General features: G+C 50.1%; 1 protein-coding gene across 1 annotated transcript; it reads right to left on the bottom strand.

The window, feature by feature from the left end:
• Positions 1–19158: 19158 nt before the first annotated feature.
• On the bottom strand, positions 19159–63126 carry LOC146823042 (endogenous retrovirus group PABLB member 1 Env polyprotein-like). The gene is made up of 2 exons (XM_085606359.1): positions 61716–63126; positions 19159–19307 (listed from the first exon to the last, which is right to left on the bottom strand). The coding sequence occupies exons 1-2, from the start codon at positions 63124–63126 to the stop codon at positions 19159–19161; spliced, it is 1560 nt and encodes a 519-aa protein (XP_085462485.1).
• Between the last annotated feature and the right edge of the window lie 8963 nt (positions 63127–72089).

Genomic DNA, 72089 nt, shown 5'->3' with positions numbered 1-72089 from the left:
CATACACACTTCTCTCACACAGAAAATGTCTCTAATGGCAACACACGACGATGTCACCGAATCGAACCCAGACAATGCATCGTGCAACTTCAATCGTTACACGTTTCTCCCTGTGTACCTACAGGGCAACAACAATTCCGTCTTTCCCGAGAGCAGCGCTTACCTCGGCTCTACTACGGAACCGTTACAAACTTTCGACTTCCTACATCCCAGAAGCCGTGCAAACAATATAAAACTCGACGCGACTCAACATAGAGTGTTAATACATAAACCAATATCAATAATCAATAATCAATAAGCAATTTACAAGCAATAATCACCAAACTAAAACAATAACAACCATCATTCTGCTACCAGAAAAACTGATGCAGCGTGGAAAGTCAAATTCCCCCTTCGTCACAGACCAAACATCGCAATTACACATTCACTCAAATACATTGATTGGTGGGGCCCATAACACCAACTACTTTCACTTCATTGATCTGTTTCCCTAGAGGAATAATTTTCCAAACGCTGCCATGAAAGGAATATCTTTCTACCTAAAACCCTAGTGCGCATTGAATACTTTATTAACTTTTAACCTCGTGATATTCCCCTCATTTGGTGATGAATCAGTTAGTTGTATATATGATTTAGTGATGCAATTCATTTATCTATACTCTTTTCTTATTCTAATTTCTTCAAATAATCGACACAACACGGTTTTCAATTAATCAAACATCGTTTATCTAATTAAATTGCAAATTGTTAGAAAATCATCGTCCAAACCGCAGAACATTATATTTACCTAATCTGGCTAATAGTCGTCCTCTAAGTCAGTCAAGTCGTGGAAAATCTTTAAATTCATCAAAGTCAGGCCACAATTCAGTCTCTCAAAGATTCAGGATAACAGCTGTCCAGCAGTGTCACCGTCCTCTCCGTCAGCATAACTTGAGGAAATGAAAGTTCGTTCAAAAGAAGGACTTTTTTAATTTGCTTTGTCAACCTACTTTTATAATGAAACTAACGTCAAAATGTAACAAAAATCAGTTTTAGACAGTCCTCATTGGTGGATTTGGGGTCATTCGGTAAAGTTCTCACATAGTCCGAAAGATTAAGTCATCGCACTTGCTGGTTCCGGTTTTAAAGACAGTCTATTGTTGAGGTCCTGGTGAAGCTCCCAGGGTGTCCTTGGTGGGAACATCTTCTCCTGGGGTCAGGACGAGGCCATTGTTGCTGGCGGTGGCACGTGCGCACTTCACCCAAAACCTCGTGAGACAGCAGCAGTCACGTCGTACGTTTCAGTCAGCCATCTTTAAGAAGGCCCAAATGGTCAACTTAAGCAAAACAAACACAAAAACGTAATTAAAACATTGAAATGGCTAATAAAATGTTAAACCCTCACTAATTCCCCTATGTGTAAGTAATTATCTAGCATAATAGCAACATTCAAAGCGTTTATATTCACCCAGTGATGCGCAACTTACAATTACATCACAAAAGCAACATAGATCATGCAATATTCTAATTTTCTACCATTGGTATGCGTAGATATATTAGTATACAATTAGTTTGGCCATGCAAATTGCAAATCCCACGTGTAATTCTTTTGTTAATATAATTGGTGAGTTTTCACATCAAATGAATTAATAATATTGCTATTAGTTGATTATTCAGATTAATATAAACATGCTGAATGGGGGGGTATACAAATTGTTTTACTACCCGCTCCAGCAGTGTTACAACCAGAACTGCAGAATTTGGAATTTGAGAACCATGATTGAATCTCGGCATGCTAAAAATCCTGTGATTCTGGTCACATAACTTCTCCCCGTGCCACAAAACATGAATGTGATTTTGTGTAATTTAACCGGTGCTCATGCACAGAGATCCAATATCTTTGTGTGGAGTTCGTGCTATATAAAACTGCAATAAACGCTACTCCATCATGGTTTACCATTTGTTTTCATCTTGTTGGTTGGCCTGCTGGGGTTGCCTTCAGTCCTGGCTAATCTTGCTAGCGTGCGCAGAGCTCTGGGCCTCTGTGTGAACTGACCTGCACCAAAACTGACTCAGTGTCGCCGTTACTTGTCCCAGTCCCCCAGAGATGCAGGGGCACAGCCGGCTAGGGCATGCTTTTACTGTCAGTGTTGTGTGTGCTGCGTGATCACGAGTGCGTCAGGAGCTGTGGTCTCTGCTGGGTTCCATCCTCCTACAGGTGAGAGCCAGGGCTTTAAATGGGCCGGGTCCTTCCGGTGCTCTGCACTGGCAGTTCTATAAAGCAGTTGCCAAACCGGGTCTCTATCGGGCTCTCCATTTTTGCTCTCGGGGTGAAAATAAAAATCTTTCCTCTGCAGCAGTGCCACTCACCATTGCTTTTGAGGTAACTTCAAGGAGATTCGTTATAGTTCTCTCAGTCTCTTCATTTCAGAACGGAAGCATTTTCAATGTTATATACAAAGAAGCCGTAGTTGTTGCTGATTTATCTTCCACAAACAACAACCATTGGCAAAGCCAATAGCCCTGGCTTGTTGTAGGTGTAATGTTACTTGCTTTATCAGTATTATATATCTGTATGCAATGACAGAAGCAGCAAAATAAAAGTTGTCGTACACGACCACCAGCAAGGCCTGTTTAATGGCGCTGTGTTTCTTAATCTCCATGTCTGTCCAGCTGCAGGTTTGACTGCGGCGTTACAACCAGAACTGCAGAATTAGGAATTTTAGAACCAAGATTGAATCTCGGCGTGCTCAAAATCCTGTGATTCTGGGCACATCACTTCTCCCCATGCCTCAAAACATGAATGTGATCTTGCGTAATTTAACCGGTGCTCATGCACAGTGATCCAATATCTTTGTGTGGAGTTTGCGCCATGTAAAACTGCAATAAACGCTACTCCATCATGGTTTTACATTTGTTTTCATCTTGTTATTTAGAGGAGTCGAGCGAAATACTGCGCATGGGTGGCCTGCTGTGCCACTTCTTTTCAATCTCCTAGTACTTGGGCCAGCTCCTCAGGCGTCTCTCCTGGCCCCAGCTGCATGAAAAACCTCTTGTGTGCCTACGCAAGTAGCCGCTCTTCCTCACACTTTTCAGGTTACTGCTGCTGCACTTTGACTGCAGGGAGCACTTCGGCTGCATGCTGCAGATCCTCGCTGCCCTCCCTGCTACACCACTGCCGGGGTCTTTAATGGTTCATTCGTGTGTGCCCCCGACCGAGGCTAACAGAGGGCACCTTGGCCCCAGCACTTCAGCGGTTCGTATTCCTGGAAAGTGTTTGCCTCGAGGTTAACTGCAAACGTGAAGCACTCTTAAAAATTTCACCACGCAGCACCCTGTTTATTTGCAGTCTGCACCCATTATTGTGTGCCACTGTGCTTGTGCAAATTAAAAAAGCAGTCCTTTCTTTTAGCTACATAAATAAAAACATTCCGATTTTGAAACGCAACGGTCACTTTATTTTCAGGCGCCATTTACGGGTGCTTTTTGTTGTACATGTTTTGTGTTTAATGCACTATTCATTTATTTACAGCCTGCAAGATTTATTGCTCAATGTTTCTCATTTTTATGCTGGAATGAGGGGAAAATTACTTAATTGGCATTAGTTCAACCCCGATGCGCAGCGGCAGGGCTGTTTCAGAGGTCTCCCTTCTGTTGCTCTTCCCCCAACATCTGTGCTTTTATGACTCTCTCGCCAGTGTGCCTCTCTGCTCCGTGCACTTCCCCCACATGACGGACCTGGCATGCTGTCCTGCTCCTCTATATTCTTTCTGCTCTGCCACACTTTTCACACACAACAGCTATTTATTTTCTCCCATGAGCGCCTGCCGAGCTGGGCCTCTTTACTTGGCTAGGTGGCTCATTTCCATAAATAAGCTCCCTGCCGAGATTTATGACTGCGTCTGCTACTCCACCCTCCTACAGTGAGCCATTCAACTTCACATGTAATGTCACCAGGGCAGTGTCATAAATCCAGCACACTAGCAGATCAAGACTTTGTATTTAGATTACTGTGCACTTTGTATGTCTGAATTCTAATCCTATTTCAAGAAACATGTTTAGAGTTTGCATTTTTAAACATTTGAAATGCTGCTGAAGCTTTATTCATTAAATCTGCATTCGCCACCTAAATTATGTTTCAAAAGTTATTTATTTTCCAAGTTATGGGCAAGGGATGGTTTAAAATGCTGCATCCAAATTATAATATCACCTGAAACCCTTCATTTAAGTACTCTTTCTGGCAGCATCTCCAGGATCTGTGTTTCTTTTTTGGAAATATTGTGGCAGTTTCTGTCTTGTAACTTTGCATCCAACAACTTACTAAGGCTGAAACAAGCCCTGCAAACACATATCACGTTGACAGTCCTCCTGCAGCTGTTTTTACCGTTATTCATAAAGGATAATAAAGTACATTCAATATAGCCTTTGCACATACGTGCACATTAATCATTGCCACCTAATTACACTCTACTAAATACCAGATAAATACATCCCACATAAAACCTCTATGCCAAATAGCAACCATCCATACAAATACACTCCACACCATGCCACATAATTCCCATCAGCATAATTTCACTCAAAATACCACACAGTTCCACGCCACACAATTCAGCTCCACACATTTCCATTCTGCACCACATAATTCAACAACAAACCACAATTCAAATCAACACACACAACAAATGCAACCAATCCACAACTCAAAATTCAACATCATGTCACACAATTCAACAGCTCATCACATAATTAAATTCCACAACATACCACGTCGCAAGACAACATACCAATAAACATAATTACACTCCATAACACTCAATCCCATTCTACATAATTCCAACTAATTTAATACCACATAATTACTATCCACATAATTCCACTACACAAATACACACACACACTATTCCACCCCACACAATTCCACAACTAACAAGTTCAATCCATTGCAAATAATTAAACTCCACACTACATACATCCACTCCATCAACAAAAGACATTGTCATTTACAACACCATTAACTCCAACTCTCACTAATGGGAGACCAATAACTAGTGTTATTGTACTTTGTGGCAGATCTGCTCCACTGTATCTCTTGGGGCTCTACAAACACATTTGGTGATGAAGAGTAAATTGTATTTTTCTTGACAACTTTTTAATTAAAAAGTTCTTCTCTTTAATTTCCTGTAATTCCCATGGTTGAAAAAACAAGCATTTGCAATGCAATAGGTCTCGCATTTTGCGGGTTTGAGCTATTGGCAAGTGGGCTGCAGGATGCTGTTGGGTAGGAGTGGTTGATCATAAGAACTTACAGGAGACACATGTGAACTCTCATTCAACATTGTGTGGTGCAGTGTGGCAGCAGTGCGGTGAGCGGCACCCAGGCCTGAAAGCACAGAGGAGTGCAGCACGGTAGCGGGACTTGGGACAGAACCAGGGTCCCTGGTGTTGGACACGGTGCAGGTGCAGATAGGCGCAGCTGTGCCTGCTGCACGCATCCTTTAATCATCTGTTTTGCAGCTGCCATTAAGTAGTTCGGGGGAAGAGGAGGAGTGCAGGGTGCCGTGGGCGGGAAACAGAAACCAGTTACGTCACTTCCTGTACGATGGATGATCGGAAATCTGTGCAGATGGTTGATAGGAAATTAACTTCTCTTTGTAGGTTTCTTCTACTGCCTAGATATAAGCCCTATTTATTCCCCATGGTTGCAGTGCAATACAGCAGGTTAAACATTCACACTACACGTATAGCCAGTGCACCTTTGTGCATGAAGGCGTTTACATGCATGAGCACATTGAAGCTTGGTACAATCAGACTACAACATTAGTTCTGTATTAAAGAGATAAAAGTTGGAGAGATTGCGGCTCTTCTCAAGAGTACATATGGTAAGATAAACTGTTTTCAAAGCCTGCGTTCTATACGTTTTATCTTGAGTAACAAAGATGCAGGCCATGGAACTGCTAAGCTCGGCATTTCATTATTGCAAAATATCCAAGATAAGGAATGACTGAAAACGGGTAAATATAAAACTTTGCTTCACTTTGCAATTAACACGAAGGTGTGTTATTACCATGAGTGCTTGGCTCTGTACCTGTGTGCGTTCCATCAGTGCTTGGCGCTGCAATGTAATGGCATTCTTGTAAAAAAAAATCTCGGGGGTAAAAATCTTTCACAACAGGGCACATAATTTGACAAATTATTTTCCCCTTCCTACTACCATACTCCTGTTGGTGCACTATAGTCACCAGCAAGCCACTTTCGTCCTCATGAGAAGGAATGATGGCAGCCTTTTCACCAACTCTCTGAGGAATACGGCTGGGTTTGGCAGGTACCATGCATGCAGTCGGAACAACTCACAAAAAAAAAAAAATTAAAAATGCAATAGGTCTTGCCTTTCAGTAAGTTAAAGACATTTGCTTTGCTATACAATACCATTAGCAAAGCAAATGGCTTTAACTTAATCAAAGGCGAGAATTTTCACCAAATTCCCTAGCACACGTATATTTGAAGTTAATAACAATGTGAAAACAGTAACAAAGTAAATAAAGAAGAACATGAATGCCCAGTCCAAATCAGGTTGCTTTAGAATCTTCAGTCTTTAATTCTTTAGATAATTCTTCTTATTGTGTCAATCATGTGACTGGTCGAAAGCCCAAAGCCCATGTGACTGGTCGAAAGCCCAAAGCCAACATGTGTTTCATCGCCTCTTGTTAGATTTACATGCAACTTTTTCAAGGCTCAATTAGCTTTTCTTTACACCGTTTATGAGTGGTGATAATTCCAACCCACACGATCCTCCGACGTGGGTTAATTTCTCTCTAAGGGGTGGTGAGATTCAACGTGCTTAATCCAGTGTCTTTTGTCCCAAATGTAATGTGATTTGTAGTATCGCTTTCTTCACAGCCCCCTCACGCCGGCGTCCTTGAGTACGCCGGCGTGAGGGGGCTGTGGAGAAAGCGATACTACAAATCACAACCTGATTTGGACTGGGGATTCATGTTCTTCTTTATTTACTTTGTTACTGTTTTCACATTGTTATTAACTTAAAATTTACGTGTGCTAGGGAATTTGGCGAATATTTGTGTTGCAGCTTAGGTTGCAGTTTAGGAGAGATGAGTGGTTCTCTCCTCCTTGTAGCACCGTATAATACTTGTGATATCCAAATAATATAGTGAATATTTCTAGCAGCGCCCTCCCTATGACCCATACCACTATCCTCTTGTGCATTAATCAAAGGCGAGACCTATTGCATTTTCAATGCTTGTTTTAAAACTGTCTTAAATAAATTAGAAATAAGGACACGTGATAAGTAGACATAGGCAAAATTTAAATTTCAAGGGTGTAAATCGCAAAATTTGTGGGAATTTCGTGTTACACTCGCTATGCAAAATATCTGAAATTATACCATTTAGGTAAAATTTACAGTGAATGGTAACGCATGGAAATAACAGAAAGCGGTGCTTTTATTTTAAATGCATTCTCCCTCTAAAATTGATGTAAGGACGCATTGTGCACCAAAATATGGTGATTGTGCCCTTTCTCATTGATGTCAAATTAAAGATCTCATGAAGAACCTGGAGTGGTGTTAATCTCCCATGGATTTTGTTGCTCCTCATGTGGATCTAGTCAACAAAATTATTATGCAAGCTGTAAAGCATATGGGGCTTTCTAATGAAAATGGGACAAATATAGTAAAACCACGAAGGTTTATTAAGGGTTAAATCATTGCAGAAGCAAATTAATAGTAAAAAATCTGCCGTTTAGTCATTCATTTCAAGGAACATCATGAAGCTCAGAATACATAAAAGAAATGATTTAACAGGACCAGCTCAGGTCTAATAAATAAATCAGACCAGCGTAGTGATCCTCCTAAAAGTCAATGGAATGAAGTGTGGTCCCACACCCAAGAATGGGCTTCTTTTATAAAGGATTATACAATGAAAATTCATACAGTTCACATAATTGTGCAGGAGTCATACGATTTGAACCAATCACATAAAAGAGAGAACAATACAGTTTTTGAGCTCCCATTCTCAACATTGTACCACAAATTCAAGTGCTGCTGTTCACACCCCCGGTGCCCTCCAGGCACCTCAATTGTTAATACAAATGTTATTACTTAATATGACAAGTTCTCTTGAAGAATCACACTGTGGTCCCAATAGGTGAGGCATTGAGAAAATTCACTCCCAGTTGAACATCGTGCTACAGAATTTAAAGGAAATAAACATCATTCTGTACATGGGAAAGTGACATTACGTCTCAAAACATTGTTTATTGTAGTGTCCTAGCATGGACACGCTCTAGTGTTCTAACATGTGGGTATCACACTATACACCCACCCACCACAGACGTCACTGGGTCAGGTGACGCTGTTAATAAAAGGGCCGAGCGCATGTGCTCGTGGCCAATTCCCACTACACTAGCCATGTGTCCTGTGTCAGTCCTTTACCCAGCATGAGGGCCTAGGGCCCAACATTACATTGGCGACGAGCGGGCTAATCCCGCGTGTGCAGCCGCCTGTTGGAAGGTGGTGAAGGGAGAGCTGGCCGTGCGTGTAGCAGCCCAGCTGAGGAGGAAAAGGGGAGAGAGCTGCCGCGTGAGAAAGGCACCCCCCCCTGCGAGGAGGCGCGCCACCCGCCTACCGGCATGCGGGGCATGTGAAGAGCCCCGGGCCTACATGATGAAAGCGAGGTGACCGGGAGCCCACCGCGCACCTCATGTACCTGCCGCGATCCGCCCCCTGCGTGGAAGAGCCCTGGGGGAGTGAGAGGCCCAAGCGGAGCCCACCCCACGCCGCAGGATCGGTGGTGTGCCCTCCAGCGCAAAGTAAGCCTCTGAGGGTCGAGGCGCAAGGCAAGCGAGGCCGGACTGAGCCGATGCCAGCCGCCGCCACAGGACTGCCGCCAGGGGTGTAATGCCGGATCAGACATCGGGTGAAGGTGAGCTAGGGCTGTGGGACATCAGGGCGAGAAGACAGCCTGGTGCGGGAGGACGGAGAGTGGAGTAGTTGACCACTCCCCCGTCCCCGCAGGGAGAAATAGACTGAGCCTAATGCCCCCAAAGAAGTAAGAAAGCCCGCAGTCTAGAGCAGCAGCTCCTAACCGCCGCACTGTGTGGAAACGGGGGGAGGCTGCCGCGGTGGGGAAGGAAGAGACAGATCACGGGCTCGTGGATGATCGGAGCAGTGCCAGCACCCCCACCACCCCTCCGCAGTCCGGGGTGAGAAGAGGACTGCTGGGGCGAGAGAAGTGTCCCATCTATTGAGCAGCAAGAGTGGGCACGAGGTACATGGCGCACAAGCAGGGAGGATTGGCGCAAAAGGAGTGAAAAGAAAGGCAACTTACCGGGGTGAAAAGCGGAATGAGGCCGAGCGAGTGACTCCGGCACACACACACCCCCCCCCCCCAGCAGCCCGGAACGCAGGCGGCAAAAGAAAGGCGCATGAAAGCGCGAATGTAAATGAGCGCGAAGAGTGCGAGATGCCCCCAGGCGGTATCTGCCAAGAAAAGGAGAAGAGACTCACCAGGTGAAGCGGAGTCCTCCGGTGGTGCGCAACCACCGACGCGTGCCCCGAGAAGCGTCCGATGACGATGAGGCTGCCAGGAGCAATTCGTGTCCGTGTGCTCCAGGAAGCGTTCGAGGAGGAATGGAAGTCTCTGCAGCTGGGGGGGGAGCGTCAAGTGGCAATGAAGGCAGCCCCGCCACGAACTACACTCCACTTCCTGGGCCCCAGAGACGCCTGCACAATCAGGACAACTCGGAGCAACACAGAGCATCTAAAGGTTCCAAAACAATAAAGTTAAACGGACAGAGCTGCAATGGAAAGCCCCTCTGCCATCTAGTGGCCACTGGTGGTACTGCAGCAAGAGAGAAATCAACAAGCCTGCAGCAAGCCACGGAAACCCAGCAGCCACAGGAGACCGACCGATTGCAGCGCAAGGAAAGGAGACAGTTTCCACAGGGATGCAGCGCCATCCTACAGCGACAAGGAGGAAGAAAGAAAAAACGGTGTCAAGCCACATCCACCCCTGCCAAGGACTGCGCTGTCACCGCATCAAGTGGAGCGAACCCTCGAAAGAGCGAACGGACTCAGCGCAGATGTACCCCGCACGCGGAAGGTACACAGCAGCGCCTACAGGAGAGGAACCCACTGAAGAGGATGGGCGCAGCAAGTATCCGACACTGACGGGCAAGGATGCAGAGGCACACCCAGTGGCGCCCAGAAGCCACCACAACAAGAAACAACACGGCGCAAGGAGCAACGCGACACTGAAGATGTACCGCGACGGTACGAAGAGAAGCATGCACCAGCGCTCGACAATTCAGCAAACACAGGTAGTCACACGACGTGGCGCACCTCGTGAACCCAGGTAGTCACACGACGTGACGCACCTCGTGAATCCGACCAGCCAAATGGTCGCACCACAAAGGCCAAGCCGACCAGCCACATGGTCGCACCACAAAGCCAACCCGCCAGGGGTTGCACAAGGAGGTGACCGACGCACGGGTCAGTGAATCTACGAAACAAAGGTCTGACGGAAGACCGAAGGTATCCTGCCAGTGATCGGCAGCGCGGACCGTCAAGTGGTCCAAGAAGCTCAACAAGAACGAAGAGGACCAAGAGTATGGCCCCACGAACTTCAACAACCAAAGTAACTGGTGAAAAGGAGAAGACGAAGAGATGGTCACGACCCTAACTCGGAATGCTGAGGAAGATGGAGAGAGTGCCCTCGGACGAGGACAAGACCAGGGGGAACACGTGCAGAGTGCGCGCGCTGCATGGGGAAGCCTGGCCAGACCAAGAGGAGAACAGAAACAGTCCAGAGTAGGTCGTGAAGCGAAGAGATGAAGATATCAGAGTAGCACGTCCGCCACTACAAGAAAGAAGAGATCGGAGTGGCACGTTTGCCACCACAAGCCAAAGAAGAAAGAAGATAGCGGAGTGGCACGTTTGCCACTACAAGCCAAAGAAGATATCGGAGTGGCACGTTTGCCACTACAAGAAAAGAAGGAAGATGTCATCGGAGTGGCACGTCTGCCACTAAAAGGAAAAGGGGAAAGAAAGAGATCTGAGTGGCACGGTTGCCACTGCAAGAAGAAGGAGAAGAAGTCATAGTGACTCGACACCCTCACGGAGAAAAGAATCGAGGAAAGAGAGAGGAGTGTGGCAAGACTACTCACACCCCGAAGATAAGGAAGGCGACAAGTGCCAGAACATGGAGAGCAAGTCCTCAGAACACCCGTGGCACGGAGAGAACACCATCTGCTTGACGATGCCTTCAGCATACCTGGGATATGCAGAGGTGAGCAGGCCGGACCGTTCGGAACATCCACCTTTGGGGTCACGCGGACACTGGACAACGCCAGCCGTGGTGACTCAGGGGCAAAGGCCTCAGGGATGCCAGTGAGAGAGAGCATCCCCGCGACAAGAGATGGTCATCAGCTGCCCTTCAGCAAAGGTCCCAGGAGGATGAAGACATCGCGCGCAAAGACAGGAGCCAGCAGCTACCCTCCAGGTCTGATTGCGGAATCTGAGGTGAGTCTTGTCGTCTCCTCCGCACCCGCACTTATCGGCATGGGAGTAACACGATACAGGACACTCAACCCAGGACAGATCTGATGAAGAGGGCCTCAGGGATATCCCGTGGCAGGAGAACACCTGCGAGAGGGGCTTCATGGTGAGAGGGGTGTCTTGCAAACAACCCGTCTTTTGCCAAACAGAATACACGCCACAGATGAAGAAGAGGACAGGACGGAAAGATGAACGGCAACAGCGAGCGGTGAACTACAAGAACTTCAACTGCGTTTGTCGCCATGGAAGTAAAGTGAAGCAAAGACTGGGAGTACAACTTCAAGGCAGAGTCGTCAACAGACTGGACCCATCGAGCATCCATGGCTGGTGCCACAGTAAACTGGTGGTCTCCGCGACAAGAAGAACATCGTCTGGGACCCCAAGCAGCGGAGGCGTAAGGGACTCTACAGAAGTTTTGGTCACTGTCTTACATATGTATGGGTTTTCTTTTCCCACAGGTTGAACTTTGACTTTGGGTTTTGTCATTAAAAATTGGGAGGGATGTAGTGTCCTAGCATGGACACGTTCTAGTGTTCTAACATGTGTGTATCACACTATACACCCACCCACCACAGACGTCACTGGGTCAGGTGACGCTGTTAATAAAAGGGCCGAGCGCACGTGCTCGTGGCCAATTCCCACTACACTAGCCATGTGTCCTGTGTCAGTCCTTTACCCAGCATGAGGGCCTAGGGCCCAACATTACAGTTTACAAAATTGCATGTGCAATCAATTGTCTGTGTGTGTGTGCGGAGTGAGACAGGTGAAAGGTAGGATGACTGTGTGCTGATAGATGGCTGCAAAAAGCCGACGCTGTTTTGAAATCTAGGCCTACACTGACCAGTATTATAATAAATGTTACTTTCTCAACATACATAGTATTTACTGTGTAAAAATACTTTTGGGCATTTAATTATAAAACCTCCTTCAAGAGTGCAAAATGGCATTTTGTATAATTTCATGTAATTTTGCCATCATTTTTGTGTGATTATTCAAAAGCAAATTACACACATTTCGCACACCCCTAATAGTAAATCTGTTCTGGCTTGCTTAATTGGTCACAAACAGACTTCAGTAGAAACTATTTTACAGATGAAGTCATGTGTTGCAGGAATCTGTATCTACACTGCATTTTCCAGGGTTAATAACTGCAGCAATAACTGGAGATGAATGCACTTACAAATCTTGTGAACTGCAAAGACAAGTTTGACTCATACTAAAAATAACATAGATGTTAACATGTCTGCTGCAAAGCACAATGTGTGACATGCAGGTCACTGCTTTGTATTTTATGCATACACATCAGTGAGTTACTGCTTTCCCTGCGGAGATCCTTATGTTGCCCGTGGTTCACAAGTTATAGTCCTGGTAATATAGCTCAGTGAGATATGAACTGACTTTAAGGAGCGTGCAAACTGTAGGGCATAAATGTAAAACCTTAATATTTTGTTTCTTAATCTTTCCTTATTGTAAGGTTGATGAAAATAGTTCCTTTATATAGTAATAAATAATTATTAGTAAGTGCTAGAGAAAAAATAATGAGTGTTATTATTCACCTATTCAGATATATCTGACCTTAATGTTCAGGCACACCTTTTACATACAGACCTTGGAAAACTTAAAAACCTGCCTCGAAATCATAGTTTGTGAAGCACTTGTGAAGTGACAAGCTGAATGTCTTTGTTTCCTTCATGATACTGGCTTCAACGTTTTAAAGCTCCTGTTAGCCCCCACCCAGGATACATCTCGAACAAAAGGAGTGCTGATGGCCCAGTAAGTGAGGCACTTGTTATATGCCCAGCTGGAACCGAAAGCGAAATTGATTCTTAACCTCTTACTGGTTGCTGTTCTGTACACTGCAGTGTGGGTGCCAATGGCTTTGCCTCGGTGTTGGCAAATTGCATGGAACAAACGCAGCACATTTCAAGGAGGACCGACCCAATAATAGCTATCAGATCCCTTTCATTTCCAGTGCTGAGACTGTCCAAACCCAGTGGTCAAAGAGTAAAAAGAATTGTATAGGAATTTTGAACGTGACTGCGAAAAGGTGCTGTTGGAAAACGAGGCAGCATCTGTGAGGCCTGCACAAATAACATGAAAACATTTGTCCTTCACTGGGAACCAAACACCCAATTGTAGTGCCTGACTCTCAGAGTATAGCGTTGCAGAGCAGTCTGAGGCTTACTCAAGGGAGGTGGTGTGGACTAGTAATCGCCATTTGCAGGTGCGCAAAAATAACACTCAATAATTGATTGTCCAGTCTGTACTTTGCTTTATAAAAGTAAGAGTACTTTATTAAACCCACACACTACTCAATACTATGCACCAATTTACAAATATACATAAGCTGTTGGAATTACTTTGTGACATTGCAAAACATCTCCACCCCTCCCGCAGGGGGGTGGGGTCTAGTACCACGACTCCCATGTATGCACATCATCTTGCCCCCAATGAAGTTAGTTGGTTATAACCTGGAGCGAGGGCCCTGCGCACTGGCACCATCCCAGTGGCGACCCCCCCGTTATCTCAACCAGCATTTAAAATAGGTAACCGTGCCTTGGTGACACATAACCCTGACTGAGCATTTCCAACTGACCATAAAGTATGCACCTCTATATCTTAAGGGCTAGCAGTCTGGGTTCTTCACCTTAGCGCAGCAGCAAGAATACATGTTCAAGCAACACTTTGGAATGACCGTACTCATCACATTTGTGGATCATTAGAATTTAGCCTGACAGTACTCATCACATTTGCGGATCATTAGAATGCATTGCAATTACAGCCCCTAAAGGCATCACAGATGAAATCACAGGATTACGCATATACAGCCAGTCACCCTAACAGGAATGTCTGGCAACATAACCCCACTTTGCTTATGACATCACCTTACACAGGTACTTCACATTACACATGTGACCTTCAGTCCCTCTAACAGAAATAACCACAGTAAATGCACTACGGGTGCAATTACACCTCTTCCCTTCCAGGGGATGCCCTTCTCCAAACATCCCCAACTCAGCCCTTCACTCCTTGATGCACTTCTCGATATACCCTTAGCTGTAGACAAAAGTTCCAGCCTACAAGGCGGTAAATGTTGACTGATCCCTTGAGGGGTTATTCCTTTCAAGTCCCCATGTGACTTAGGGAGGGACTTCACTTTGTGCTGGGGCGGAGACTGCGCTTCTCCAGCAGCTCCCCCAGCACCTTTGCACACCTATGAGGGTGACCCCCTCCTCTGGGGGCCACTAAGCACAAAAAACTATCAATTTCCATTTGCCTGGCAAGGCATTCTGGGGCGCTTCGTGCTCCTTTTCATGAATATTTGATGAGCGGCTCTCCCGCTGTGCCGGGGAGAGCCACGATGAACTGATGGTGGCTTTGCCGCATCTTCAGGCCTCGTTGGGGGGCCCGGTCTCACCTGGATTCCCAGATAAGCGTAACGGCTCGGGGAGCCCACCCCTGGCCGATCAGCAGATTCTCGGGGGTAAAGTCCCTCCCGGGCCCCGCCATGCCACAGCACTTCTTCCGGGGTCCTGGTCCCACCTGGGACCCTCGCCTGCCTTCTTTGGTGGAGGGCAGCCTGGGGAGCCCACCCCCGGCTGCCCCCACTGGCTCATTGTGTGGCCAGCACCCTTGTGTGCTGCCGCGGGAGCCGGCACAGCAGTTCTGGTCTGCCCGCTCTGGCGGACAGACATGGAGCTTCCCGCAGGCTGGTCTGTTCTTCGGGGGAGTGCGACGGCATTCTCCCCCTGCCCATCTTCACTTCGGGGCCCAGGGATGGGGTCTCGGGCCCTTCCTCATCTTCACACGGGGGCACAACGGCACCCCCGACTTCTCTCGTTCTTTGGGGCCCGGGGATGGGGTCCCGGCCCCTGGGCATATCGACACGGGGGGGGCGTGATGGCGCTCCCCGATTTTACCTCTTCAGGGCCTGGGGATGGGCTCCCGAGCCCCTGGGCACATTTTCGCCAGGGGGGCGCGACGGCGCTCCCCCGACTTTCGTCTTCGCGGGGGCCATGACGGCACTCCCCCGTCTCCAATCACACACGGGGCCCGGAGTTGGGATCCAGGGCTCCTTCCCTTGCACCTCTTCACGGGAGCGTGACGGCGCTCCCCGACTTCTCTTCGTCGGGGGCCAGGGTGGGCTCCTGGCACCCTACTGGGCACTTACATGGGGGAGCGAGACGGCGCTCCCCCCCGGCCTGACTTCTTTTGGGGGAAGGCCCTGGGGCCTGACCCACCCCTGGGGCATGTCATGAACCGGCAGCAGAGCCCCACGCGCTTTGTCAGTCCCATCAGAGGTCCAAGGTCGCCTACCTTCTGGGGGGGCGTATCTCAGCCCCCAGGAGTCCGATTTGACTGATCTTGGCCTCGTCTTGCTCCTGGTGGTGCTCCCCAGCCACTGGGAGCACTCTCCTTCGCCCTCTGGGTCTCTGAGAGGGGGGATTCAGCAGGGAGCTGTCTTCACTGGCTCCCTGTGCCAGCCTTTCGCTTGGCTCTCCTCCTAGGCCTCTCTTCCCCCTGCGCAGAGGCCCCTGCTCCTGCGCACTGGTCCTGGACTCTTCTTCTGGCACTGTTCAGGATCCTGGGGGCAATCAGGGGGTTCCTCCTTCCAACTGCCCATGGCCCCAGTCTCCAGCACCTTCTGCCTCAGCAGACCACACCCTAGAGAGCTTCTCTTCCTGTGCACGCACTTTTTAAAATTTGAGCATGGGGCTGGCAGGAAGTCTCTGTTTGTCCTATCAAACAGCGACACATCACTTCCCTGCCCCTGCTCCCTCCTTCTTGTCCAGCCTCTGGGTTTGTTCAAAATGGCGTCGTCCAGGGTCTCTGGCCACATGGTCTTTGAAAAAGACCCTTCCCCCCTGGCTGCCTTCCCTCCTTGGTGCAGCCTGGTGCCTGGCACCCAGTGATAGCTGCTGATTGATGAGCCTGTAGCTCCACCCATCTTCTCTTCGTGGAGAGGAGGCCTTAGCTTGTGGAAGAAAGGTTATCAATCCACCCTGCTGAGGTCACCCCTCAGCCAGGGTCTGGTTATGGCTGGTTCAGAGAAATATGGCAGTCCTGGATGACCCAAAAGCAGTACAAATATGACTTTTGACTCTGCAGAATACTCTTTCTCACATCCGTTACAGTGGACTTAAGTGCGTATCTGGAATTTGTAGGCCTTATGAAAGCTACTCTAACCCATGGGCTCCACATCTCCATAGGGGAATAATGAAGTGAAAAACAGTAAAACACACTGACCTTCCCTGGCATGGTTTTTCCCAGTGTATAAAGCATATTCCATGTCACCACCCCATTCTGCATAAGTCCTGCCACACCAGTCTATCTGCACCTGGTCTTTGGTTGCGCACGCTAGGAATCTCCCCTGCGCAGCCCCTACACGTGTGCGCACGAATGTACACATGTGTCTGCATGTAACCAGCCCGGTGTCCCTTACTCCAGCTGCTGTGCAGTGGCCTGGTCAAGCCAGGGGGACACCAGTAAAATCCCCATGCAGTTCCTTACATCCTGAGTTCACTGAGGGTGAGTCCCAATTTATGAGGCTCCCCCACCGTAAAAGCTCAACAATTAGGTGCTCCAAAAGCGAAAAATCTGGGCGGCCCATAGTTTCAGAACCACCTTCTAACAGGTGCATATGTGGTTGGGTGATTAGTGAGTGTGAGAACAGGGTCAGTGGTGTGGCTGAAAAGAGCAACTGATTATTTTATTGGCCTTTCACTTATTGGCAAGTGTTTATAAAATATTTGAATCACCTACTCTTGTGACTGATATTTACTGTGTTTTAATATTTCTAAAGAATAGTTTGTTGCCATTTATACATTTTCACTAAAAGCGAGATGCTCACAGAAAGGTTCACACTGTTAGTGCTTTGCTGGGAGAAAGCACTATTAGTAGGCTTGGAATGTATGCCATATTAGGTTAAACAGAGATATCTGCAGTAGGTGCACTAACCCACTGATCTATTTTACTGAGGTTGAAAACGTATAACCAGAGCCAATGGAATTGTGCGATTCTGCAGGTGTGGCATTTACCACATAATTATGGATTTGCCGCATTTACCACATAACCCATAATCTGCTGCATAATCAGATTTTCTCCCCAAAAACTTTCTAGCTCAAATGGATCAAAAGTTACTAAAAATGCTGCAAAACATATTGAAACACAGTGGAAGGCCCTTCACAAAAGTCAAATGGTCACCTTTCAATTGCTTATTACTGTATTTGAGTTTTAAACTGTTACTCATGAGGTGGAACCTTTGCCCAGACAGTGTTAACATGTGCAAAAAAGTCAAAATAATGCAGCAATACTGTCACAAAATGTGCTGTATTACGTTGCATAATTTAGCCAACCCAGTCATATAATTTTAACATCTCCTCTTGCATAATTCAAGTGACCCTGCTTATAACCACTATGTTACATAGAGAAAAGCACAATAGGTGCACTTACCCCCGAAGTTTTCGTACTGGGCTTAGAAACTGTGGTTTGTAGGCTATAATGAATTTCTGCAGTCAGTATATTAATCCACTTACCTACATCACATGGACTGCAACTAGTGACCTGAAGATTATACATAGGTCTAAAGCAGGTTTCTCCAGCCAGTCGATCGTGAGCTACCAGTAGCTCCAAGACACTTTCAGAGCAGCTTGCAGCCTTGAGTTCATTTTAAATAAGCACAGTGTCACACTTTCCTTTTAAAGTTAAGGGAAGGCTGTGTTTATTTGACCTTATTATCACCAGGCTGCAGATAGCAGGGCCTGCAAATGAGCAGTGCTCAGTTAGAGTTATGACCCAGGCTGGGGCACAAAGGTGAAGAACTGAAGCACTGAGTCAATTAACGTTTAAATAAAAGTGCTTGTGAACTCAATATTGGAGCATGAGAACAAAATGATGTTTCTGAATGCTTTAAAATGGGAGAAAAATAAAAGTTACCTTAATGATTAAGTTGACTCTTCATTTAGTTTTCTCCCATTTCGAAGTGTTGCATTTACAGTCAGCAGACCTCTTTCTTCTAATGGCCAGTAGACACTGTGCCATATGTAGAAGTGAAAAGTACAGTCAGTTTTTAAAATGGGGGACATTTGAAGTGCAGAAAAATGTTCTATATTTTGAAAATTTTGCAGAAAATGTTTTTGTACTTAAAATTTTTCCCATTGAAAAAAAAGGTTGTATTATGGTGTTGTGTATGTAACGTTGCCACATATGGCGAAAGGTATGTCCTGTGCCACAAGCACATACGACACAGGCTCTCAGTCTCTCATACACATATATCCCATTTATACATACACATGTTCATACATCCCCATAGACCACTCTCTCACTGATGCACATGGCAGCCCTGTCATAGTGCCCCTAGTCAATCTATTTCTTTTCTAACCATAGTATCTGGCTCTATAGACATTAGCCTTAAAGTAAATGAAGCTTGGCATGGAGTTATTTAGCCTTCAGTAGCCCAAGATGAATTTTAATGATCAGAAGTAGCTCTCACTACAACAAAAAGTTGGAGACCCCTGGCCTAAAGTATGTAGTGTCTGTTTAATTTTCTTTTTTTTACATTTTCTCTTCCAATTTTGTACACTTTTCACTACTTTTCACACATTTCTTCATACCATATCAATTATCTTCTTTTCTATTTGTCCATTGCTGTCCTCTTCATTTTGGATTCTGTATGTGTGTTTTCTGCATTTTGTTTCTCTATGATGTGCCATTTGGAATGGACAGTTGGGCACTGTCATAGTGTACCAAGAAAGAGCTGCTCAAAGAGTAATTAAATGAGAGAGAGAAGCACAAGTGTCAATGTCAGAAGGCTAAAGAATAAGAACCATACATATTTCATTCTAAAGAAAAATCAGACACAGAAGAAGGAGATTGCATCCCAGTTGACAAGTAACAATAGCACAGAGGAGATCTCTCTCATCAAAGCCGAGTGTCAGTCAATGTATAGGTGGTAGAACATTATTGTCAGCTACGATCCAACCCTGTCTGTCAGCAACTAAAACCAAGATATTTACCAGTGGTGGCACATTGTATAATTAATGAAACCTATGTCATCATTAATTGAAGAAATACGTCAGGAATTTTTCAGAATGGCCAGTAGCAACACACAATAAAGATGCTGCATACTTGAAGAACATTAGCTAATACAGGCATCATACAGTGTCAACATGTATGAGAACAAGGAGATTGTGGGTAACTATAAATCACACAATTTTAGACATGGGGTGCTTGCAGAACATGAAAATACAATTGCAGATAGCACAACATAACTGTCAATTGCTCAACTGCACTGACGTAGCCCATTCCACATATAAAGTTACCTATTTGGATATGTGTTGAAGAATCTTGAAAATGAGGATGTCATTGAACGAGTGTGAGGCTCACTCCCAAATAGTCGTAACCAGGTAAGCAAAGCCTCCACACCATGTCCGCACCTCGTTGGAATTTAAGCTTCCTTACTACATCATCACAATGAAGAGCACATCACCCCTGCTGTTAGATTTGTCAGCCTGTGTGTGGTCTTCCCCCAAAACCTTTGCCTTACTCCGCCATTTTTGCTGATCTCATTTGTGTTGGCCTTAGGTCTCTGTGCACTTCACCAATGCTAATCAGTGCTAAAGTGTGTTTGCTCTCTCCTTTAAACATGGTGGAATTGTTTTGCAACTGATTGGCACATTTAATTTATTTGTAAGTCCCTAGTAAAGTGGTACTACATGTACCCAGGGTCTGTAAATTAAATGCTACTAGTGGAACTGCATAAAAACAAATACTGGACTGAATGCTGAAAAAATCAAACATTCATCCCCAATCACAGACCTGGGTTTAATCCATAGTTTTTTTGCTCACCACACCACCCCAGTTTAGAGCCAGTCATATGCAAATCAGTCTAGACCCTGCTCCCCATGGGAACAGTCCAGCCCAAACTGCAAGGCCAGGTCCTCCCTGGACCGGAAACAAGCATCCTGGGACTGGTTTCGGGGTATCACCCCTCATCAGCCAGGCTAGCTTGAATCCAGTGGCACATTGAGCACAGGACCCACCGCTAGGCATACCTTTCCCACTTAGGGTGACAAAAGCAAAAAGAACAAATGATGGACAGAATGCTGAAGAATGAAACATTTATCCCCAGTCACAGATCTGGGTTTAATGCAAAGGTTTTTTTGCTCAACCCCCCACCCCCCACCCCAGTTTGAAGCCATCCACATGCAAATCAGTCTTGACCCTGCTCCCCATGGGAAGTGCGAAGTCTGAAATGCCAGGCCACGTCCTCCCAGGACCACAAACAAGCATCCTGGGACCGGTTTCAGACTATCACCTCTCATTAGCCAGGCTAGCTTGAATCCAGTGGCACGGTGAGCACAGGACCAAGGTCTGGGCATACCTTTCCCACTTAGAGCAACAAAAGCACAAAGAACAAATGATGGACAGAATGCTGAACAAATTAAACATTCACCCCTAGTCACAGATCTGGGTTCAATCTATCCTTTTTTTGCTCACCACACTACCCCAGTTTGAAGCCAGCCATATGCAAATCAGTCTTGACCCTGCTCCCCATGGGAACAGTCCAGCCCAAACTGCAAGGCCAGGTCCTCCCTGGACCGGAAACAAGCATCCTGGGACTGGTTTCGGGGTATCACCCCTCATCAGCCAGGCTAGCTTGAATCCAGTGGCACATTGAGCACAGGACCCACCGCTAGGCATACCTTTCCCACTTAGGGTGACAAAAGCAAAAAGAACAAATGATGGACAGAATGCTGAAGAATGAAACATTTATCCCCAGTCACAGATCTGGGTTTAATGCAAAGGTTTTTTTGCTCAACCCCCCACCCCAGTTTGAAGCCATCCACATGCAAATCAGTCTTGACCCTGCTCCCCATGGGAAGTGCGAAGTCTGAAATGCCAGGCCACGTCCTCCCAGGACCGCAAACAAGCATCCTGGGACCGGTTTCAGACTATCACCTCTCATTAGCCAGGCTAGCTTGAATCCAGTGGCACGGTGAGCACAGGACCAAGGTCTGGGCATACCTTTCCCACTTAGAGCAACAAAAGCACAAAGAACAAATGATGGACAGAATGCTGAACAAATTAAACATTCACCCCTAGTCACAGATCTGGGTTCAATCTATCCTTTTTTTGCTCACCACACTACCCCAGTTTGGAGCCAGCCATATGCAAATCAGTCTTGACCCTGCTCCCTATGTGAACAGTCCAGCCCAACCTGCCAGGCCAGGTTCCTCCCTGGACTGGAAACAAGCATCCTGGGACCAGTTTCGGGCTATAACCCCTCATCAGTCATGCTAGCTTAAATCAAGTGGCACAGTGAGTACGGGATCCATGTCTGGGCATACCCTTCCAACTCAGGGCAAAAAAAGCAAAAAGAACAAATGATGGACGGAATGCAGAACAAATCAAACATTCACACTGTAGTGAGGGCTGCGATTTAGATACATACATTGCTATGTTGGCATAAGCGCGTTATATGTTAGAAAGCCATTTTGCCCCTTTTGCTGCCTTTGCACACGACACTGCAGATACATGTTATTATTTGAAAACTGCTTGCTCGCCTTTTTCTTCACATGAGAACTGTCTGTTGTTCACATCCCTAGACGTGCGCTGCGACCTTGGTCTGAACATTGTGTAAAGAAACAGTCTGGGTCGCCAGACAATGCATGTTTTTGAGTTCAGGTTGATCGGCCCACTATTTAGCCATAACACGCATGCAGCTGCAAATACCTGAAAGTTGAGTGCTTTTAATATTGCAGACTGCATGCCTTACACACATTCGGAAGAAGAGCTTTCCCAGGACCAGAGTACACCTGATCCTGTGATGTGATTCCACTAAGCTGATCTTTACGGTATGGGGTTCCCCATTCAAGCCTAGAGACCTTCTACTAGTCTAATAATATTAGTTTACTAGCGAAAGGAAGGTGGCTGTATTCCACTGTCATTATATTATGATTTCTCCTTTCATTTTCTATGGTATTGTAACAATGCTGATGGTTTTGATTTTAATCATTTGTCTGCTAATGTTAGACAAAGTACTGCATCTTAGGACACGGAGTTTATAAAATGAACCTTTTAAACTTTACCGTGTCTCTGATTACTCTTGTTGTGGACTGATATGAGAATAATTACGAACAGGTATTTCTGATTCCCACCATTCCTGAGAGTACTCTAAGTCACTTGTTCTGGGTTGTCTATACATTGGGACCTCCGAGATAATACGGATAACGAATGGGACACTGATGCTGGTCGGATAGGGGTTCTGGGTTCTGAGGTGAGTTTTTGGTACACCACAATTCACTGAGGTCCTGGTTTCCTGCGCATAGTTCTGTGCATAAGCAGAATCCCTGCAACATGGCGCACCTAATGTTTGGTCTTTTGATTTGAAACGCCTTAGTAGTGCTTATATTAGTCCACGACACCCTCACTCTTGTTTCCGGATAACGGGAGTGACAGATTTTACCTACCTATTGGTAGCCTAATAGGTTCTTTCAAGCTTGTTAATTAAAAAGGTTTTTATATTTCTGAACCCTTGTGCTACTGTAAAATCCGTTGTTGTTTTTCTCTGTGTCCTTATGGCGGTCGAAATTGCAGAACATAGCCGTGCACCTCTGCGACGTCATTTGACGCAGTATGGGGTGCCGGACGATGGGATGGGCGTTATTTTTGTGGTGAGTGCAGATGGCTCCCACCCTTATGAGTTGTTTTACTCTTGGGTGACGCTACCAGCAGTGAATGCGGATGATAAAACGTTTCACTCGTTTACTCACACGTGGGTCCCAGCAAATTATACGCCATACAGGACGCTAGAGATTCCCCTTTCAGCCTGGCAGCATAGCATTTGGTTTAATGGCGCTCTTCCCCATACGGTTGCACTGGCTAGACTCAGCCCTTTGTCAATTCCAGGGGCCACGTGGCCAGTGCTGGGCGGATTTACGCCTCACCCCCGATATTTGACTCTTGCGGTGGATAAGTTGCGTACGCTCCATACAACCCTCATTTAAGTATATAGGGCTTTGGTGCAATACGTCTCATGCAACGTGCAGGTGGGGGCACCTGCTGTTGCGGGACTACCAGCTGGTCATCCTGCGGTTGTTATTAGCCCCGTCATAGTTAATTTGGTGATGGGCAAGCACCCCCAGAATAAGGATGATTTACCTTATTGGCTTGCCGAGAAATTTTACCAACTGGAGGCAGTTTTTCCACACTCTACTGCTGTGGAGAAACACAGAATCCTCACCATTAGTTTTCCGAAAGACTTAGTCTCAGAAGTGTCCGATTGTGACAACTGGGGTAAGGTTTTTGCCGCGGTCTATTCGAAGTGCTTTGGCACTCCGTCTATGGCTGTGCTTCCCTCCGTCATTAAACGTGTTCAAGATAACCACGGTCCGGAGGCGGCTGTAGAGTTGGGAATGCGGCTTGTCGGAGTGTTCGACGTAGTTGCCTCTCTCGTCCTTGGTAATCTCAAGGGAGATGCGGTACAATTTCAAGTGGCTAATGGCTTAGCCCGCGTCGATGAACTCGATAAGCCCAAAGAGTTGCCTAAAAGTATTGCGGAGGCTTATAGAACTATAGGCCGCAGTAGTTTAGGGGTTAAACCAACTATTATCATTCCTGACTTGATACAACAAACTAAGGTGAGTTCGTCTGTCAAAGACGATCGTCCAAATTTTCCAAAGCAAAATTGGCGACAAAAGAAACAGGGAAAGCAGCAACAGAATCAAGTGTCTCGTCCTGCGTCTCCCACACAGCCGACTAGTGAGCGCACATACGATTTGCGCGATCGCATTAGTATTAAGTCATCTGATAGATTTCAGGTTACTGAACGCTCTCCTCGTTCTTCACAGGAGACATCGTCCTCACGGTCCGGTGGAGGAGAACGTGGCAAAGGTCGGGGTGCCCAACAAGGACGTGAGCAACCCCGTCAGGCTGACGGTAAAGGCAAGCAAGACGAGTTTGCACGTCAACGTCCCCTGTTTCAGATGAAGAAAGTTGCTGCTCTAACAGCGAGGTATGCCACAGATAGTACGGACGCAGCTTCGGAACCTGACATGGGCGCTAACGCTGCTCGACAGCGCTGCGGAGGTTACAGTAGTGCGGCAGGCACTATGTCCATATCTGGAGGCGACAGCAACTGACACGTTCATTACTGTAGAAACTGCTGACACTAGAGTGGCTCCCCCTGACAGACTATATAATATAGTCCTCTTAATTGAAGGTGACATACAACGTACTATTCAAGGGATTTTTTGGGATAATCTGACCACTTCCTATGACATTCTTTTGGCGGAGGCTGACTGGCCCCCGGCTTTCATTTTAGATGCTCCGATAGGGGAGGAGGTAATCCTCCCTTCCTTTGCACACAGTGCCAAAGGAACATGCTAAAAAGTTTGCCGAGAAGTGGGCACAGGTGCTTGCTCCGGCTTTGTATCGCACTCAGGTAGGCTGGGATACATTTTCCCCCAGCCATGAGATTCCATTACGGTCTATGCCCCAGCCACAGCCCCAATATCCCATGCATCGTGAAGCTAGACCCCACGTCGCGGAAATCCTTGATCAATTGGAATATCAGGGTGTTATTGAAACATGTGTGTCACCGATGAATAATCCTTTATTCACTGTAACGAAGCCTGATGGGTCGTACCGCCTAGTTTTGGATTACCGGCACCTAAACTCTCATTGCCAGACGTGCGTGGTACAGAATACTAACAGTTCTTCCCTCGTTGATAGTCTTGTGCGTAAACGATTTAAAACCACACTTGACATATCCGATGGCATTTACAGCCACAACCTGTCCTCTATTAGTAGTCAGTGGACAGCGTTTACTTCAGGCGGCAAACAGAAACAGTTTAAAAGATTAGCCATGGGCTATAAAAACAGCCCTGGCGTCTTTGCCGCTCGTGTTGTCTCTCTGCTAGAGAGCATAGACCCTGATGCATACTCGTATGTTGATGATATCTATCTCACAGATGACGACTTGTGGCCCCATCTGTGTCGCGTTGATCGCAATATTGTAATGTTTGCAGACTTCGGTTACAAATTCAACTTTGCGAAGTCTCACATTGCAGAGTATACAGTGGGTTTTTTGGGCTACAAGCTCAACAATGAAGGTCGAGGATTGGCTCCTCACTTTCTGGAAAAGTGCGCATGTTTGCGTGCTCCAACAACATTGAAAAAATTACAGTCTTTGCTGGGCTTTCTGAGTTTCGGTCGTACGTACATTCCTGATTATGCCCAGCGTATCAAGCCGCTTTATGCCTTGGTACAACCTACTTTTTCCAAAACGAGCTGGCTGCCAGAGCATTCAGCAATTTTGCAATCTTTGCCAACTGATCTTCTTTCTTCAAAATACTTACTGACACGTGATAACCACACTAACCTGGTAATAAGAATTGTACCAGGCGCAGTGGGTTTCACGTACTTGACGTTCAATGAGGGCGACACCGTCCCCATTGCATACAAATCACACCTGTACATTTCGGCTGAACTGCGCTTTTCCTCTGTCGAGAAAGTTTTGACGGCGGTACAGATGGCAATTCTGAAAGAACGAGCGCTGTCACAAGGAAAACGCATGTTGGTGGTCACACCATATCCTGCCCTAGAGGCAGTGACGAAAGCAAGTGTACCTAATTCTAAAGCTTTGCATCCACGTTGGATACAATGGGCCACTTCCTTGACATCGCCCGATGTCACCTATATCTTTGATGCCTCACTACAGACTCAGGAGTATTTACAGTATGAATTCGTTCATCCTGCTCCTCTGTCTTTGCGCCCGCTCGAGGATTACCACTGTGTCATTTACACTGACGGTTCGGCGCAACCGGCGACTGGATCGAAGCATACCTATTCAGCGGCCTGCACAATTGTGGCAGGTACTTTCGTAAATGGTGAATTCCAATCTGATGTCGTGCATACGCAGTCATTGGACGATTGTACCGCACAGTTAGCAGAGCTACGTGCTCTGGTGCTTGCACTGGAGTTTGCTGATCCTCGAGTCACTACTCTTATAGTCAGTGACTCGTTTTACTGTGTTCAATCCTTCAACGACAATCTATTCTTTTGGTCTCAGAATGAATATCGTGATTCCAAAGGTAGCACAATTAAGCATAAAATACTTTGGGTTTGAGTGGCAGAACTTAAAGAACATCTGCCTCTCGTGAATGTAATTCACACTCTTGGGCACCAACGCGTTGGTGTCCACGCTGTAGGCAACAGCTTAGCTGACGAAGCAGCGAATACAGTAGTGGCGACATATTTAGTAGCAGCAGTTACAAGATCCAAAAGTAAGATCGATGATGACATCTTGGCAGCTATTGCTGCTACAGAGAAGGGAAGTAATTACCCGAGAGGTTTCCCTTCTCGCTACCATTATCACTTAAGTCCTGATAACGTCCCATTAGTGAGAATTAACGACGTTGCTGACAGATTGATTCCCAACCCCGGACTGCAGACCATCCTTGATAACAGCAGCTCACAAGGGTATGGCCTCTGCCCACGCCAGCGTGGCAGCTACTGTTAATCTGTTACAACAACGTTACTGGTGGCGCGGGTTATATAAACAGGCTCGCACTTATGTTCTTGATTGTAACATTTGCCAGCAGATTAAACCTTCAACTGCTGCGCGACCACCACAAACTCAGTTGTACATATCCAATAAACCACTTGGGTGTGTTTATTTGGATCACTGCGGTCCTTTCTCCTCTGATACTGCGTACAAGTATATCATAGTTGCAGTGGATTCGTGCACACGTTTTCTGTGGGTATGGCCACAAAGGAGTGCTGATGCCCGTACTGTCATCAGGGATTTGCGTGTCTTTGTGGGAAGTTTTGCGTGTGGTACCTTTCATTCTGATCAGGACCCTGCGTTCGCCTCTAAGGCGTACAAAGAAGCCATGAAAAATTTGGGGGTCCAAGTCAAATTTTCGTCTCCCTACCGACCTGAGGGTAATAGTGTGGTGGAGCGAATGAACCGTGACAGCTAGGGTTTTAGGCACTGGCCGGAACTGGTTAGCCCATTTGTATGACGTCCAACGTGCACTTAATAATCTCCCTAGAAGGTCTCTGGGTGGGCGGACCCCATACATGATGCTCTTTGGCATAAAAATGTTTGTCCCGGACCTTGACGGTCTAGACATGGCGGCGCCTGCCGCACCCTTTGACGTAGATGATCACTGTGCTGTATTGCAGACTCTACAAGAAGCCAGAGACAGTCTCGCGAAGGAACATATGCCATCCACATCTGATGCTGCGCTTCAGATTCCGGTAGTCGGCTGGCTACCTCGAGTTGGTGACCTGGTCCGTGAGAAGGTGGAGAACAAGAAGGAGTTTGGCCCCTCTTATCGTGCCCCGGTTCCAGTGCTCGGCGTGCAGGGTACAAGAACAGTCATTTTACCTCCACTTCCTGGTCTCAAGGATATCAGGTACATCTCCATTGACAATGTCAAACTACAGCGAGTGGCCGATTCTTCTTAGTATGACTCCAGCGGTTTCTTGCCCTGCGATGCTGAGAAATTCTGTTTTGGCTCCGGCATCTACCACCTTGTCTGATGTTGCCATCGAGATGCATACGGTTGCTGATCCTATGTTACTACCACCGGTTGGTGGTTCACCTGAAGACGCTGAGTATGCTTATCCTGCAGATGTAACATTGCCCGTTTTACAATCAACCACAGTTACCCAGTCCCGTTTCTCCTTTGACACTAACTCAATGACTTCCAATGCCCCGTCCAAGGTTTCCATTGTTGCTGTTTGGTTCGAACGACATTTTTTAATTCCCCCTTAGACTTACATTTGGCTGATGCTCATATGTATTTTTCTGTTCATGTCCATTGGATTTGTTGTGGTATTTTTTTGTCTTGTGAATGGACACTACCTTAAAGAAAGATCTACAATTAGACTTATTGATGGAACTTTGGCCCCCCACTCCTCATCACACATCATGAAAAGGGACCAGACTTTTGTGAATATTACTGCCTGGCCAGTGATAGATGGGATTGCATGGGATGCTGTTAAATTTCAGATTCATGGTCCAACTGAGGTTATCAATGTACCAAATGTATTTCGTGTTTCTATGGGTGATGTAGTTAAACAAAACATCCGTTCTGATGATTGGGACGTTCAGGCCATAGAAGCACTGTTTTCTGATTTGAAATATTATGCCGCATTTGATGCTGAGGATTTGTATTTAGACACTGCTAATTATGGTGAACAGTTTTGCTATCAACATTATGGCAATCATTTTCTACACAAAGCAAATACGTTTCGAAATTTTGTAAATTATACCCAGTGGGAACATTGTTGTTAGACGGACCGGGAGGGTCGGCCGAGGACAATGGGAGAGGTCTCCGGGGAGAGCCGTCTCCAGCGATCGTACAGATAAATAACTTCCCCCCCACAGACAGACACCACACAAGGAGAAGATTCAGCGTTCTTTATAGGCAATTTCTTACGGTACGATGAAATGGTACAAGGAGGTCTGGACTCAGGGGTCCCCTCGATTCAAGTCTCTCAAGGTGGGGAAAGGGGGTAGCGGGACAGTCTGGTTACCAGTCTGGTAGTTGAGGTGGTATGGTGGTTAGCTCACAATCCTCGAGCTCGGTGTTCTAGCTGGGACGGGCCGCGGCAGCGCCAGCAGGTCCCGGTGAAGATGCTCGATACACGGTCCGCGGCAGCGCCAGCAGGTCCCAGTGAAGATGGTCGGTACACGGTCCGCGGCAGCGCCAGCAGGTCCCGGTGAAGATGGTCGTTACAACGGGCCGCGGCAGCGCCAGCAGGTCCCGGCGAGGATGGATGTTGCAGAAGGCCGCGGCAGCGCCAGCAGGCAGGACGATAGTTCACAAGGTAGGGCTACGGCAGCGCCAGTAGTCCGTCAAGGCTGAGTTCTCTCGGTGTCTCTCGACTCCAGGATACAACTGTCGTCCTGCTCCGGAGCTGCCCTAGTTATAGGTCTGGCGCCCTTTGATGTCCGGACCCTCGCACTTGGAGGTCGGAGGGCCCGGGATGAAGGTGTCCAGACACCCAGCAGGGGGTGGAGCCAGTGCCTGGGGGAGCTGGAGGCGATCGGCACCTGGCGGGGGAGAGCCCTTGACGCTTCGTTCTCCCATTGACCTGCCAAGTGGTCCGCTCACCTCCTGGGTGGATGGTGGTGCCGGGATGTCGGGGCCGGCCAGGCCCAGGGTTAGGGTCGGGTGGAGGCCACGCGGCCTCGTGGTGCAGGGCCCAAGATGGCGGCTTGAGCCGGCCGGGGGAGCCGGTGGTGGCTCGGTCCCGTGATACATGGAGGTCCGGGGGCAGGAGTTCCGTCGGGGGACGGGGTGCGGGTGATTCTTGTGGGTCACGCCTGGCGGGCCGGGGCTTGGGCCCTGTCGTGCGGGGAGGGAGCAAGCCCTTCGTGTGGCCTGTCCAACATGCGTCCCCCCCAGCTGAAGGCGGGGAGAGTCACCCATCTTCCTGGGGACTCTCCTCGTCGAGGCGGAAAAAGCGTGACAGGCCATCTGCGTTGGCGTGGTCTTGGCCCGGTCGATGTTCCACGGTGAAGTCCATTCCCTGCAGGGAGATGGACCAGCGCAATAGTTTTGGGTTCTCCCCCCGCATCTGCATCAGCCACTGCAGGGGTCGATGGTCAGTTTGTACCCGGAAGTGGGTACCGAAGAGATAGGGCCGGAGCTTTTTGAGGGCCCACACCACTGCGAAGGCCTCCCTCTCGATTGTGCTCCAGCGCTGTTCTCGGGCCAGGAGACGTCTGCTGATGAAGGCCACCGGCTGGTCATGACCCTCGGGGTTCAGCTGGGAAAGAACCGCTCCGATGCCGTGGTCGGAGGCGTCTGTCTGTACAATGAATTCCCGACTGTAATCGGGGGCCTGGAGCACCGGGGCAGTGCACAGGGCGGCCTTCAGCTTTTCGAAGGCCGCTTGACAGTCGGGGGTCCAGTTAATCCGCTTCGGCTGGTTTTTGGACGTGAGACCCGTGAGGGGCTCCACAATGCTGCCGTAGTCCCTCACGAACCGCCGGTAGTAGCCGGTGAGCCCCAAGAAGGCTCGGACCTCGGTCTGGGTGACGGGGGGCTGCCAGGACTGGATGGCAGTAATTTTAAGTTGCAGCGGGGCCACCAGCCCGCTTCCCACCTGGTGCCCGAGGTAGGTCACGGACCCTTGACCAATTTGGCATTTGCCGGCCTTAATCGTGAGGCCGGCCCGCTGGAGGGCCTGCAGGACCTCTTGGAGGTGGAGGAGGTGGTCGGACCAGTGGCGGCTGTACACAGCGATATCGTCCAGGTAGGCGGCGCTGAACTCTTCGAGCCCCGCCAAGACCTGGTTCACTAGACGTTGAAAAGTAGCGGGGGCATTCTTCATGCCGAAGGGCATGACCTTGAAGTGGTAGTGGCCATCGGGGGTAGAGAAGGCGGACCGTTCCTGAGCCCGGGGTGTGAGACCGATCTGCCAGTAGCCCGCTGTTAGGTCGAAGATGCTGAGGTAGCGGGCGGCCCCCAGCCGGTCGATCAATTCATCCGCTCGGGGGATAGGATGAGCGTCGGTCCGGGTGACAGCGTTCAAGCCCCGGTAGTCGACGCAGAATCTCAGTTCAGGTGTGGTGCCGGGGGCAGCGGCTTTGGGGACCAGTACAACCGGGCTGGCCCAGGGGCTGTCCGAGGGCTCGATGACCCCGATCGTGAGCATTTTGGCCACTTCCTCTTGGATGCAGGCCCGTACCCGATCTGGCACGCGGTAGGCCCGGTGTCGGATAGGGGGACTGTCCCCGGTGTCCACGTCGTGCAAGCACCAAGGGATGATCCCGGGGGTGAGGGAGAACAGTGTAGTGAACCGCAGCAGGAGGTCCCGGCAGCCCTGGCGTTGCTCTGGGGTGAGGGCATCGGAGAGCCGGACCCCGTTCACGGAGCCGTCGTTCTCCTGAGTCTTCAGGAGATCCGGGAGGGGTTCGGAGTCTTCTTCCGCCCCACTGTCCGTAGCCATCAGGAGGCTGAGTTCTGAGCGCACAAAGTGTGGTTTGAGTCTGTTGGTGTGGAGGACCCGGAGGGGGTTCCGGGGGGTCCCCATGTCGATGAGGTAAGTGACGGGGCTTTTGCGCTCGACCACTTTGAAGGGCCCCGTCCACTTATCTTGTAAGGCACATGGTTCGGTGGGGGACATCACCCACACTTGTTGACCAGGTTCGAACTCGACGGAGGAGGCATTGTGATCGTACCATTTTTTCATGTCCTCCTGACTGGCCTCGAGGTTCGCCTTGACCATCTCCCTGAAGCGCCGGGTCTGATTGCGTAGGGCCAGGAGGTACTTGAAGACGTCTGGAGGGGTCTTTAGGGGGGCCATCTCCCAACCTTCTTTGACCAGGCTGAGGGGCCCTCGCACAGGGTGCCCGTACAGGAGTTCGAAAGGGCTAAAGCCGAGGGACTTCTGGGGAACTTCTCGATAGGCGAAGAGGAGGCACGGGAGTAGTACATCCCACTGGCGACGGAGGGGCTCTTCCAATCCCCCAATCATCCCCTTGAGGGTGCGGTTGAATCGCTCCACTAGTCCGTTCCCTTGGGGGTGATAGGGGGTCGTGAATCGGTAGGTGACCCCGCACTGTTGCCAGAGGGACTTCATATATTTTGAGATAAAGTTCGTGCCTCGGTCGCTGACGACTTCTCGGGGGAAGCCCACCCGGGAGAAGATCCCCATTAGGGCCCAGCCAACCACCGGAGCTGTTACAGTTCGTAGGGGCTCCGCCTCGGGGTAGCGGGTGGCGTGGTCCACCAGTACCAGGATGAACCTATGTCCTTGTGCCGTGCGGGGGTCCAGGGGCCCCACAATGTCTATTCCTACCCTCTCGAACGGGGTGGTGACCACTGGGAAGGGTTGCAGAGGGGCTTTCAGCTTACGGCCGCTCTTCCCACTGGCCTGGCACGTGGGGCAGGACCGGCAGTGGTTAAGGACGTCGTTCCGCATCTTCGGCCAGAAAAAGTGAGTCACTAGGCGACTGTAGGTTTTGTCCTGGCCCAGGTGTCCAGCCAGGGGGACATCGTGGGCCAGAGTTAGTAGGAAGTCTCTGAAGCGGAGAGGTACCACCAGCACTCGACTGGCCCCTAGCTCTGCGATTCTTTGTTCGCTGTATAGCAGGTCGTTATCCCAATAGACCCAATGAGTTCCGGTGGAGTCCCCTGCGCTCTGGGCGCTGGCTTGCCGGCGGAGTCCCTCGAGGGAGGGGCAGGTCTTTTGCTCCTGGCGGAACTGTTCTTGGGTGGGCCCCCCTTCTTGACGCCACTGAGCCAGGCCGGGAAGGTCCGGGGGTTGTGCGACCCCTTCGGCCGTTGGTTCTGGGGGGTTGGCCTCGTCGTTGTCCTCTACTGGGGCGACCGGGGGCGGAGGTGCTGGCCATTCTGGTTCTTCTGATCGGGGGACGGCACGGGCGGCCATGGACCGGGTGGTTACGCAGGCCCAGTCCGGGAGGCCCAGCATCCCCAGGTGCTCTCTTCTTTCGACGGTGGCCCACGGGGAACTCTCAAGGTCATTCCCCAGGAGGCAGTCCACGGGGGCATCATCCCGGACCGTCACCTTCAACAGGCCGGAGACCCCTCCCCATTCGAAGGGGACGCAGGCCATCTGACACAGACTTTCGGAATTGTCGGCGGAGCGGACGGGGCAGAGAATGTTCGGAATGATCTGCTCGGGCTTCACCAGGTGACAGCGGACGGCCGTCACACTGGCGCCTGTGTCACGTAAGGCCTCGGCCCGACGTCCATTAATGGTCACCCACTGGCCATATTTCCGGGTGTTGGCGGGTAGGGGAGCCCGCGGGACCATGTCTTTTCCCCCTAGGCACGCTAGGACCATGGCGGCCGGTTCCCACTCCTGCTGGGCCGGCTCATATTCTTCCTGTTCCTCTGATAGTCGTTCTCCCCCCAGGGCGGCGGCAGCTACCTGGCGGGGCTTTGGTGTTTGGTTCTGCGGGCAGCTCGGGTCATTGGCGTAGTGGCCGACTCGCTGGCATCGGTGGCACGTGACGTTGGCTCGGAACCCCGGGCGCATCGGGGGGTTGCCCCGGCCGGCCGGGGGCGTGGTGCTGGCCACGGGTGTTGCCGGGATGGTGTCTCTCCCTCGCCCCTGGCCTCCTCCTCCTCCCCGGGGACGGTGCTGGCCTGGGTTGTTTCGGTTTTGCTCGTGTGGTCCTCTCCGGCCCACTCGGGTGCTTTCCCATCGGTCAGCTTCGGCGGCGAGTTGCCGGGGGTCAGTCAACTTACTGTCGAGGAGGTGCTGCCTGAGCTCGACGAAACAGTTGTTCGACAGGTGCTCCCATACCATAAGGTTAAAGAGTTGCTCGTAGGTCGTTACATGGCTCCCCTTGATCCAACCCTCGAAGGCTCGGCTGAAATAGTTGACGTACTCCACCCAAGTTGTACCCGGGATCCGGGTGCAGTCTCTGAACCTCTGGCGGTACATCTCGGGCGTGAGGCCGTAGCGGGTGAGGAGGGCAGCCTTCAGACGACATCTGGTGATCTGGGAGCTGCAATAGGGCATCGCGGCCTTCGTTGACGAACCTCCCCCATAGTCCGGCTCCCCAATCACTCCGGTCGATCCGGTGGGAGGTCATGGCGATCTCGTAGGCTTTGAACCACTGTTGTATGTCGTCTTCTCGGACATATTCTCGGACAACATCCTTGGGGATGTGGACTTTTTTCTCGGTTGCTCCCGGGGTGTGCGGTCGCTCAGGCACCCCCGGTTCTTTATTCTGTTTCCGAAGTTCTATTTCCGCCAGTTTGCGCTCGTGTTCGAGTGTTATTCTTTTTTCCTCGAGCTCTCTCTTTCTCTGTTTTTCTTCTCGTTCTTCTCGGAGCCGCAGATGTTCTAGATTTAGTTTCTGCTCGGCTAACTTTAGTTCACCGTCCATCTTGAGTCGTGCCATTTCCAACTCATGTAATCTGGTTCTTTCTCTTTCTTGGATCTCCTCCTGCGAGAGGCCAGTTCCCCGCTCCTCGGGAGCCGTGGCGTTCCCCTCTGGTGCGACACTGTTTTGGTCGGGTGATCCGGTGACCCCAGTTTCTGCCCAAGACTCAAGGGCGCGCTTCAAATCGTCTTTGGTACTCAGGCCGGTGGTAGCAATGCCTAGTTCCATGCAGAATTGTTTAAGTTCGCGGTGGCTATATTCTTCCAACTTATCCATTTGGAACTTGTCAGAGGAACCGCTATCTTTGGCTGACATCGTGGTTTTGTCGTGGGGTGAGCTACTCTCTGTACGATTACGCGTTGATTCGGATCGCGCCGCTGGCCACCAATGTTAGACGGACCGGGAGGGTCGGCCGAGGACAATGGGAGAGGTCTCCGGGGAGAACCGTCTCCAGCGATCGTACAGATAAATAACTTCCCCCCCACAGACAGACACCACACAAGGAGAAGATTCAGGGTTCTTTATAGGCAATTTCTTACGGTACGATGAAATGGTACAAGGAGGTCTGGACTCAGGGGTCCCCTCGATTCAAGTCTCTCAAGGTGGGGAAAGGGGGTAGCGGGACAGTCTGGTTACCAGTCTGGTAGTTGAGGTGGTATGGTGGTTAGCTCACAATCCTCGAGCTCGGTGTTCTAGCTGGGACGGGCCGCGGCAGCGCCAGCAGGTCCCGGTGAAGATGGTCGATACACGGTCCGCGGCAGCGCCAGCAGGTCCCGGTGAAGATGGTCGGTACACGGTCCGCGGCAGCGCCAGCAGGTCCCGGAGAAGATGGTCGTTACAACGGGCCGCGGCAGCGCCAGCAGGTCCCGGCGAGGATGGATGTTGCAGAAGGCCGCGGCAGCGCCAGCAGGCAGGACGATAGTTCACAAGGTAGGGCTACGGCAGCGCCAGTAGTCCGTCAAGGCTGAGTTCTCTCGGTGTCTCTCGACTCCAGGATACAACTGTCGTCCTGCTCCGGAGCTGCCCTAGTTATAGGTCTGGCGCCCTTTGATGTCCGGACCCTCGCACTTGGAGGTCGGAGGGCCCGGGATGAAGGTGTCCAGACACCCAGCAGGGGGTGGAGCCAGTGCCTGGGGGAGCTGGAGGCGATCGGCACCTGGCGGGGGAGAGTCCTTGACGCTTCGTTCTCCCATTGACCTGCCAAGTGGTCCGCTCACCTCCTGGGTGGATGGTGGTGCCGGGATGTCGGGGCCGGCCAGGCCCAGGGTTAGGGTCGGGTGGAGGCCACGCGGCCTCGTGGTGCAGGGCCCAAGATGGCGGCTTGAGCCGGCCGGGGGAGCTGGTGGTGGCTCGGTCCCGTGATACATGGAGGTCCGGGGGCAGGAGTTCCGTCGGGGGACGGGGTGCGGGTGATTCTTGTGGGTCACGCCTGGCGGGCCGGGGCTTGGGCCCTGTCGTGCGGGGAGGGAGCAAGCCCTTCGTGTGGCCTGTCCAACAATTGTCCAACGCCAATACTAGGTAGCTCCACCACGTTGGTGGAAAAATTCACATATTTTTCATATTTTAGTGTTTCAAATCCTGCCTCCTTTTATTTTAAGGTGGCGGCTGAGTCTCCCTCAAAAGTCAGGCTGACACACACTAAGGTGGCGATTCCGATCCGGTAAAACCTGGGTACAAATGGTCGTACGGAGCGTTTTTTCCGTCCGACTCGTACCCGGGAAAAACACCTTACAAACTCGCAAGTACAATTCGCACAGAAATACCATTTCCGTACGAGTCTTAAAAAACACCGACCGGCAAAAAAATACATACAAATCTGATTCTGGACGGCGCATACGCGATGTCCGGACGGAGTCAGGCAGCGTTTTACGGACCAGCAAGTACGATTCGTGCCGACGTCACTCCGCACGTAGCATTTTTTACGGGAGCCAAAAACTGCCAGGAAATTGAGGACGATGCGAACAAGGAGCACCGGGACGCGACGGACAGCGATGGACCCCAACCTACTCATCATCCCGGCCCTCATAGCCTATGACCTCGTGTTCAGAAACCGACGCAGACGCCGCAGAAGGTCAGAACAACCCCCAGGGGCTAAGGGGGGGGGGGGGTGCAAGGGGCAGGAAACATAACCCACACCCCACAAAATATTAATACATCCTGCACATTAATTACCTCCATGGTCTGGTCACTTCGGGGGGCGTGTCCACCAATCCCACGTCCCGCCACAACAGAAGTGGACGTGGACGTGTACCCGTCACCACCACAATGGTGGTACAGGACGTACCCACGCCCCTCAGAGCGTGGGTACAGACCGTACCCACGCCCCCAGAGCGTGGGTACGGCCCGTACCACCATTGTAGTGGTGATGTAGGGGTACGCGTGTACGGACCGTACCCATGCTCCCACAGCGTGGTTACGGTCCATACACGCGTACCCCTACATCACCACTACAATGGTGGTACGGACTGTACCCACGCCCCCAGAGCGTGGGTACGGTCCGTACACGCGTACCCCTACATCACCACTACAATGGTGGTACGGACCGTACCTACGCCCCCCAGAGCGTGGGTACGGGCTGTACCACCATTGTAGTGGTGATGTAGGGGTACGCATGTACGGACCGTACCCACGCCCCCAGAGCATGGGTACGGTCCGTACACGCGTACCCCTACATCACCACTACAATGGTGGTGCAGACCGTACCCACGCCCCCAGAGCATGGGTACGGTCCGTACATGCGTACCGCTACATCACCACTACAATGGTGGTACGGACCGTACCCACGCTCCCAGAGCGTGGGTACGGTCCGTACACGCATACCCCTACATCACCACTACAATGGTGGTACGGACCGTACCCACGCCCCCCAGAGCGTGGGTACGGTCCGTACCACCATTGTAGTGGTGATGTAGGGGTACGCATGTACGGACCGTACCCACGCCCCCAGAGCGTGGGTACAGTCCGTACATGCGTACCCCTACATCACCACTACAATGGTGGTACGGACCGTACCCACGCCCCCCAGAGCGTGGGTACGGGCCGTACCACCATTGTAGTGGTGATGTAGGGGTGCGCGTGTACGGACCGTACCCACGCCCCCAGAGCGTACCACCGTACCACACGTACCCCTACAGCCCCATTACATGATGGATACAAGGCGTACACATGCCACGGATGTAGGTGTACGGCTTGGTGCAGCACATCAGCTGTAAATTGGGGGTGGTGTATGCCCAGGACAGCAGTGTACCACAGCAAGGGCGCAAGTGGGTGGGTGGGTGGGTGGGTGCAGAGGACTCCCAGCAGTGCCCAGACATATGAGGGGTGGGTGCCTATCACTCCCAGCAGTGCCCAGACATATGAGGGGTGGGTGCAGAGGACTCCCAGCAGTGCCCAGACATATGAGGGGTGGGTGCCTATCACTCCCAGCAGTGCCCAGACATATGAGGGGTGGGTGCAGAGGACTCCCAGCAGTGCCCAGACATATGAGGGGTGTGTGCCTATCACTCCCAGCAGTGCCCAGACATATGAGGGGTGGGTGCAGAGGACACCCAGCAGTGCCCAGACATATGAGGGGTGTGTGCCTATCACTCCCAGCAGTGCCCAGACATATGAGGGGTGGGTGCCTATCACTCTCAGCAGTGCCCAGACATATGAGGGGTGGGTGCAGAGGACACCCAGCAGTGCCCAGACATATGAGGGGTGGGTGCCTATCACTCCCAGCAGTGCCCAGACATATGAGGGGTGGGTGCCTATCACTCCCAGCAGTGCCCAGACATATGAGGGGTGGGTGCAGAGGACTCCCAGCAGTGCCCAGACATATGTGGGGTGGGTGCCTATCACTCCCAGCAGTGCCCAGACATATGAGGGGTGGGTGCAGACGACTCCCAGCAGTGCCCAGACATATGAGGGGTGGGTGCAGAGGACTCCCAGCAGTGCCCAGACATATGAGAAGTGGGTGCCTATCACTCCCAGCAGTGCCCAGACATATGAGGGGTGGGGGCAGAGGACTCCCAGCAGTGCCCAGACATATGAGGGGTGGGTTCCTATCACTCCCAGCAGTGCCCAGACATATGAGGGGTGGGTGCAGAGGACTCCCAGCAGTGCCCAGACATATGAGGGGTGGGTGCCTATCACTCCCAGCAGTGCCCAGACATATGAGCGGTGGGTGCAGAGGACTGCCAGCAGTGCCCAGACATATGAGGGGTGGGTGCAGAGGACTCCCAGCAGTGCCAAGACATATGAGGGGTGGGTGCCTGTGACTCCCAGCAGTGCCCAGACATATGAGGGGTGTGTGCCTATCAGTCCCAGCAGTGCCCAGACATATGAGGGGTGGGTGCAGAGGACTCCCAGCAGTGCCCAGACATATGAGGGGTGGGTGCAGAGGAATCCCAGCAGTTGACAGAGACATGGGGGGGTGTACATCATTATCAGATGACCACAGCTCCATGGGTGAATGTACGTATCCCTAACTTAGGACAATGATGATAGTGCCTTAACAACACATCACAGACAGCAGTGTCCCACTCCCAGGAGGATGGATGTCTTTCCCCCACTGCATGACACACCACATGTGGGTGTGAGGACAAATAACACATGCATACCCACCCCTGGCAGATGCAGCACAATAAACACACTGAGATCATGCCACAAGACTTTATAGTCATGTCACTGCCTAATAAACTAAGAGAGCCAAAGAGAACACACACTGTCACGCACATCCCAGGACTGATAGGAATGTTCATCACCACTACAATGGTGATAGGGACCGTACCCACGCTCCCAGAGCATGGGTACGGTCCGTACATGCATACCCCTACATCACCACTACAATGGTGGTACGGACCGTACCCACGCCCCCCAGAGCGTGGGTACGGTCCGTACCACCATTGTAGTGGTGATGTAGGGGTACGCATGTACGGACTGTACCCACGCCCCCAGAGCGTGGGTACAGTCCCTACATGCGTACCCCTACATCATTACTACAATGGTGGTACGGACCGTACCCATGCCCCCCAGAGCGTGGGTACGGGCCGTACCACCATTGTAGTGGTGATGTAGGGGTGCGCGTGTACGGACCGTACCCACGCCCCCAGAGCGTGGGTACGGGCCGTACCAGGCGTACCCCTACAGCCCCATTACATGATGGATACAAGGCGTACACATGCCACGGATGTAGGTGTACGGCTTGGTGCAGCACATCAGCTGTAAATTGGGGGTGGTGTATGCCCAGGACAGCAGTGTACCACAGCAAGGGCGCAAGTGGGTGGGTGGGTGGGTGCAGAGGACTCCCAGCAGTGCCCAGACATATGAGGGGTGGGTGCCTATCACTCCCAGCAGTGCCAAGACATATGAGGGGTGGGTGCAGAGGACTCCCAGCAGTGCCCAGACATATGAGGGGTGGGTGCCTATCACTCCCAGCAGTGCCCAGACATATGAGGGGTGGGTGCCTATCACTCCCAGCAGTGCCCAGACATATGAGGGGTGGGTGCAGAGGACTCCCAGCAGTGCCCAGACATATGAGGGGTGGGTGCAGAGGACACCCAGCAGTGCCCAGACATATGAGGGGTGTGTGCCTATCACTCCCAGCAGTGCCCAGACATATGAGGGGTGGGTGCCTATCACTCTCAGCAGTGCCCAGACATATGAGGGGTGGGTGCAGAGGACACCCAGCAGTGCCCAGACATATGAGGGGTGGGTGCCTATCACTCCCAGCAGTGCCCAGACATATGAGGGGTGGGTGCCTATCACTCCCAGTAGTGCCCAGACATATGAGCGGAGGGTGCAGAGGACTCCCAGCAGTGCCCAGACATATGAGGGGTGGGTGCCTGTGACTCCCAGCAGTGCCCAGACATATGAGGGGTGGGTGCCTGTGACTCCCAGCAGTGCCCAGACATATGAGGGGTGTGTGCCTATCACTCCCAGCAGTGCCCAGACATATGAGGGGTGGGTGTAGAGGACTCCCAGCAGTGCCCAGACATATGAGGGGTGGGTGCAGAGGACTCTCAGCAGTGCCCAGACATATGAGGGGTGGGTGCAGAGGAATCCCAGCAGTTGACAGAGACATGGGGGGGTGTACATCATTATCAGATGACCACAGCTCCATGGGTGAATGTACGTATCCCTAACTTAGGACAATGATGATAGTGCCTTAACAACACATCACAGACAGCAGTGTCCCACTCCCAGGAGGATGGATGTCTTTCCCCCACTGCATGACACACCACATGTGGGTGTGAGGACAAATAACACATGCATACCCACCCCTGGCAGATGCAGCACAATACACATACTGAGATCATGCCACAAGACTTTATAGTCATGTCACTGCCTAATAAACTAAGAGAGCCAAAGAGAACACACACTGTCACGCACATCCCAGGACTGATAGGAATGTTCATCACCACTACAATGGTGGTACGGACCGTACCCACGCCCCCAGAGCGTGGGTACAGTCCGTACATGCGTACCCCTACATCGCCACTACAATGGTGGTACGGACCGTACCCACGCCCCCCAGAGCGTGGGTACGGGCCGTACCACCATTGTAGTGGTGATGTAGGGGTGCGCATGTACGGACCGTACCCACGCCCCCAGAGCGTGGGTACGGGCCGTACCACGCGTACCCCTACAGCCCCATTACATGATGGATACAAGGCGTACACATGCCACGGATGTAGGTGTATGGCTTGGTGCAGCACATCAGCTGTAAATTGGGGGTGGTGTATGCCCAGGACAGCAGTGTACCACAGCAAGGGTGCAAGTGGGTTGGTGGGTGGGTGGGTACAGAGCACTCCCAGCAGTGCCCAGACATATGAGGGGTGGGTGCCTATCACTCCCAGCAGTGCCCAGACATATGAGGGGTGGGTGCAGAGGACTCCCAGCAGTGCCCAGACATATGAGGGGTGGGTGCCTATCACTCCCAGCAGTGCCCAGACATATGAGGGGTGGGTGCCTATCACTCCCAGCAGTGCCCAGACATATGAGGGGTGGGTGCAGAGGACTCCCAGCAGTGCCCAGACATATGAGGGGTGGGTGCAGAGGACACCCAGCAGTGCCCAGACATATGAGGGGTGTGTGCCTATCACTCCCAGCAGTGCCCAGACATATGAGGGGTGGGTGCCTATCACTCTCAGCAGTGCCCAGACATATGAGGGGTGGGTGCAGAGGACACCCAGCAGTGCCCAGACATATGAGGGGTGGGTGCCTATCACTCCCAGCAGTGCCCAGACATATGAGGGGTGGGTTCCTATCACTCCCAGCAGTGCCCAGACATATGAGGGGTGGGTGCAGAGGACTCCCAGCAGTGCCCAGACATATGTGGGGTGGGTGCCTATCACTCCCAGCAGTGCCCAGACATATGAGGGGTGGGTGCAGACGACTCCCAGCAGTGCCCAGACATATGAGGGGTGGGTGCAGAGGACTCCCAGCAGTGCCCAGACATATGAAAAGTGGGTGCCTATCACTCCCAGCAGTGCCCAGACATATGAGGGGTGGGTGCAGAGGACTCCCAGCAGTGCCCAGACATATGAGGGGTGGGTTCCTATCACTCCCAGCAGTGCCCAGGCATATGAGGGGTGGGTGCAGAGGACTCCCAGCAGTGCCCAGACATATGAGGGGTGGGTGCCTATCACTCCCAGCAGTGCCCAGACATATGAGCGGTGGGTGCAGAGGACTCCCAGCAGTGCCCAGACATATGAGGGGTGGGTGCAGAGGACTCCCAGCAGTGCCCAGACATATGAGGGGTGGGTGCCTGTGACTCCCAGCAGTGCCCAGACATATGAGGGGTGTGTGCCTATCACTCCCAGCAGTGCCCAGACATATGAGGGGTGGGTGCAGAGGACTCCCAGCAGTGCCCAGACGTATGAGGGCTGGGTGCAGAGGAATCCCAGCAGTTGACAGATTCATGGGGGGGTGTACATCATTATCAGATGACCACAGCTCCATGGGTGAATGTACGTATCCCTAACTTAGGACAATGATGATAGTGCCTTAACAACACATCACAGACAGCAGTGTCCCACTCCCAGGAGGATGGATGTCTTTCCCCCACTGCATGACACACCACATGTGGGTGTAAGGACAAATAACACATGCATACCCACCCCTGGCAGATGCAGCACAATACACACACTGAGATCATGCCACAAGACTTTATAGTCATGTCACTGCCTAATAAACTAAGAGAGCCAAAGAGAACACACACTGTCACGCACATCCCAGGACTGATAGGAATGTTCAGGTGCTGGGCTAGCCACCAAGATGTTGTCTGTCATGGAAGAAATAGGGTGGAGTTCCCACAGATACAATGCCCACAATTGTGAGTCAGGTGTTCAAATACACAGCAGAACAAGTACCATATGTGTACTAGGCTGGGATTACACACATGCATTGTGCGGAAAAGGGACACTTTATCCATGAAGGCATGGCAAAATACGCTATACACAAGTACAGTGAGTACCAAGGATGGCACAGACGATGCAGCCGGACACATTGCTGAGCAGGCATGGCCATAGTTGAAGGGATCCATCACCAACAAAGGACATGTAGACACAGGGCAACACAACAATTGTGCAAGATGTCAGGTGCCACAGAGGAAGGAACACTCCTTGGGACAATGTCTCCAAACACAAAGAGCATACAAGACAAAGAATCTTTGCAGAGACCTTGTGATGGCACGCAGATACCAGGTTCCACCCCATGAGCAGCAGACTACAACATTTCCCTGAAACATAACACAAACCCACAACCCCAACTCCTGTAGCATCAGCATCAACATCAATACCTGAAATGCAAGACTTTTCAAACGAAAAAGAAAATGCTTTATTCAGCATGAAAATAATAATGTGTAAACGAGACTATTCACAAAGGCCAATGGCCCGTCCATATCATCAGTCCTTGGGGGGGGACACATGGCCATGCGTCTCCCCTAGCTTGACTGCACATCACAAGACTGTGTCGCCGACTGGGGGGGGGCATCATGTGGGGAAGGACCAGGCACCGCAGGAACAGGAGGGGGCAGGGTAGGTGTGGTGGGTGCAGGGACGGACGACTCCACCACAGGGGGTGGGGCAGCGCCAAAGGTGGAGGCGAGCTCGGCGCTGCACACTTCTGCCAGTTCTTCAAGCGTCTCCCCTGCACCCGGAGAAACAACAGGCCCCAAGGAGGGGGGGGGGGGGTGTCGGAGGGATGGGTTGCAGCGCTACTGGGGGAGGTGGTGGATGGGCTGGGGGACTTAACTCCCCTACCCGTGGCGTGCCTTGACCGTTTGCGTCCAGGTGAACTAGTGGGGCTGAGGCCCAGCCCAGCAAAGTAGGCCTCCTTCTCCGAATCTGGGGCAGGGGAGCCAAGGGGAGTGACATCGGAGGGGCTGGGGAGTGAGTCATGTGGACGAGGACTGTGGCTGCGAGCCTGCCTGTGTGCCCCAGACCCAGTGGGTGTGCCTGCTTCCCCCTGAGTGTGCGTGTCAGGAGGTGTGCGCTTGCCCTTACGTGATGGTGTGCTGCTTCTGTCTGGTGGGGTGCGTGTGTGTGGATGTCTTGGTGTGCTTGGGACAGGCATGGGTGTGGGACTTGTGGGTGGGGCAGGGGTAGGGGGGACGCAGCGCTGCAGGTGACTCGCAACTGCCGTCAGTGACGAGTCCAGGGACCTCAGCAACATCCGTTGGTCAAACATCGCTGATGACATGCCCTCCATGTACGACACCATCTGGGTCAGCAGTCTGGTGTGGCCATGGAGGACAGTCAGGATCGATGTCTGCCCAACTTGCAACTGCCGCTGAATGTCCACAGACTCGGCAGTGAGAGCAGCAGGGGGGACAGGGGCAGAGGGTGCGGTGCCGGGCACGAAGGAGACACGGTGTGGCCTAGCACGGACAGAAGGGACCCGAGCAAGTGGGAGGGCGGTGATGGGAATGGAGGGGGCGGCGAGAGATGTACTGCTGCTTTCAGCTGTGGGAGCAGCCTCCGCCCCCTCTGGGAGCTCAGCCTCGGACCCGTCTGCCTCGTAGTCTGTGTTGGTACTGGGCAGGTCCTCCGCCTCACTCCCCTCGCCCTCCGTGCCACTAGATTCCACCGACTCCTCAGCAGTGGTGGCACCACTGCTCGATCCCTCCTCCACGTCCGTGCCGGTGTCTCCCTCGGAGTCCTCCGATGATGCTGTGGGCAAGGTGAAGAGACAGGAAAAAATCAGTCACCTGTATACATCTGACACATGAGTCCAAACAAAATAGGCAACTGTACATATCAGGAAAGGCATCATGAGTAACATCTAGGATACTCCCCACATATGTAAGCCCTGCACTCCCCAGTTGGTTGACCCACCATGACACTTGGAAACAATGAAAATTAGGACACAACAGCAAATAACTTGAAATCACAAGATCATGAGAAGCTAGTGTCTGGGATCAGTTGAGCACAGCAAGACTATGAAGGCATGCCACCTCTTGTTCACTGTGAAACAAACAGTATTGTCGCACCCAAGGACAAATACCACATGCCAATGCAGAAGGTGTCCCAACACTCAGAGACCTGTGAGTACTTTTGACACCCCAAAGAAATACATTGTGACTCCTGGAGAATCACAACCCCTTACACAATGGACATGTCTAGCATTCACTCTGTGAACACAACACACATGTGTCTGTATAGCAGAAGTCACACAAGGAGGTGCACACCAAACTACATGTACACAGTCATTGTCTGAGCTGCCAGACTCATTTAAATCAGCCACTGTTAGTCAGAAATGGCATATCAGTAAGTACATATTCATGGCACCAGGGTGGTCTGGATGACTTGACACTCGTAAGTTGGTATCAGCAACAACCAAGGACTAACCCAAATGCTAGCACACTGTGGGAACATGTATATGTATGAACTCCAAACACGTTTTGTTCAAACTGTGCCTTACTTTAAAATGTGCCAGCATGTCCCTGGAAAGTGTAAAGGTGGTGTCTTGTGCACTTCCTTGGGAGACATCTGTCATGCAGGCACATCATTGTCCTTCACAACCAAACAACAAGGTCAAGCATATGAAACATTGAGACATGTTGACAGGTGTAGTGAGTGCCAATGGACATTTTCTCTGAGTAACAACTTGAATAATGCCATTTCTCACATGCCTATCCGTCACCTGATCACACAGTTGGCTACACATATGACCTACTGACTGTCATCTGGAGTGGCACACATGTCCACACCCAGGACAATGCATAAGCTAATGGGCCTGCAATTGTTTAGCAAAAAAGCCTAGCTGTACTGTGGGTTCCTCCTCATGGCAAGCCAGAATGTACCCACAGATGTCAGCACACAAAGTCACAACTGTGTAGCATCTGAACCACACACAGGTGCCAAAAATGTACAAGCAGGATACATGATTGTCAAAAACTGACACAGGCAATGAAGCACGAACATTAAGCACTGGCCAACATCACGGGGGCACTGCACAATGACTTTCTGTACTGCTAATCATCACACACAAGTCAGAACTGGCAATGAAATATCAGGGTTGAACATGTACGCCCCTCCCGCACATACCCACCCATACCTGGGTCAATGTGACTGATACCGATCAAGAAGTGAAACCTCTTATTCAGGGTTACAATAACTGTGCTTGAAAACTTGCTTCATTAACACAAAATCACCTTGTAGGGCTGCCAAAACATGTTGGTCACAAACAAACATCAACAGATTGTTGTGAATAGCCACACAGGCACTGCCCAGTGTGAGTATGCACAAGCAAACTGGTGTATCCCTGTCAAGTGGGCAAATGTATCACACATGTGAAAACTACTACCTAGGCCAGGGAAAAATGCCACAGAGGCAGAGCCATGATGAACCCACAGTGAATGTGCACAGTGTTGGATGACACACATGAGTAGGAGGGCAGGCTGTGTCAGGGGACTGTAGTGTGCACACTGCTCCATGGTCCTGGAATGAGCTGACTGTTACAGGAGCAACCGTCCCGGCACTATGCATATATTCCACTCATGCACATCATGTCTGAGGCCACAACATTGGTAATGCATGCAGCAAGTCTGTTCATTTGAACCCTCACACTCCTATGTTGGGACTCCGCATCAGTGCCAACAATTATGCACCCCAAAATGACTGAACAGGACAGGGCACAGGCAGACCACCCCCACACATGATGCTGAAAGCATTGTGCACCTTGATAAACTGGCAGCCTAGATGACCATGTGCAATAGTGATAACACACAGACCAGGTAACACATGTCAAGGAGGGGAAGGGAGGAAGAACAACACAGGTTGACTTTGGGGTACAGGATATGCACTGCACATATATAGCCTGGCAGTGTATCCAGGCGACTGAGCAGCTCCAAAAGCTGGCGACACACAACAAACACACATGTACCTACCCCCTTCCTGCTGGTGTAACTCCTGTATCCGCCTATCCAGGTCAGGGAAGACCACCGCCAGGACACGCCGCATCTGGTGGGTCAGGCGCCGGTGCCCGCCATGCTTGCGAGGAGCCTCCTCCTTCAGCATGGCCCGGGCGATCCTCCGGGTCCAGCACTGGATGTCCTGCCATCTCTTCCTCACTTGTGGCAGGCGCCGACTGCGACCCTCCACCGATTGCACGGCCTTGACGGCATCCTTCCAGATCTTCCCCTTGTGGTAGGGGGATACCTGTGTGGATGACAAAGTGGGACAACATCACTACACCTGCACCATGTCACACAGACACTCATTTGAACATCTTAGATTTGTTGAACAGGGCATAGTATGCTGGCAAGTAATAGCACCTTAGTCATAGGGACTTTTTCCACTGGGGACGCACCAATGCACTACATGGCATAGTAAGTACACAGGTGGCATGAGGGGTGCGAAACAATCCCTCATCATGGCACACACTGTGCATCCCAAGCAACACAAGGGGATGGACAGCACTGCAAAGCACTCACATGCCCCAGGCCACTGACGAAACCTCAGCAGAGTACACAGACACACACAGGCACACATAAATCACCTGCCATTGGCAACAGCGGATGCAAACCTCACTCTGCACATGTGACACTTGCCGGGGGGGGGGTCACAGGTGTGGGGCTAGCTCAGCAAGTCAGACACACAGCACGGCTTACTTCACACATCAGATGGATTGAGCAGTTGCCTCCTCCATGCAGCTGTGGTGCAACACTCCACATAGACACTCACCCACATGACAAGAAACATTCACACACATCAATGTCCAGGGGGCGTACACATCATTTGGACACTCTCACCACTCTCACCACAGCTCCACTCAACTCTCACACACATCTGTGGGTGCCGTCACCTGTCACACCGGGGTGACCACTGAATCACCGCAGGACAATAGAACAAGAATGCCCAAGAGGATGAGGCTGGCGGAATGTGCCATGCACTATGCAGTGAATGTCACAGTAAGCACAATGCAAGTGAGGAGTGCACACATGAACTACATCAAGCCCTGCATGAGAGACATAAGCCATTTCCCCCCCCCCCCACCCCCCCTGGGACCCACTACACCCAACATTGCATGTCTGTCACACCTGGCCACAATGCCAGAAGTGACAGACACAATAAAGGTGCACAGGCAAAGGTAGTGGAGTCAGCACTCACCTGCTCCCCTGGTCGACCATACAGCATGGGGTACTGTGGGAGGATCACATCCAGCAGGGCCTCCTCCTGGGTGAAAGGCTGGGCCCTCTCCACAGTCCTTGACATGGTGCCAGAGGGAGACAATACAGCAGCAGTGGTATTGACTGACATGTTGTGCAGGCAAGTGCCCTCTCATGGGTTCAGCCTGCCTTATATCTGCCTTGCTGGCCTATTTCATGTACAGGAGTACAGAGTGATTGGTCAGACTCATTTGCATCCTACGTTTCCTCCAATCCCTTTAAACATACACCAGTGACAGCCTTTGCATCTTTCGATTTTGCAGCATCATGTCAAGTCAACAACCACTTTGCAACAATGTTAAATGTGGCCAACTGCTTTTTCCAGACCACATGATGTAAAATTTTGAACTTGAAACTCGGTATCCATGACAACCAGCATGCATTTAGGCCCTAATACTTGTCCCTCATGTGTCCCCATTGTAATTCTTAAATCCCCACACAGGTACGCCGCGTTTCACACGTACCCCTAGGGCACCATCACTACAGTGATACGGTACGTACTCACGCCTGTACGGGCTGCACATGCGTGAGTACGTGCCTATCACTATAGTCGTGTTACCGTAGGTCCGAGTGATACGGCACGTACTCACGCGTGTATGGCCCGTACATGCGTGAGTACGTGCCTATCACTGTAGTTGGGGGTACCGTAGGTCCGAGTGACACGGCACGTACACACGCATGTACGGGCCGTACACGCGTGAGTACGTGCCTATCACTATAGTTGGGGGTACCGTAGGGCCTAGTGATACGGCACGTACTCACGCGTGTACGGTCCGTACACGCGTGAGTACGTGCCTATCACTATAGTTGGGGGTACCGTAGGGCCTAGTGATACGGCACGTACTCACGCGTGTACGGTCCGTACACGCGTGAGTACGTGCCTATCACTATAGTTGGGGGTACCGTAGGTCCGAGTGATACGGCACGTACACACACGTGTGCGGGCCGTACATGCGTGAGTACGTGCCTATCACTATAGTTGGGGGTACCTTAGGGCCTAGTGATACGGCACGTACTCACACGTGTACGGTCAGTACACGCGTGAGTACATGCCTATCACTATAGATGGGGGTACCGTAGGTCCGAGTGATACGGCACATACACACGCGCGTACGGGCCGTACACGCGTGAGTACGTGCCTATCACTATAGTTGGGGGTACCGTAGGGCCTAGTGATACGGCACGTACTCAAGCGTGTACGGTCCGTACACGCGTGAGTACATGCCGTATCACTCGGACCTACAGTAACACAACTATAGTGAGAGACACGTACTCACGTGTGTACGGCAGGTACTCACGTGTGAGTACGGGCCCGACACACGCCCTCAGAGCGTGTGTACTGCGTTTCACTGCTTACACTGGTGATAGGAGGCGCACACGAAAGGAATGGAGGTGTCAGACTCGCACAAGGCTGTACATCAAGTCATTGTCAGTGCAGTCCTTCATGTGCAGGGCCTAGGTGTGTCAGGCAGTGATGTGGCACATGTCTCCTCATGTTGTGGCACAATAGATGTGTGATGAGCTGTTTACACATGTCATGTGTGATGGGGCACTACGTGGCACACTTCCCCTTCACACTTTGCACCTGTGTGCATGTATGACACACGTGTCAAGCACTGCATCACTGGTATGGCACAGTCAGCAACACCCGCAACTGTCCCCTGATGCCAGGTACACGGATAATTACACCTGACATGTGACTCCAAGCGTTCCACGATGTGACTATGTCATGTGTGTGTCATGTGTTCCCATGAGCTTTCCGTTGGTGTTCCGTCAACTCCATCTGCTGTTGCAGCATCCAACATGTGTCTGTGTGCATATGTGCATGACACACATATACGCACACCATGCCACATGTGGACTCACACGTTACATGTGTCATGATGGTTCGAAGATGACTTCCTGACATGAGGCAATAGTCAGTCAAAAAGCTTTATTTCGATAAGAATTATCATAAAAGCAAATAAATACAGGCATAGTAAAAATAGAAGTTCATCAAGGGAACAATTTTTACAGCAAATCAATGAAGGCTTAATGACTGGGTTAAAAAGAAACACACTAAAATATTTTAAAAATTGATTAAAATACAGTTAAAAAGACATATAAAAAAAGCAATTTGCTAAATCAACTAGTGGAGCTATTAAATTTGCTGCTAATAATCCAGGACCAGCCCAGAAATTTGGCCACGGCACAGACTAGCACCAAACTTGTGTCAGAACGAAGAACACGTAAGGCAACACGATAGTTCGAAATGCCCAGGAGACGGCAAGCAGGGCCTAGCCATCTTTTTCTCGGGTTTCTGTACGCTGGGCATTCAAACATGATGTGGGCTATGCTTTCTACTTTTTCTGTACATATCGAGCAAGTGTCGGGGTCTGATAGGGAGGCTTCCATTTGCTGGTGAATTCACAAGTAGGGAGAATCTCGAGTCTGAATTGCAAATACAGTGATCTATCCCTTGGTTTTTGCATGAGGCAATATCTGCGTTCTCTCAATGTCTGTGTCATCAGTTTTTGACATGGACCCCTTAATGGAAATGTGTGTTATCGGTCCATTTCCAGATGACCTGTGCGTCTAGACTCCCGCCAGCTGTCTGTATGAGATGACACCCTTCAAATGCTGATATGTGGATGTCTGTCACTCATGTAATGTGTCTGGCTTGTCACTTACACTGGCCCACAGCTATTGTAATGGCATGTCACGTCAACATTGCCATGCAACTATTGTGGCTGGCTCTTCGTAGGAGTATCACCTGGCTGGCCCACGTGTCCTGGATGTATTGCACAGCACAGACTCTGTATTAAGCAGATATGTATTAGCTGTTGAACATGTGCTCACCTCAGTGACATTGGTGTGGTAATGTACTCACTCTTCATTATTCCTTCCAAATCTCTGCAGGGCACCGCCTCTCCCCAGATGAATGCCAGACCTGGATGCCATGCGTGAACATGACTGCATATGCAGATACCGCTACTCGAAAGAATTGATAGAGGACTTGACCCGCCAGCTTGCACCACACCTCCAACCACAACACAGGTATCCTACAGCTCTGACCCCCAAGGTGAAGGTGATGGCAGCCCTACATTTTTTTGCCACCGGCACGTTTCAATTGACCATAGCTGATGTCGGTGGCATGTACCAGACAATGTTCAGCCGTGTCCTGCATGATGTAATAGAAGCCATGTTGGTGCACCTGGATGAATTCATCCATTTTCCCACTCGTGAGCAGTTGACAGGTGTCAAGGGTGAGTTCTATGCCCTGGGAGGGATGCCTCATGTAATTGGGGCCATTGATGGGACACATGTGGCTTTGGTGCCACCACAGGCACAGGAGGTAGCCTATAGAAACAGAAAACATTACCACTCCATTAATGCCCTTGTGGTGTGTCTTGCTAACATGCTGATTTCCCATGTCTGTGCACGTTTTCCAGGATCCGCACACGATGCATACATCATGAGGCATAGCAGGGTGCCAGAAATGATGCTGCAGCTGCATGCGGAACGAGCATGTCTTGTTGGTGGGTATACTCTGTTAGTCCTGTGTTCAGAGCTATCTTTGTATCTTACGGCATCTCCTGACCCACTTCTTCACATGATGTTTCCATGTAGGGGACTCTGGCTATCCCAACATGCCATGGCTGATGACGCCTCTCCGCAACCCCACAACAGCCGCAGAACACCGGTACAACGACACCCATGGGCAGACGAGGCATGTGATTGAGAGGACGTTTGGACTCCTGAAGAGCAGATTCCGGTGCCTCCACAAGGTTGTTGTAACGCTTTTCGCCCTAAGTGGGATGGGTATGCCCAGACGTGGGTCCCGTGCTCACTACGCCACTGGAGTCAAGCTATCCTGGCTGATGACTGCTGATAGCCAGAAACCGGTCCTAGGATGCTTGATTCCGGTCCAGGGAAGACATGGCTTGGCAGTTCGGGCTGGACTGTTCCCATGAGGCACAGGGTCAAGACTGATTTGCATATGGCCATGTCTAAACTGGGGTGGCGTAGTGGGCAAAAGAACGATGGATTTAACCCAGATCTCTTGACTGGGGGAGAATGTCTGCATTGTCAGCATTCCGTCCATCATTTGTTTGTTGTAACGCTTTCCACAAGACCGGCGGTGCCCTCCCATATGCCCCGGTGAAGGTCTGCAAAATCTTCATTGTGTGCTGCATGCTGCACAACATGGCAGTGGAGAAGGCCATGCCACTCATCCTTGATCCGGATGAGCAGGATCATCCACCCGTGGAGGATGAAGGGCTCGGGCACGGGGCAAGTGAGGATGAGGATGAGGATGAGGACATCCGGAGTCAGCTTATCTGCAACTTCTTCTCATGATGGTGAGTCCCTGCGTCTGAGTGTGCACGCTTTGAGCCTTGTGTGGCATGTGTTGCAATGTGTGTGTCGAGCTGACTGTGTGCTAAGTGACTTGGAGGTGTGGTCTGATGTGTCATTCAAGTGATGATGTAATTCCACACATATTAGCTGGGACACTAAATTTATTAAGGGCATGGTGACAACATCATTCCTGTAGAGTACATGTACATGTCTGAGGATTACTAGCTCTTCGCTGACTTGTTGTGTGTCTGGCCTCCCCAGGTTCTTGCGGCTGTCGTCTGCTCATGTCATCATTGCCCTCCTGCTATTCCTCATGAGTATTGCAACGTGTTCTGGATCAGAGTTACATGCACAGTCATGGTGAAAAGTCACTTGGGGTAAGGAGTGCAGCAAGGCATTTTGTGGGTGGTACGTGTTTGTGATATGTGGGGACTGCTCCTGTGCATGTTGTGTTACCATGCATACATGTCGACTCACCATTGGCCACATGACATGTTGCATGGCTCCCATGAATTGATGGTCACCCTTCATGACAGTCATCTGTAATGGTTTGTGGATTCTGATGAAGGCATCAATGTGTGTATAACGTCCCTCAGGAACATACGGGATGCTAATGGTGGACATAGTGTGGGACATCCCCATATGAGGCTCAATGGGGAATTGTAGACTCTCCGTGTGCAGCAAGGGGTGTTAGGCTCAACCCCTTCACTTGTGTGCCAGTTCAGTAGGATTGACACATCTGTGTGTTGAAGGGGTTTCCAGTGTAGGTCACACATGGTCAGCCAAATGACCAGTGAGTCTGTTCCAATTGATGCATTTCCCCTAGTGTGAGGCTGAGTGATAAAGGTGTTCGTCACACTCCAAGGTGCCTCATCTCTGTCAATGCAGGTCTCTTGTCACTTTGCATGCGGCATATCTGGCATAGTTGTGGAAGATTATGCATAGGAGTCCATGTGTCGTTTAGCAACATGCATGCAGTTGCTCATGGGTTAGGCTCCCTATTGGGCATGAAGTACATGGTTGTGTATGTTTTTTGGCATGTTGGTCCACACAATGGGCCATCAACAGCTGCTGAGGGTGTGTCTCCTGTGCGCAGGTCGGCCTTCAGTTTCCTGATCCGGTGTCATGCTTCTTTGGTGATTGTGCATGCATTGTATCTGGGTGTGCCATGTGACACTGGACACTCCTTACTTTACACACGCGCCTGTTGCAGTTGTCCTTCTGATATCGTAGTCTATGTGTGCAAATTCTGTCATTTTGCAAGGAGATGCTGCCTGCTGCTGCGGCCCCTGCAGCAAGGGCCCACAGAGTATCCAGATTTGGCAACAGACACGCCTCCAAGATGCTCCTCACTTACTCCCTCCACCCATTCATTTGGCTGTCCTCAGCTTGTCTATGCCACTGTTGCCGCCACGCGGTGCCAAAGGCTGGACCATCAGCACATGCAAGGTGCACATTGCACCACCATCCTGTCCTTGCATAACCCACATCACACTACAGTCTGATGCATCAGCCACACTCCGAGCTATGTCCATCCGCACATCTAACGCCTGCTGTCAGACATACCCTGGGCACACACACAACACCTTTGCATGCTGAGTGTGCAACTCCAACTGCCTACACTGCGCTGCCCCGCCTTCCAGGCCCTGTCACACCAACCAGGTCACGTCCATAATACTCCCCACCGGCTCTGTAGCCCAGCAAGGGCATGGGAGTGGGACTCAAGGCTTCAGCATGTAGTATGGTGTAATCGTCTGGGACATGGCACAGGTATCATCTCTCAGCATGTCAATCTACAGAGTGTCCAGGACCCCCCTCTCCACCATCACATGCGCACAGCACCTCATCATCAGCTCGTATGCCATTACCAGCCAGGTGATCCTCACCCTCAACAAAGACACAGACATTGGCAGTTCCATCATTAAAGTATGCATGAGATCCATTGATGAATGGCTGAACACGAGCCACCTGAGGCTGGACTTGTACAGGACTGAGGTGATCATCTGAGGATTGTCCCCTTCCAGCTGGGTCAAGTGCCTGTGTCCCACCCGCAAGAGCCCTGCACAAGCACCCAGTGGCCACACACACAAGATGGTGTGCATCATGTTTGGCTCGCTCACATATGCCATGCTAGTCATCACCATCTGTACCTCATGCTGCAACAACCTCTGCATTATGCACATGATCCACAGATAGATCCACTCCAAGTAAAGACAGACCATCCCCCAGGTCCATGACAACGTCCGTGTCAAATACTGCCCTGCCCTCTATGGAGCAAGTACATCCAAACTCCCAGGAAACTTGTCCACTTCCAGGGTGCATCTGCACACCTCAGATTCAACACCCTGCGCCCCAGCCACCTCACCGTACACCATAGATAGCTGCAATGGATCACTGTCTGCTGCAGGATGACCTCCACACTCCCCACCCACACTCAGGAGGCAGTCCACAACCCCGACCCCAAACCAACCTTGTACGTCTGTCATCCTAGATCCCGTTTGGCCATCTCCGTGCATCCAACCTTGCCCTGGCCACCGTTCTTCACATCCACCGTCGTCCAGCATGCAGGACATTGTTCTCCCACCTGGGCACACATACCTGGGACTCCCTCCCCGGGAACCTCCACATGAGCCATCTCCTCTACGCCTTGATGATAATCTCCCAAATAGGTCTGTCCGCACAGTTTAGCAAGCCCCCCCTCAGCAGCCGGAGGCCATCACAGGTGAGTGTTGTGCTCCATGCCTACATTGAATGATATCTTGTGACCCATGTGTGTCCTGTACCAGACTCTGATCCCAGGGTATGGATGGCTTGAGTTAGTTCAACACTAACATAGTTTGACATTTCCACACACATATGTCGTCGAACAATGCAAAATGTCAGGAACGTCTCATGTCCAAAGTGATATATTTATTTGCGGTGGGGTAAGTGGTTTGGTAGATGCAATTAGGTGCTCTACCGGGGGAATAGAATCCAAAGTTCACAGGGGGAGATGTATCCTTGGCATTGGAAGTCATCAGAGTCCAGGGCACAGTGTTGGTCATCATTGGTCAGACTGTGACCAGCAAGTCCATGTGGCAGAGAATGTCATTGGATGAGGTGCTGCTGTTGCGCCAGAGGGCCAGGTGCCAGGCCAGGTGACCTGGGAGATGTGGATGGTCCGCTGACTCTCACGGTCTTTTCCGTGGACGACCCACCTTCCTCCGGGGACCCTCAGATGCAGGCCTTGACGATGCTGGGGACGCTCCGTCAGACGAATCCTCCTCCTCCTCCTCCCTCCCTGTGTCTGGTGCTGGTCTACGCCTGGTGGCACAGGGAGGGTTGCCGATGCTTTGGACGATCTGACGGAGTGATTGGCTCACGTCCCTGTGCACCGCCAGGAGCTCAGCCAGTCTTGCCTCCATCCGTCCTTGGTGTTGTTGATGACTGGCATGATGCTCGACCTGCAGGTTCTTAATCTCATCGAGGGTCCCCTGCATCTCGGAGAGTCTGGACATGACCTGGTTGATGCCTCTGGTGTCACGCCGGTATGAGTCCAGGATGTTGCGTATGTGTGACATACTGGTGTCCTGAGCTGGCTGGTCAGGTTCGCGCCTCCGCCTGCCTCCACTCCCACCACCCCTGCCCACTTGAGCCTGTCCTGCCCTTGTGGGCACATCGGGTCTATGGGACCCCTGAGGGATGGCATTTGCAGGGTTGCCTGCCTCCTCCTGGGTGCCCGGAGAACCTTGTCCCTCCTGGTCAGACTGGCTCTGTTGTTCAGTGCGAGCAGGGCTCCTGGGTGTGTCCTGGGATGTGGCAGGAATGGGGGTGATGGTTGGCACAGATGTACCTGACGCAGGTGCTGCAGGGGCTTGGGCACCAGAGGGTCCAGGTTGGTCGGGGTCATCCACGGAGTGGTGAGAGTCGTCGCTGCCGGTGGGATCGTCTTCACGCGGAGCCTGGGACTGTGAATCTTCCCCCCCAGTGTTGGGGGAGATCGTCGACGTTGCCCTGTGTGTGAGAAAGAGACAATGTTAATGGTGTTTCATGCGACATCTATGTTTCATACATATTCAAGTTGACACAGTTCCTCCAGGTAGTTGGATGTGCCTAGCATTCCTCTCAATGCCCACTTTGGGGATGGGTATGTTGCGGGGGACAGATTGGGATGTTCTCCTGAGTGTTTGAACTGTAGATCGTTTGCTCTGATGCTTATTTGGCTCTGGATTGGTCTTGTTGTGTCACATGTCCATTGTGGGAGTGTGTAGATCCGTTGCCTGCCCCGGGGGTGTGTGCTTGTGTTAGGGGGGGGGGTTGTGACAGGGCGTGCTGTTGTGTGTAGTGTGAGTTGTCATTCGGTCTCCCAGGTGATGCGTGTGTCCCCTCATGGTGCATGTTGGCATGACAGTGAGTGTGAGTTCCTGTGTTAGATACCTGTGCTTGTGGAGTTGGTGTTTGAGTGTACAGTGGTCCCAGGAGGGCCTTGTGCTGCATACAGCAGGGCCAAGTGTCAGCTACCTTGTCAGTACTTTGCCAGTCCCTGTGCATTGTGCATGGGTATATACCTATGCCATATGGGCTGAGGGCATTGGTGTCTGCGTCTCATTTTCACAATGTGTTGTGTGGGGCCCAGCCTCCCGGACATCCAGTCTTGTGTTTGTGGTTGTTGTAGCTTTGGACATGGCCTTGCCTTGATTTGTGAAGGGTGCATGGAGACGTTAGTGGCATGAGCGTGGTTTTTGAGTGTGGTTGTGTGCGGTGAGTGCTTGGGGGAAGTTGCGTGCATTTGGTGTATATGTGGTGTGGACCCCATTGCCCCCATGTTACGTAAGTTGTTTGTGTACTCACCAGGCTCTGCGACTCCTTCCACTCCGTGTACTCCCACCGGCGGTAGCAGGGCCATCACCTTCTCCTCCCAGGGATGGTAGTGTACGGGTCTGCGGGGCGGCCCACCTCCAGTGATGTTACTCTGGGCATACTCTTCGTTCATTTTCCTCTTGACCGCCCTGCGCAGATTGTACCACCTAGCTTGGCATTCATGCCTGGTCCTTCGGATGGGCACAACAGCATTCACCTTATCTACAATCCTCTGCCACATGGCAGATTTTTCAGCTATGCTGGTCTGTCTAACCAATGTTCCAAACAGCTGTGGCTCGACTCTGATGACTTCGTTGACAAGGAGGTCCAGCTCCGCCGTTGTGAACTTTGGATTCTTGTCTGTGGGCATGGTGTGGGGTGTGGGTGTGGGTGTGGATGGTTGTGGGTGTGTGGTTGTGAATGTGACGGTGTGTGTGTGAATGTGAAGAGGGGGATGTTTGTGGAGGAGGTTGTGTGAAGGTGTGTGAGTGAAGGTGTAGTGGAGGTATGAGTGATGTGCAGTTGTTTCTCAGTGTAGTTGTTTCTCAGTGGGGTCTGGCAGCAGTGGGTCTGTTGCAAAGGCTCATGGGTTGTGTGTGTGGGCCCTTTTTATTGGTCCATTTTTGGGTGTGGCTGTGTTTGAATTTTGGTGGGTGTGTTATAGGAGGTGGTTGTGATTTGGGGCCTCTGTTTGCCTGTGCCAGGTCAGTCATTGAGATGTATTTTGTCATGTAGATGTGTTTTGTGGTGTTGTACGAGTCAAATTGACCCTCCTTGTGCTGTTTTACAGTGTCCTGGTTCTGTAAGAGTCTTTTTCGCGTAGGTACGATCCGTACATACGCGATGCTGGGTGAGGGTGCTGGGGTACGGTGTTGGAGTGCGGCGCGTACATGCGGTGGGGGTTCAGTGCGTACACGTGCGGCCCTGGGGTACGGCGCGTACATGCGGAGGTACGGCACGTACATGGGGGGTAAGGCGCGTACATGGGGGGAGGGCGCGTACATGGGGGGAGGGCGCGTACATGCGGTGGGGGTACAGTGCATACAGGTGCGGCCCTGGGGTACGGCGCGTACATGCAGAGGTATGGCGCGTACATGGGGGGTAAGGCGCGTACATGCGGTGGGGGTACGGTGCGTACATGTGCGGCCCTGGGGTACGGCACGTATCTGCAGAGGTACGGCGCATACATGCGGGGGTGATGCGTGTACAGGGAGGGAAGGCTCGTACATGGGGGGTACGGCACGTACAGGTGCGGAGCTGGGGTACAGTGCGGACAGGGGGGCAAGGCGCGTACATGGGGTGGGTACGGCGCGTACATGGGGGGGTACGGCGCATACAGTTGCAGGGCTGGGGTACAGTGCGGACAGGGTGGTGTACGGTGCTGACATATTTGGGGGGTGGGGGGCTGTACAGCTCGTACACGGGCATAAGTTTACCCATGTACATGCGTGCTACTGCGTTGGCTCCATGTGGGCCATTTTACGTGCGAATGTGTATTCGGACGGATGGTTGGGATCGTACTTGCGCGCTCGGACTTGTGTTTTACGATTTGCACGTAACAATGTCCGGCTCACTCTCGTACACTTTTCCCGACGATATTTGGACGTGAAAACTTTCCAAGACATACTCTCGTAGACTTTTCCCGACGCTATTCGTAGTTATTTTTCACGGACGAATCGTACTTGGCAGTTTGTACGTTACTTGTACGACTCGTACGTAAAAAAATACGGATACGGGTCATACGCAAATTATTTTTAACGGATCGGAATCTGCACCTAAATTGTTATATTCCAAGTCCTTTATGGATGATTTGTCAATCAGCGGTTATGATCTGTGGAAGGCTACTATTGATCTTAAATCGGTTTGGGGTTCCAAACCGTGGCAGGTACAAGGAACAGAAGCTTTGCATCGTGCCTGCCTCATCCCGAACCACATGTTGTTCTTAAACTCAACGATCTTCCAGACCACCTGCTTTGGATTGGCTACTTCGAAAAAACTAAATTCTCCCTCTACTCTGGATCTGGGTGCTTATCCGAATTGGGATAATCACACAGATCTGTCCCTTGATGCGTTGCAGTCATGCATTACTAATACATCCTTCAATATTTCCAAGTTGCATTCTGAGGGATGGTTGACTTGGCAGACAAGTTCTGATTCCTGTCAACATCGTTTTCTGGGTTTAACACCTGGGTACACGCAGGTTTGCGTGGACCCTCGTTTTGAATCTTCTCATACTGTAACTACCTACTCTGAGGGGAAGTTATGCCAATCTTGGCTGCAACATTCCACCTTGGCATCTGTTAAACTGCATTTATCTAAATTACTTGAGAAAATAGATTTGAATGATTTTGTTAAGGGCCCTATAGGTGGCAGGTCCAAAAGATGGGTGTATGCTATTTATAACGAAGTTTGGAAGTTGTCACAGATTGAAGCTGCTTCCAAATTGAGGGCTATTGATCAAGCCAATATGGAAAAAGTGCTAGCTGTTATAGATAATAGCATTAACACCCTTTCTTCCAGAACTTACACTTTAGATAATATTGTTTCTTCTGTTGTTGATATTGTGCAAAATGATATGTCTGTTTTGTATCATGGTCAAAATCAATTACGTTCCATAATGCAATTTGCATGGACATTGCAAACGTTAAAGGCTGGGAATGTTCCCTGGGACTACATGAATACATCATCTTTGTTCCTTCCCTTTAATCTCACTGCAAAACAACAATTCATGTCCATGAAAGATGCAACATACTCATTACTGCATATTGAAAAGTTAGAACCTTTGCCTTTCTCTGTGGCCGAATTGAATTCTGCTGTGTGGCTTATCCACGGGTTAATCACATTGCCGTTTCCTTTGTTTAAATTCAGTTCATGCATGAAACACTATGCCCTGGGTAGATATGAACAGCTGGGTACTGCTTTCCTGCATGAAGTTTGGTCACTCCCATTTACATACAGGTGCATGAGAGATGGTAAAGAGGTCTATTTGAAAAGTGAGGAATGCACTTCCACACCTGATCACTCTGTAGTCTGTAGGCACATTCAATTGCATGGCGCATGCAATGTGCACGCTCCTAATATAGCTTGCGTCCTGAAAGGGATTCCAGCGCCAGCTATTATACCCTCTTTTACGCTGCTGGCTAACGGTAGTTATTTGCTTTTAAATAATGGGGCTTGCTGTGGGATGCTAGTGGGAATTCCCTACATAGTGACTGTATCACAGAGAGTAGTCTGCTGTAAGAATGTCCTTTTCCCGCCCCCGCATGGGCGGCTAGATGTATCCATCTGGCCTTCCATTCTAACCTTGAAAGCGGAGTTCAACAAGATGAGCAGAATAAGGGCTCTATTGTCTCAAAAAGAAGTCGCATTGACTTCCTCCCGGGAAACATTTGTCCTTCACGTAGCAAATACGCGCACCGAGGTGCAAGCGCTTTTGAATACTGATCTCCCACTTCATTTTGAAGAACCGGGAATTTAATCCCAGCGGCGCAGGGGACACGCCCTCAGTCTTCGGGTTCACCTGTCTTATAGTACAGAGACACGGGATTCTTCTGCTGACATCAAAGATCGTATTTATTAGCTGCAGCCAGTAACAGAGATCCTAGAAGTACAACACGGTGTATGTTCTCAGGAGACTGCTCAACCAAAAGGAGTGGAGCATCGTCTTTTATGTCAAAAACCACGTTCCTGGCTAGCATCAATTACTTACAGGTTTGACCAATCAGAGGATGACATTTACAGAGGCATCAGATAACGACAAACCCACTTTCAGTTAACCAGCCCATCATCAATGACACGGTAAAAATCCAGCATTCTTGCTCGAACAGGCTGGACGAACCCGTCATAAAAGACCTTAACCCAAATCAATAATTAGCTCATAAGGCCATAAAAGGGAAGGAGCAGAAACAGATGAGAGGCAAGATAGAGGGGTGTGTGCGTGTACCATAGGGTCAATAATGTCCTGCTCTTTGATCACTATCTGACCAGCTGCTTAACAAGGGCCTGGCTTAACAAGTTTTGGCTTCGGGCAACACGGTCAGTTGACTCAGGTCAAATAGAAGTCAATACGCACTCAAGCTAAGGGGTATGCGTCCCTGGAGACTTGCTTGGCCAGTCATTTCTTGATCATTTGCCTAGATGAGGGCAACCACAAAATGGCGGATGTGCACAAAATGAAACCCAAGGGTACCGGCCAGATCGTCCAATGCACAGTCAAAATCTTGGTGTAGAATGATGAAAATGCTCATGCATACCGCACTTGTCATTCGCGGTTCGCTGATACCAAGATCATCAGGATATGACGACCTTCATTGAACGGGTTCAGAATTCACGGAACCACAGACCCTCCTTTTGCCCTTACATAGGCAATAACCTAAACTCATGTCAATCTGAATCCAGGTCTATGTTCATCAGATCATTGAGATGTTGCTGTAGCATCATCCTGGTACTTAGTAACTCTCTCTGGACAGGTCTCCTCGAGCACGAGGTAGCAAAAAGGCCACATATTACGGGAGCACACTGTACACAAAGACAGAACAGGAAGAGGGTAGCTAATACCATCCCAATGACCATCAGGATCTTCCATCCCCAAGTGGATAACAATCCCCAGAACCATTCCATAAACGACCAATCTCCTTCGTCCACATGTATGGACTCGGAGATCTTATGTAACTTGGAGATGGCTTGGAAAACTGTCGGAGCGTTATCTGGGATGAAAACACAACAGCTCGATTGGATCAATTTACAGACCCCCCCTCTATCTGCAAGTATGACATCCAATGCAACTCTGTTCTGAAGGGTCATAAGGCGATCCGACTGGAGCTCAGCAGTCAAGTTACTAAGGGCGCCGGCAGTTTCGACTATGGTGGACTCAACCACTCTCGTCAATTGCCGTATGTTCCTGCTGTTAACCATAGGTTCCCAAAACGGCAGAAAACCCTTCACGGAATCTCCCAATTCTTGTCCTGCAGTATCTTCCTTACTGAAGACACCTCTAACGACTCTCGTTTTGTGGTAATCTGCCGCAGCTGTAAATGTAGGAGGCAACAAGAACGAGACAAAACATGTGCCCGAGAAATCAGGGGGCAACCATGTATATGCTCGGTCATTGCAAATGAAGTAGGTACCCTTAGCTGCTAAAAACGGTGGGGAAGTCTGGGACGCAAAAACATATGTCTCAGTGCAAACACTCTTCCCTAGCTGAGCTCTAGGATTCTCGCCATTTCCTTGCAGACAGTAATGACCCCGATGGGGTACTATCCAGATCGGGGAAGATCTCTTCGCTCGTTTGTTCCCACTCAGACTAACTCCATATCCAGTGACGTTCCATCCAATATACGCTAGTGTCTCATCTCTCGGGATAGCCTCATAAGAGCTCATTTCTCTGATCATGTCGACTATTCCCTTGACCAGAGCACTATTCTTCGGGCTATCTTTCAGAGAACGTAGGGGGTTAACTTCACGGGCATAAATGAACATTGTTCTGTATGCCCACACAGAACCATTGTAGCTAAATGGCAGGACCAGGTAAGGAATACCTTTCTCGGCAGTATGGGGCATAAGGCCACACACCCAACAATTGGTTGTGTTCACTACTAGCTGGTGTTGGTGCAGAAGCTGAACAAAGGAATTATTAGCGAATTCCATTCTCCTAATGGACTCATGTTCAGGCAGAGGGTGAAAAGAATGTGAAGAAACAGTAGGAGGAGGCATAGGTTGTGTAGTGGGCATGAATGTCGCTTGACTAGAGAATGTCACATATCCAATTAAAAACATTATTAAACTTAACAGTATAAACAGACATAATATTAAAAAACGTTTCCTACTCATTATTATACAGATTTTACTCTTGAAGCTCATTCTTTTAGTAGGTCTCTCCATCTCGAAAAACTCCATCCTCTAATCGTGCTGCTCGCGGCGGATGGGTGTTCTGTGCTAAGGAGTGCGCCTGTCGGTCCAGGGAACGCCCTGAGACCAACCAGAACCGTCGACCTAACGTCTTCGGCTTGCACTCCAAGGACTTGGCACCGCGACCCTACAGCTGAACCCGGATGGTGGTTCGAAAAACAAAAATTAAAAAAAAATAGTTTCTCGGAGGGGAGCCAACCAAAAGAATAGCAAAGAAGGGACTCAGTTTGTTATTCGTCCCACGACTCTCGGTCGCAAGTTATAGCGCTCTTTACCAGGCAATGTCTGTTCTCGGAAGAGTAAGTCAGGTTCAAAAGTGTTCAAATGATTTGATGGAGGTACAACTTCTTGGAGAAGTTCGTCGCTCTCTGGCTCAATGTTTGTTCCAAACAAACGGGCATCGCTGAAAGGCAGAAAACGAGGCACGGTCTCAGTCTCAGAATCAGGAAGTCCTTTTTGGACCCACCGGTCGTACGGCAGAGGCAAAGGGACCCTCCTACAATGTACGCCGTGAATCCAGTTCTTTTTACCGTGCACTCGTACCGCAGAACGGGTGGACAATAACACCAGATACGGTCCTATCCAGCGGGGCTGCTCGTTCCGGGTTCGCTGAAAGTTCTTCACGAGCACCCACGCGCCAGGTTCAATGGTGTGCCCTGGATCTTCAGAAACCTGTGGCAAAGTATCATGAACTTCGCTCTGTGTCGTAGGCACACTCATTTTCGCAATCGCTTGGATTCTCTCTGGGGTCAATCTTCTTCCCTCCTTTGATAAGAGGTGACCTAAGTAGGTAACTTCTTGTCGGCAATACTGCAACTTCGACAGAGAAACTTTATGATGGAATTCAGACAAGTGACATAACAACGACAGAGTAGCCTCTCTACAAGTCTCTTCATTTTCAGCGGCGACTAAAAGATCGTCAACATACTGAAAAAGGGCAGCGCCGTTGGGTAAAACCAACAAATCTAGTTGCGTCTTTAAAGCTTGACTATAGATCGATGGACTCTCACAATAGCCTTGAGGAGTGCGTTTAAACCTGGAGCTTCGGCCTCCTAAAGAGAAGCCAAAAATATCTCTACTCTCTGCGGCAATCGGGATGCTGAAGAAAGCATTCTTCAAATCAATCACGGAAAACCACGTGGCTGTAGCCGGAATCAAAGTCAGTAGAGCGGTGATATCAGGCACAACAGGGAATTGTGGAACAACGATCTTATTTACCTCGCGAAGATCGATCACAAACCTATATACAGGAGGCTGAGAAAAATCAGTTTGTTTCAGAACCGGCAGAACCGGACTATTGCACACATTACCTCTCGTTTCCTCAATCACACCTTTCTCAATCAGATCAGAGATGATCGCCAAAAGTGCTTTTTCACCATCATTTGAGATACGATACTGTGGAATGCGTGGTAATCTAGCATTCACCTTCAATGTCACAACATATGGTGGAATCTCCAAAAGACCCACATCATTAGGACCAGTAGCCCAAAGAGAATCAGGAAGAGAAGACAATTCAACTGGAAGTCGGTTTTTAGACAAATACATCGGAGAGATCACTCTCTTTCCCAATGTAAGCTGTACTCCTGAAGGAGAACAATAAAGCGTTGCATACAATCTCTTCAACAAGTCCAAGCCCAACAAGTTCTCACCACAACCTGTCATCAGAATGAGGGGTGCTTCGAAGTCACAAGGTCCAACAGAATGAGACAAAGGACTAGAAATCGAATTGCTAACCGGGGCGCCAGAAAAACCTACTGAAACATTCGTTAAGCCAGACAAAGGTGCGCCAGGGAGTTTGGTGTGCATGATAGAACTTTTCGCAGCACCAGTATCCAACAGAAAAGGTTCAGACACCCCTGCTGCAATCACTTCAACATAAGGTCCACTCTGATCTACTGGAACTGAAACAACTCCCTTTCTTTGTCTGTGGCTGTCCTATCAATCATTACCTTCCATACTCTCTCCTTCAACGTAATAATCGTCCGCATAATACTGAGCCGTCCTACCAGACGCACCATTCTGTTGATCAAAACAATTCATCGAATTCTGCGGAGGCAAGGAACGCGCAATCTGAGACACACCATGTCCTCGACCTCGCGGAGCTTGTTGAACACCTCGACCTCTCATAACAGAAACACCATTTGTGCGCTGTAATAATCTCGGGCAATTATTCTTGAAGTGACCTTCTTCTTTGCAATACGCACACTGATTGGGGCCTACAGGGCAAACGCGGTTGAGAAAACTCAAACATTTGCGAGCTTCTCTGATAGTGTTGTGGTTGCTGATAATCACGCTGGGTATTGCGGGGTGGGTATGCTTGCTGCAAAAGAACCTTAGTCTTCAATTCCTTAGTCTTTTTGTCCGCTTTCTCTATCTCATCTTTATTTCTATTTTCATAGTACTGGGCAGTAGCCAATATCTGCGCTGATGAAGAAACAGCCCAAGCACTTTCAGAATCCTTCAACCTATTGCACAACTCGGGAAGCAAATTATGCACAAACTTGTCATGAACAACCTTTGACCACCTTCTGTACTCATGTCTTGACCACTGTGGTCTACAAATGTCTCTTCAAATCTAGTGAAAAAGTCGGACACAGTTTTGTCTTTCTTCTGCTTGCACGCAGACAACTTGTCCCAATTCACACGTGTAGCAGGCATCAAAGTCTTCATATAATCAATAATTCTACCAGGGAGATCAGCAATCACATTTTCGGGTTTAGCACCACCTATTTGTCTTTCATCTGTAGTTTTAAGATTATTCCATGTATCACCTAATTCCTGCACATGATCCGTATGACGGATCTTACTCCATATAGGCTGTGGAACAACATTCCCAAATAACATATCTATATCAGCCAAATTCATAATACAGGAACTCGCAGTTTGAGATAGCTCCTTATAAAACCCCGCAGGATTTTTACGTGGATCAGGCAGAGTCTGCTTTAGAGCTAGTACTTCGGCACGCTTCCATGGAACATGTATCCAAACGCGCTGGAAATGTGCCAGAACAGGTGGATTAGCATTCGCATCACCAGGTCTCCAAACGGGAGGAACCTCACGCATCGGATATTGACGTGCCTTTCTCCTAACTGAAGAATCAGGCTCAAATAATGACTTAGAAGGAAAATCGCTCCTAAATGACAAAAATGTCGCGACTGCTCTTTTTACATTGAGACCCACTATGGTTCCTTTCGCGAACTCGGACTGCACAGAGAAACTCAGGCGGAGCCCGCCCTACCTCACTATCTTCCCACTGTTCACGGAGGAAAGAACACATCACATCAAATACATATCTTTGGGTCAGTGCTTCCCATTGATGGAAAACATTCGTAACACTCTCCAGATCATAGTGTGAAGGATAGTTAACCCATTTACGTGCCAAGTGATCCAGCACTGTCCGTTCATCAGGACCAGGCAATTGACTACGCAATTGCTTACGCTCTACAACAGGAGACATACCTAATGAACCCATTAGAGGAGAGAAAAAACTAGCAACCGCATCAGTCATTCTTCGTCGGGCAGAAGGAGAAGGTGACAAAAGAACAGAGGACAAAGCGGAATGAGAAGGAACCGAAGTCGGAAGAGTGACAGAAGGGGCAGACAACACAGGTATAGAGGTAGTAGACAAAGGGGGTAGCAAAGACGGCGGCCCTTGAGAAGGCTGCGCCGAAGCAATAGTAGTAGCCAGCAAAGGGAGAGCTGGCTGTTGAGGAACCGCTGGCGGTAAAACAACCGGAGGTTGCGCAACTACAAGTTGCCGAGGTGCGGTAGCACTCTGAGCATAAGGGGGTGGCGAACTTAATAGATGTGACATTAAAGGATCTTTCACAAGATCTTCCTTTTCTTCTTGCTGTTGAGGTGGCAAAACTGGATAACATTTGTCTACCGCTAATTTACGTTGCCTAAGCATCTGTTCGCTTTCCTGCTCTTCCTCATTATCCCTAAATTTTATCGCAGCCTGCACCATCGACATACCTTGTGCACGTTTATTTTGTTTTGCTAACTTAATTTCCTTTTGTTTAGATTCCTTTCGCCAAAGGCGGAAGGAGTCGAACATTGCCGGCCGGGCTTTCTTTTTGAAAAGTCTGACTTCTAAATTATCTAAAATTTCCGTGTCGTAGCTACCATATTGGGGCCACTTTAGGACACCATCTTTCCTAGTACACCTAATCCATACCTCATTATACGTGATGGGGCCCACGCCGTGTTTCAAATAGAGCTCATAGGTCGGAGTTCCGATCGGAGGCACCGGACACGAGTCCTCCAATCGGGAATCCTTTTCACAACCATAACAAAATATCTTTCCAAGTCTGCTAAGACCAGGCATCTTCGCTCACTAGTCTAGCTTCAAACTTCAAGGGAATATCAGAAACGATAGCCTCGTGAATACACGAGTCCCTTGGCTTTGGGGCCTGCAGGTACCAAATCAAAGCGATCCCGAAGGATACCAAAACAAACTGGGAGACGCTCCACTCATACTTAACTGAAATATCGATGACGTCGTCAGAAGACCCGTCTATCGTCTCGCTTTACAAATCATCAAAGGGCTCCAAGACAGGGTGCCAGCCAGGGCAGCAGTCCCTCGTAGCCGTCGGAATGCGGGGAACTTCGCAGCAAAGACTTTCGGACCACAACGACATACAGGGGTTGATGAAGTGGTAGGCCTCCCTCCAGAATTTTCACACGAAGCTCCTCACGATCTTCAGGCTTGGACCGGTACCGCTGAAGTCGCCCCGAGTTGGGCGCCAACTGAAGAACAAGGAATTTAATCCCAGCGGCGCAGGGGACACGCCCTCAGTCTTCGGGTTCACCTGTCTTAGAGTACAGAGACACGGGATTCTTCTGCTGACATCATAGATCGTATTTATTAGCTGCAGCCAGTAACAGAGATCCTAGAAGTACAACACGGTGTATGTTCTCAGGAGACTGCTCAACCAAAAGGAGTGGAGCATCGTCTTTTATGTCAAAAACCACGTTCCTGGCTAGCATCAATTACTTACAGGTTTGACCAATCAGAGGATGACAGATAACGACAAACCCACTTTCAGTTAACCAGCCCATCATCAATGACACGGTAAAAATCCAGCATTCTTGCTCGAACAGGCTGGACGAACCCGTCATAAAAGACCTTAACCCAAATCAATAATTAGGCTCATAAGGCCATAAAAGGGAAGGAGCAGAAACAGATGAGAGGCAAGATAGAGGGGTGTGTGCGTGTACAATAGGGTCAATAATGTCCTGCTCTTTGATCACTATCTGACCAGCTGCTTAACAAGGGCCTGGCTTAACAAGTTTTGGCCTCGGGCAACACGGTCAGTTGACTCAGGTCAAATAGAAGTCAACATGCACTCAAGCTAAGGGGTATGCGTCCCTGGAGACTTGCTTGGCCAGTCATTTCTTGATCATTTGCCTAGGTGAGGACAACCACAAAATGGCGGATGTGCACAAAATGAAACCCAAGGGTACCGACCAGATCGTCCAATGCACAGTCAAAGTCTTGGTGTAGAATGATGAAAATGCTCATGCATACCACACTTGTCATTCGCGGTTCGCTGATACCAAGATCATCAGGATATGACGACCTTCCTTGAACGGGTTCAGAATTCATGGAACCACAATTTTGGTGGCCTGATTCAAACTATCTTTAATGCCTCTTCAACAACTGGCTTGGCACATTTTTTCAAAATTGTGGGCTCCAGCCTCGTGACTCCTTCCAAACTATTTTTGGTGTGATACCGGCATTTTTTCATTCTATTTTTTCCAGCGTCTTTGGCGGTCTCCTGTTGATTCTCGCCCTTGTGGCTGGGGTGCTGTTGTTCGTCTGCTTACTACGCAATGGCTGCACAGTTTGTATTACACGACAGCCTAGCCCGGCTGCTCCATCTTCATAACTGGATGCTTGAATATTATGGAACATTGCCACTGGCAACCTTAAGCATAGGCTATGGATTGTCCTTCCGGTTTTCCTACTTTACATGCGTACAACCTGTTTTTCATTGTCTAGATTGTCCATTCGAATGGGCTGTGGATTTGTGCTTGTCGAACTCGGCGTCTCCTGCCCCGGATTATGATCGACTAATGAGTCCCATAGTGGCTCATGAGTTGGACTGTTCTGGCGTCAGGATTATGGCCTGTGCAGCGGCACATGGAGTCCTGGGTAATTGGGACATCGTTACGGCTGCATATGACTTCCTGGCACGAAGTTATCTTGAAGAACACGCCAGTTGCCCTCTGATTGTACTAGAGGCCCCAGTTGTTGAAGAACATGTATGTTCATTTGCTTTACTAAACTGGATGGCGGACACTTTTACAGGACACTCCAATGACTTCCTCTTGGAAGCTGTTGCTACTTACTGTGCCTATACATTGATGGATCAACTTGGATGTCGTCCAACTTTCCTTTGCTCAAAGTTTTTGGTTTTTTTTTTATCGGACATTCGGGCTCTCAGAGCCTTGCCGGTAATTTTTCCATTCAAATGTTTTCCTTTTTTCAGTTTTTTTTCCTTCGACCTTCACTGTCTTTTTATATGGATTTGCAATTCGTGCCCTTAGTTCTGTTCTATCGAACTTGAACTCTGCGTCCCTTATAATATCCCTATTTTGCTAGTGGTCCGATCAAGGGGGGGGGGTGTAGTGAGGGCTGCAATTTAGATACATACATTGCTATGTTGGCATAAGCGCGTTAGATGTTAGAAAGCCATCTTGCCCCTTTTGCTGCCTTTGCACACGACACTGCAGATACATGTTATTATTTGAAAACTGCTTGCTCGCCTTTTTCTTCACATGAGAACTGTCTGTTGTTCACATCCCTAGATGTGCACTGCGACCTTGGTCTGAACATTGTGTAAAGAAACAGTCTGGGTCGCCAGACAATGCATGTTTTTGAGTTCAGATTGATCGGCCCACTATTTAGCCATAGCACGCACGCATCTGCAAATACCTGAAAGTCGAGTGCTTTTAATATTGCAGACTGCATGCCTTACACACATTCGGAAGAAGAGCTTTCCCAGGACCAGAGTACACCTGATCCTGTGATGTGATTCCACTAAGCTGATCTTTACGGTATGGGGTTACCCATTCAAGCCTAGAGACCTTCTACTAGTCTAATAATATTAGTTTACCAGCGAAAGGAAGGTGGCTGTATTCCACTGTCATTATATTATGATTTCTCCTTCCATTTTCTATGGTATTGTAACAATGCTGATGGTTTTGATTTTAATCATTTGTCTGCTTATGTTAGCCAAAGTACTGCATCTTAGGACACGTAGTTTATAAAATAAACCTTTTAAACTTTACCGTGTCTCTGATTACTCTTGTTGTGGACTGATATGAGAATAATTACGAACAGGTATTTCTGATTCCCACCATTCCTGAGAGTACTCTAAGTCGCTTGTTCTGGGTTGTCTATACATTGGGACCTCTGAGATAATACGGATAACGAATGGGACACTGATGCTGGTCGGATAGGGGTTCTGGGTTCTGAGGTGAGTTTTTGGTACACCACAATTCACTGAGGTCCTGGTTTCCCGCGCATAGTTCTGTGCATGAGCAGAATCCCTGCAACAACCCCAAATCACAGATCTAGGTTTAAGCCATGATTTTTTTGCTCACCACACCACCCAGTTTGGAGTCAGCCATATGCAAACCAGTCTTGACCCTGCTCCCCATGGGAACAGTCCAGCCAAAACTGCCAGGCCAGGTCTTCCCTGGACCAGAAACAATCATCCTGGGACTGATTGTGGGGTATCACCCTCATCAGCCAGGCCTGCGTGAATCTAGTGGCACAGTGAACATGAGACCCACACGTGGGCATAACCTTCCCACTTAGGGCGACAAAGGCACAAAGAACAAATGATGGACTCAATGCTGAACAAATCAGACATTCACCCCTAGTCACAGATCTGGGTTTAATCCATCATTTTTGTGCTCACCACACCACACCACCCCACCCCACCCCACGCCAGCTTGAAGCCAGCCATATGCAAATCAGTCCTGATCCAGCTCCCCATGGGACCAGTCCAACTTGAACTGCCAGGCCAGGTCCTCCCTGGGCTAGACACAAGCATCCTGGACCGATTTCAGAGTATCACCCCTTATCAGCCAGGCTAGCTGGAATCCAGTGGCACAGTGAGCACGCACGGGACGCACGTCTGGGCATACCCTTCCCACTTAGGGCAAAAAAGCAAAAGGAGCAAATGATGGACAGAATGCTGAACAAATCAGACATTCACCCGAAATCACAGATCTGGGTTTAATCCATTGTGTTTTTTGCTCACCATGCCACCCCCGTTTGGAGCTAGCCATATGCAAATCAGCCTTGACACTGCTCCCCATGAGAACAGTCCTGCCCGAACTGCCAGGCCAGGACCTCCCTGGACTGTAAACAAGCATCCTAGGACCGGTATCGGGGTATCCCCCCTGACCAGCCAGACTAGCTTGAATCCAGTGGCACAGTGAGCACTGGAACCACATCTGGGCATACCCTTACCACTTAGGGCAAAAAAAGCAAAAAGAACAAATGATGGACGGAATGCTGAATCAATCAAACATTCATCCCTTGTCATATATCTGGGTTTAATCCAACGTTTTTTTGCCCACCACGCCGCCCCAGTTTGAAGCCAGCCATATGCAAATCAGTTCTTCTTGAGTTAGGCTCCCTAGTAGTTGTTAGGCCACCTCCTACCCCGGGATGCCAAGTTCCCATGTAACTGCTGTGCTGTTATGTCCTATTGACATGCAGCAACAACTAGGGAATGTAAACTACTGGGCCCTGTTTGCGGGGTTTCCCCTACTTGGACTCAGTCAATAAAGTTTAGTCACTTAGAGTCAAGTAGGGTTGCAAAAACCAAAGGTGATATATACTTGCGAGCCTGTTAGGCCCAGTTCTCTGCTTACCTGCTCCGGCTGTATGAACC

Source organism: Triturus cristatus, chromosome 5_2 (assembly GCF_964204655.1).
Source record: "Triturus cristatus chromosome 5_2, aTriCri1.1, whole genome shotgun sequence".
Classification (NCBI taxonomy): Eukaryota; Metazoa; Chordata; class Amphibia; order Caudata; family Salamandridae; genus Triturus; species Triturus cristatus.
This window is presented reverse-complemented; position numbering and strand designations above follow the sequence as displayed.

Excerpts from the sequence above, each read along its gene's own strand:
- LOC146823042 (XM_085606359.1), bottom strand. The coding sequence starts at position 63,126 with ATGAGCTTCAAGAGTAAAATCTGTATAATAATGAGTAGGAAACGTTTT. Across the intron at positions 19,308-61,715 it reads TGTCCAGAGAGAGTTACTAA|CTCTTTCTTGGTACACTATG; the intron begins GTACCAGGATGA and ends CTCTTTGAGCAG.